We start from the raw sequence: 70,893 nt of genomic DNA, 5'->3' as shown, positions 1-70,893 counted from the left end.
AATGCCACATAAACTGATACGAACAGGTAGATTGCGTAAATTATTAATTACATTGATGTGAATTGTTTAGTGAGACTGTTGCTTCATACAGCTTAAAAAAGATCTCTATAACAATGGTTCACTTGTTCACTCAATAGGATTTATTATAACGGAACACTTACTACAATTACCATAAAATAAATACTGACGTGATAATTCATGCTGAACGACAAGTTACTTTAACAAGGTGTTATTAAGATATCTCTTACATTAAACGGAGGCAAACGAAGTCGCGATCAAAATTACGATGACCGAGCCTTGAGCAGGATTGGATGTAAAAAGTACAAAATTACTCTGGTTGAAGTTCTTGCTCGACCATACCAGGGCTCAATAGCTACAGCCCAGGTTATGGAAACTTCTTATTTGTAAAAATCCTTTCTTGGAAAACTCCGAGATCAACTTTTCACTTTGTGTGAATATCATCCTGTCAGTAAAACCAACTGCACAATAATAGATCAAACTAAGTCCTAACTTCAATGTCTCTCTAGTGCAATAACTGATATCCTTTAGACAAGAATACGAGTATCGAAGTGTGTATGTCAATAGCCGGGTGTTCTGCCTCCGTGATATTACATCATCTCTGAGTTTATATTATTGTAAAATTGTTTTACAGTTATTTTGTTATTCAGTTTAGCAATAAAGCCGGAAGGGTTTTTGTAAATAATACTATTTCATCTTAAAACATATTCTATCATAATGTACATCATAAACCTTTAATTAGGATTGGTCTCGAAAATATGAGAGACACTACTAAGACATTTTCATGAAAATATTGACAATGCTTTATAATAAAATGTAACAATTAGCTTGAAGACGGCGAGTAAGGCACTCAATGCATAATACATAGCATCTCATTCGTTTGCAGAATCAAAGAGTTATCTAAAGGCTAGCATACAAAAACTGATTAAATATATCGTATGTTTGATCTCTGAATCTCTCTTCTCTTTTCAAATATATGTGTTGCTTATAATAATAGCAACCGAAGCCCAATTTGTACAAACAGTCAAGTCTAGCACGATTCATTTTAATAGTCGTAATCTAGCAATTGATCTAAAACTAATATCGCGCTAACTGTGTTTAAAGTCCACTATCAGCTTGTAAATTTAGTGAAGCAATTATTGTGCGCTCATTTCCATAACTCCACCTATCAGCTGATCACATCGGAGACCAATCTGACCATCCTCCCCCCGCCCTCTACTTCCCCCACCACCTGCTGCGTAGTGATTAGTACCACTAACCGTTATGAGAACAACCCATTAATTAATTACCGGTGCATCGTGTACATTGCTTGTGTACACTAAACAATGCACACTTATTACTCGGTTAATAATAGGGCATATGCTCGAGGGGAATGCCAGTCCAATGTTATTTTTGATTTGTGTAAGATCCATGTGAATTCAAGTAACGTTTGGATAACTTATACGCGTTAGCTTAGTAATTTAGGGTGCTTAGAAAAGGTAACTCTCACGAAAATTGTTTTACTGAGCTGAGAATGCACTTTTTGTTTCAATAAATACATTTCACTTCTCTACAGAAATGAGTTGATAAGTCGAAAGCATCGGAGGCGGCCGTGTCGCGAAACATTCACCAAACTTCAAGTGGCCGCTCGTGACTCATCTCAATGTGGTCTCCCCCTCCCTTTGACTCCCCCCTATCCCCGGGAGAGAAATCTTATCTTGACCGTTCACCTAACCTGCACTGACCCATACACTTGAAGATACCGGAATGTGGGATTACCTGAAGATTAGAATCATGCTTTACTGGATTTTTATAATGGAGTAAAATAGATTCTATCGATATGACATTAGATTTCATAGAACTTTACGCGTTAAGTTATTAAACAAACTTATTTGTTAGGATGCAGATGATGTTGCCAAGGATATACCTGAAAAAGGTTTTTGATGAAAATTGAAAACAGAGGAATTTTTGTTAAAGCAGTACCGAAATATATTTAAAGTAGTTGAAGCAGCTGTTGTACACATTATATAAGGCCCGTAAGGACAAGTAAAAGATGGAAGAGGTAATAGGAGGGGCATTACGGCAAACGTTTTTATCTATTAAACAGCTTGCTGAAGTAATGAACGCATTCAGAATTCCTCACTATTGACAGAAAGCATTTTCATCGTGTTATGCGCCTCTCTGCTTTTACATTGGAAGCTACTTTAATGGATGCACTTTTTTTATTTTATTATTTTTACTTTCATATCAAGGAATTTATCCAAAAACATGTAAAATGATAAATGCAAATGCATCCAAAATAGCTGAGATGCTGGATGTTTCCTCATTAATCATACTGAAAAAATTATCCATTTCTATTAATGTACATTCAGCCCGTAAATATAACACCGTGGTGTTATGGCGTGCGGCATGTCGGTAATGTGGGAGGAATTAAAAATCACTACCATCCATTTACATTTGCGTCATCGCAGTTCCTGAGCGCGCCATCATCGGCCCTCGAGCGGCGCAAATTGTCGTTGATAAACGATCTTAGTATCATGTGATTGTAACTCTTATACCCAGCTCGTTAGGCTTAAATCTGCTTGCGCCACACTCGGGTAATGGCCACGCACTGATTGTGTGCATGTTAACTTTGATGACACTTGAAGATAATCGCTCCTGCTAAATGATATATCGTGATATTTTAACAGCTCAAACTGCGAAGTGATTTAGTAGAGGTGCATCATACGATGGGTGCAATAAATAGCGATAACGCGTGATAATGCGTTTGTATGCGCGCGGTGGCCGCGGCGTGTGGATCCTTTCTTAGAAATGGATTAAATTTAGTTCGCGATGTAGTCAAAAAACTTTGTTAAATTTTTTGAAGTGAAACTTCTTTATCGGCGTTGAAAAAAAAATTAACGCCACATTTTTCGGTTACGCGCCATCTTTTTGCTTGTCCCTACCACGGTTGATTCGAAGAGTACTTTCTCCAGCCGAGTAGTAAACAATTATATATCTTTTTCTAATACTTGAATTTGATTGTGGTAATTAAATTTTTTAAGTTATTTGAAGTTAACCTCAGTTTTTGATTGTGGTTATGGTATTTAGTTTTTTCATGTCTATGATACTAAAAGTCTTTATCTCTTTATCTTATTTAACATTATTTAAACAATTTCTGTAAAGTTGCATATAGTAAATGATTTTTCGAAAAACAAGGCATAAAGAAGTTTTACTTCTAACGTGTGTACACTAGTACATGCACACATTTTTTTTGTACGAGCTGGCAAATCAAGCCTTGAGAACAACATTAAGGGCTCATGCTTCTATGGTATATTCTACGGTTGCGCGTTGGTGTACTAACTTCAAGCGAGAAAGAACTTCCACTAACGAGGTCTGAACAGATGTCAAATAGTTGAAAACATTGTCTTGGTGGATCATCGTGTTACTGTTTGTTTTGTTGTAGAATAAATGAAGAATTATATAGGAAGTGTGTATAATATTATATAAAACCTTGATGAAAAAAGTGTCAGCGCGCAGGATGCCCAGAATGCATTCCTCTGGCTCGCAGAAACAAACGAGACTGAGAATTTGAAAAAGCTATTTGTGTTTGTTACTTAAAGGAGGCGTAAACTGGCTTCACCATTGTGACCCGGAAACGAAAGAACAGGGGCAGAACCACACAACAACCGCAGCTAACGCAAAGAGAGATTCGCAACAACAAAACCAATGGTTTTCGACAACTATTTCAGTCTCTCCAAACCTGAAGAATAACTTAAAATAATGAATAAATTAATGAAGCCTTTTCAAACAACCAAGTAGTTACACCTTATGACAAATCTTATGAATTTACATATTTTGATATGATTATGATTTAATATTATAATTTATATACTTAATTTTCCTCGGTTTTTGATTGTCCGACATAGGCCTTCTCCAGATTTTTCTATTGTAGTTTGTCTTAGGCTGTCCATGGCTGAGCCTGCTACTTTTTAAGGATCTTCTTCCCATCTGATCAATGGTTTTCCTATGTTTCTTTTGCCGTGTCTCTAACTTGTTCATGTATTTGTTACTGTTCATCCTACTTCTATATACGTCAGGTTCTTGGGGGTTATAATTTGACCTAGATACATTCCTTCAGAATTTTATTAAAGTTTATACGAAGAATATGTTACGTCTAATATAATCTCAATTAGTAATCTATAGAACTACTACAATATAATTAAAATACTATACAATATCTATTTCAATAAATATTTGCGTCGATAATAGTCGTCATTATTCGAAATTAGATAAAAGTTAGAGGTGACTTTGTAATTTTTTATTAGAGGAATGAGCATTATATTAGTATACCGCTCTTAGTTATGCTTATCTCAATCGAGTAAATGAATTCCTATTTAATTAAATGACTAAACTTTGTTCTTTAAAACTACATGTTCTACTAAAACTCAGATAAACGCAGTCGAGAAATGAAATCTGAGTAATTAACTAGAAGTTATCTAAAGAAAAATCGCACAACAAAATCTAAATGAAGAGATAAAACAAAGGCTCGACTCACGCGAAGGGCGAGGCGCGGGTTGAAGGGGGAGGCCTTACTCTAATTTATTCCTCTGTTGGATAATATGAAAACAAGTTGAGTGGGGAAATTTAAATTACGGTGCGCAATAAATTATTGCAAAGTCGGACGAAAATAAATCGTGACTACTGCGCTCAGCTCTCAAGATAGTTTTACTGCCGTTTGTTGGTCTCTAAACTCCTTCTAAATAGTAGATTCATAGAAAATGGTAGCTAAATGGTCGGATGTACAGTTTGAATATACACATAATTGAAGCCGGCTACAGAATCCAGGGGGCTATGGAACAAAAACCTATCTATCTATCTTCTAACAATCATTAAGCCAAATTAATTACTAATAACGTAGACCGAATGGCGCGTTCACTGGCATGTTATTCGCAATAAGAGTTTCTGTAAAATATAATATTCACGGTCATAAAATCTATTAATGTTTTATTTATACTTGCAATTACATGAAAGTAAAAGTGCTTCGTTGAAAAACGATATCTGATGTGTGTCTCCTCCTAAGACTATTACTACGTTAATCAATGAAGTAAGAAAAAGAAGATGTTTGATTCAAGAGTGGAGAATTATGTTAGGATTCAAACCGAGTGAAAGGCGCGGGACGGACGGCCATAAGCTTTGATTGCCACGTGACGATTAAGAGTGCGCGCCAAAATGGAGAGACCTGAAGCTATCTGCAAATCGTATTTATTAAACTGCTTTGACGCAATATCCAAATAATTGTAAATAAAAATAAAATAAAATGATTGGATATTGCGGAAATTTAGTGAAAAGTTAGTGGAAATCTCGCTATCATAATCTATTAAATGTATAACACTCGTAAAAAATTACATCATATTATAATAATACATGACAGCCATAGATGCATCTAAATGTCATTCATCCACGAGAGCCATTGACAAAAAACAGCGCGAACGAAAATTCTCAGGCCTCGATACTCTAACAACCCTTCTCGGTTTGATGCAAATCGCTCTTTTTCTAAATTACTTTATTAAAACGAAACGTGTTCTCCAATAATTGGGTCCCACCGCGATGTGGCGACAATTTACTGTTTTTATTAACCGAATTTTAATTACTTCGGGACGCCGTGATTTAGAGACACGATAGCGAGTCCTTTTCACAAATTTAATTTGCAAAATTGACATTTTGTAATTAATAAAAGTGATCAGTCAACGTGACATATGGAAGTGGTTGTTTAATTACGAAGAGGGACCGTTCCGCAATGGCCGAATCGTATAACGAGGATTGTACACCCAACGATTATGCCGATAACGGCGTTTCGGTCCGTGCATTCCCCAATATTCTGAACCGCGTCATAGTTTTATGATTATCTACTTGCTGACCGAAGCCCGCTCTCGATAGCACGAGAGCCGCTTTGTGCACATTAAGTTTAATTCCTATTTAGTTCTAAAGGCTTTGTGTTATAATAATATAATCATTGCATATGCATTTAATATAAAACAAATGAACTTACTTCCGTGATATCATTTTAGGCATAGCTCGCAGTACATACAGACGAAGTCACGGGCACAAAGCAATAATCATAATGGTTCGATATCATATGGTTTATTTTGGGTCTCCGAGCCATCGCAATGATGAGTGTGTTCGATATATCTCGAAATGTTTTCCAAATTTATTTTCGTGCCGCAGAAATGGGACTCTCAGTCTCGTACCCTCTATGGATAGACGCCCACTAGTGTTGTGTCAGCGTTCGGCTGTTTGTTTAGGGCGGCCCTGAACACATGAAATAATGTAGACCAGGTGCACCGAGAATGCTCAGACTCCTCTCTCAGTTATAGCTCTCGTATATGTGGAGCAAACCGTAACTGATTATTAATGTTTCTATGAGGATAACGGATTTATTTAAAAGATACAGAAGATACAGGTTAAAGAACACTAAATTATGGGATGGCATTCACAAAGTCAGTTTTCCCTTTACAAGCCGCGCTGTGCTATAAGATTCCTGTAAGTTCACTACTCACAGAAACCTTATAGCACCGCTACACTCATATATCTTCATGAATGAGCACTTTTCAGCACACGAATCACTTAAATAATTCACTGCTTTTTGCATTTCTTAGGCTTCCCAGCGTAACAACATTAATAAGGTTTAGTAGGTAGTTGTTTGTAAAATCAATATGTAACTTTTTTAAATTTTGATTTCGTTGTATTGATTATATTCAACAATTTTAGAAATCGACAAATGTATTAAAGTATTATATACCACTTACTTAGACTTGGCAAACGTGAACACAGCATTACCATATCTAAATAACGTGCGCTATCTTCTCAACGGCTTCTGCCATTACGGTACTGTCAAGCCATCACAGGTCTGACATTTCTCATACATTGGCAATTATAGTATTATTGCAATTGGTAGTCTATTCACGTCTTCGAAACATCGATGGGTATATCAGAGGTAATTAAACTTAAACAAACGTATGTAAGGGCTAGTTGTTCTAGTTCTTAGGGTAGGAAATTAAACATTCTGATGATGACTTGATTCAGCATTATTCACATTACAGATTTTACCTAAACTGTATAACTTCAAACTTGAATAAAGGAATTGCCCGTGTGCATGTGTTATTCCCTACTCCTCCTCGACCATTCCACTTCGGGCAGATGTTTGAGTAAATTCATAACAATTCGATAGCAACCGAAAGAGTCAAATAAGTAACTATTACACATGCGCACTTGTAGCAATATTCTTAAGAATATGTTTCATAAAAAATGTTTGTACAAAATTAATGATTTGTGATTTCATTATTTAATTAGAACTAGTTACACGAAGCGGGTTTTAATATAATCAGTGCAGCGATTTCAGATCTGGGTTACACTATCCGCTATCTCAGAAATCGAGTTCTAACCACACGACGGGGAGTTTCCAATCTCTTTGTGAGTTGCACTAAACTCCGATAAGTTATAACAACTCGCTATAACACAGAGATGATTGCGATGAGCTCCCCAGCACTGCGGAGTTATTGTAATTCACGTTCACTATCCAACAAAACACATATAGTCACCCTATTTAATAATTCTCGCTTAATTTTAATAACTCGACGTTTTAGTTCGTCAAAGCGGGTGCGCTAAAATATATAGTGCCTACTTCGTAAACCGCTTGTTAAAATGAGTTAAAGTGTCATTTACCATACATGACCTTTATGTGAATAAATAAATTTCACGACAACAGGTGTATAACGTTAATTGAGCTTGATAAGACCAAGAGAAGAAAAGCCAAAAGTACTGCCAAGTGAGAAATTTATTCATTAACTCTGTTAATTATGAATACTTGAATGAATGCTTATGAAATTTCAAAAGGTTTTATCTTACGGACGATACCAGTCAAAGCGAGACATACACTTGAAAATAAAAAAGCGACAAAGGATAACAAAGCGAAATAAAATGTCAACGAAGTCTCTATAATAAGGATCAGTGTTTTTGACATCTGACGGCCAAGTTTTCCTAGGTTATTGGTGAAAAAACTAATATTACATACAAATGGTTAACAACTTGGCGGGACAGGCCAGTTATCAATAAGAGTCGAATGCAGTTCGAACAGTTCCGGAAAACTATCACATATTAGAAAATTGAGATTTGCCAAATGCTGCCTGAAAAAATGTTTCATCCTCCTGAAAACCCTAGTTTTCTTTTAGCTTCAGAACATGTGTAGTCAAGTGGTGCAGTTTTCAGTAGACCCGTTTTCATGCGATTTCAGGCCTAGTTATACCCCTAAGATGAAGGAATATTTTAAACGGAATTTTCTAGGTGTGGGACAAGGACGGAATGATACGCGAGAGAGTAGGAGATCGGAACCTTCTCGAAACTAGACTGAGCACTCTAGAACGCCGAACGGACGTTCTACGAACCTGCGACCAGTATAGTTTAGTTTTAAATGCGATATCAAGAGATTAACACCGAAGCGATAAAGTGCGAATAAAGTGAAGACAAGTGTTAAAGTACTGTGTGAAGTGTGCATAATTAAGTAGTTAGTGACTGTTTTTGTGTGTAATAAGTGCATTTTTGCGAATAATTTATGTTCATAAATTCCTCATTGATTTGTCAATAAATAAGAAGAAATAACTCTACGGAATTTTCTATCCGATCCCCTAGCTCGTAACAATATTATGGGAATTTCGGAAGTTAGACAACAGGGCAACAAAATAAAAAGAACATTTATACTTTGCTACATTAGATGTACACCCGGACAATATGGGGTGATATTTATTTATTTCATTTAGTCACTGAAAAACAAAATAACCTCATAGGAACAACAAAACGTGTAGCAACTCTCAACATGAACATTCAAGGGAACAAGAAATCAATTATACAAGTATACGCACCCACAGAAAAAGCAAACGAACATGAAATTGACGAATTTTATAAGACCATAGAAAAGGTCTTTGAAACACACACATCATTCTAATGGGAGATTTCAATGCAAAAGATTCAGTCCCCGGAGAAAACGAATATCTAGCTATAAAGCAATACGGAAACGGCGAAAGAAACGATAGAGGCCAGAGACTTGTTAACTTCGCGATAGAACATGAATTAACAATTATAAATACCTGTTTCAAGAAAACCAAAACCGCAGATGGACTTGGCGATCATCAGGTGGACAGTACGAGAACGAGATTGATTACATTCTTTCAAATCCCCCAAAATTGTTTCAAAATATAGAAGTTCTGAACTTAAACTACGCATCAGACCACCGTCCTATTAGGTGTAAAATTAAGCTTACCACGCAAAAGAAGAATATGACCAATTTCACAAATAATAAGACAAGTCAACTTAGAAACAAGGATGAAATAACACAATACAAAGAAAACCTATCAAACTTTCTTTTGGAGCCATCAGGTCAACCCATCAGCCTAGAGAACAAAACGGTACAGTCCTCCTACGTCAAAATAAAAACAAAGTTTGATCCTTGCGTGAATAAAATCAATGTATATCAAAGAGGAAGCATGAAGCATGTTAAACATAAAGAAAATGGACAAAATAAGACACAAAGATAAGAGCCGTCACTAAAGTTACAAACGCTTTAACTTTTGCTCAAAAACTGAAATGGCATTGGGCTGGCCTTGTAGCGAGAATGTCTATCAGAATGTGGACCAAACGAGTTATTCAATGGAAAAGACCACTGGAAAACACCACCAAGAAGAAGATCTGAAAAGATCAGCTAGCATAAACTGGCACTCCATAGCACAAGACCGATAAAAGTGGGCATCTTTGGAGGAGGCTTTTACCCAAACCGGGGTTTCTGTTAATTCATATATATTATTTATATTTATATATATTTATCTAAGCTAACCTACTAACAAAAATCAATATTTTTGTTTACTGTAATATAGCAACTACCAACTATTGTAAAAAAGGAAATACAAAGGCTTATTATTATTAAATAGTAGTAGTAGTTACATTCGGTAAGTAAATTAACTTACCGAATAAATGTCTAAAAGATACCAAAAATCTATGAAATACAAAATATTTTATAATTTACAAAACATTTCAAAACACAAAGAAATAGAATAATTTTTTAATCTACATTTTCGGTTTTTAGAAGAAAAAAGTTGTTCCTTGTATTTATTTGTATTAAATAACTGTTATTCTTGTAAATGCTATAGCGGTGTGTTGTCTAAAGATTGTGACAGCGTCTTGTGTAAATGGAAAATGTTTCTCGCCGTAAGGAGGTTTCGTGCGCGGCTTATCGACGATATAAATCAGCCGATATGCCGATCAGTGTCTGTACGACACACATGTATGTATGTTTTATACGCTTAACTTTAATAATTTGGATTGTTGATATGTATTTTCTGCACAGTTTCCACTTAACAACGTCTCATTTTAAAACATTTTGAAACAAACTAAAAGTTTGTTTTCTGTGGCAGTACCTTTAAGGTTGTTAACATTTCCTCGCTGTATTGCGGTACTTATTCGTTGAATGAGGAAAGCACCAGCTTTGCAGAGCTTCCTTGCCTGTAGTATATACCAACTCCTCTTCCATACACCAAGTGCTGCAACTTAAATATTTAATTAGCGCCTTTGCACTTGAACCCCACAGCGTAAAATTCGAACAAAATCAAAGTTGGAGGAAAAGCTCTTATATTGGAGCCGAGGCTTATATGTTCAAACAGGTTGCACCCCATACCTAATCCTGACCGATCCTCCAAGGGATCAACGACATCCGATCCGGCCACTTGCCCTCTTTTATAGCGATGCATGTTGGCTCCAAAATGGCTGGAACATTGTGGGAAAGAAAGAAAAAAAATATGTTCGTTATGGAATATATATATAAGATATATAAAATATAAGATAAGATATATAAGAGAACATGTATCACTTATTCCACATCATTAAATTTGAATCGGTTGACATCCCTACTTATCGGCAAAGAAGACAAAGTGTGTAGGCCGAGATAAATTATACTCTTTTAAAATATAGAAATCATCATACAAAATGATTATAGGAAACAACACTTATTTTAAAACAAATATCGCAAATTAATTAGAAGTATCCTGTCCAGCACTAGTCCCAGGCCCTTTTATCAACTAGATAACCGTTAACTTTATAGTAAAGCCTTTTCATACAGCTTTTCTTTAACACATTTCTTGAATTAAGAAAAGTATCCCTTTTCCCAAAAAAAGAATTACTAACTTTAGATAGTCTAGTACGTGGAAATTACAGCCTGCGTTTGTTCCAAGTGTTAACATTATGCGTATGTTCTCGGTATAGTAAACTTATTACTATTTTTTTATACATACATAATATTTTCTATAAATATATTGCGAGGGAAAGGTATATTAATTTCCTTGAATGTATCTCTCAGAGATTCCCTACATTTTATACTATAGATTGCACGAATAGCTCTGTTCTGCAGGCTGAAAATAGTTTTGACATCAGCAGCATGACCCAATAATAATAAGCCATAAGTCATTGGCTGCCTCAGCTGGAAGAGTAACTAAAATTAACAAGTCTAGCTGTATCGACATCAGTTAGTGAGCGAATCTTTTTAACCGCGTAAGCTGTAGAACTAAGTCTTTTCTCCAATCCATTAATATGAGGGCAAGAGAGTTGCATATTATGTGGTTCAGCGCGGCGTGGCGAGAAAACTACGGATACTATTTCGGCAATGGAGGCCAAGGCGTCTACAGGGACACTTATGCGGAGTACACATCACATATGGGCATATCTAAGCTTAAGCTGATGGCAATGCAAAGTGATTAAGGGTCTAAAAGGGTAAATGTTTAGAAAAGCATTAAGCCACTGACTGGCTTCCCTAGTGCCCACTGCCACCAACCATGCGTGGTCTGTAATTGAAGTGTGATCTAATCACTGTTAGATTGCGAATTTACAAAGAGAAACTTAACTAGTAACTAAACGAAGTTATTGTTTTTACCATTACTTGATATGGACTGCAGTATGGACCCTTTTTGAGAAAAGGCCTTCTTCTGAACTTCCCATTTGAATCTATTCTTTCCTTCCTCCTCTACTCCCCAGAAATCTTTATGATTTTGTCAGCTCATCGCTTTTGTGGTCTTAATACTTTTCAATTCCCTGGACGTCCTCTTCAGCGAGTGATTTCGGCGGTCCATATTCTTCTTTTTATTTATAAATATAATGTTATTTTTATTTATTAAACTATATTACAAATTAATGAATAGATTAGACTTGCATCAGAGGGCAGCAATATTCACGTCAAAGTTGGTGTTATTATAGCCAATTTCAGATCTGTTTGAGACGCAACAGTTAACACCTAGCCAAGTTACCGTTCCTAGGAACGTTCTAAGGAATAAGGTCGAGTGTCGCGTGACGTCGGGCAGGCTGATCGTCGAAGGTATCTATAGAAGGATGTCAGTAGAAGTTGGTTTAATTAAAGTTACAGAGAGCCAGTCATCGGTAAAGTTCCAATGCCGAACTTTAGAATGATGCAATTCGTTAAATATTTGCACTTGGAAGGTATTGCATTGCATATCGCAATTATAAAAATTTCTGCAGACTGCCAGCACGGGTCTACCCTTGCTTAGTACAAGCAGACACTTACTGTGCAATTAATTATGCAATCCTTGTTATGGCTGCCGGACGGCAGGTAGATGCTGCATACTTTGATTATAGAAAGGCGATTGACGTAGCGGATATCGACATTCTGTTATCGAAGTTGGCCAGTATCGTATTGACTTTAGAACTATAAAATGGTTTTGATAATTAGCAATATAAAAGATCCTGATGATCACTATGTAGAGTACAAAGAGAATCAGTCGGAACAATACTACACTAAGTAAGGCGTGAGTCAGGGCAGCAATCTAGACATTTATGAACGCCACATTGCGTCGTCAGCATGATACAACCTGTCAGGGGTTGTGCCTATGGGGTATGTGCGACAACGAAGGCCAAGGTTGTTTGCGATACCAAGGGCTAGAAGGACCAGTCTGTTGCACAGATCCTCTTTAACAAAGACGTTACGCCTCCTGCTGTTTTCGACACTATCGATATATTTATAATTATGTTCGCAGAATACATTCACAGTAGTGGTATTGTGGATACGTATATTATTCTTATGGCTTCTTACTATTTTCTGTAAGGATAATGTAAGCATTTCTATAAAAAAAAATTACTTAAATCCAAAGTGTCCAAATTAATCGCGTTTTAGCTGTTAATGCTTTATGAGTATGAACCCTATTAAGTTGCATCCCGCTTTCTCTGAAGAAGTCTATCACTTACACCTAAATGTGTTTAAAAGTAGCTTACTCTGTTTGTAGATATTATGATCAAATATGTGGTTTTTTTCGTCTACAGGTAACAAAGGAAGTGACGTCAGCCGTAACTTCCCGCCTCCCGTCTTATCCAAGTATAATCCCAATCAAGGAATATTATACAGGAAAAAATATAGTACCTTGTATCGAGTAATATTGCAGTGTTTGTGAATTTCAAACCGACAATAGTTGTTATTTAGTGCACAAAGCGACGCCGAGATAATTTGTTTGTGTCCGATATTTGTGAAACAAACTAACCTTTGTTTATTCTATACTCAGTTAAAAAAAACGAGTTAGGACTTTGGAACGTATTTTATTTTAATAACCTAATAAATTACTGAAACGCAGTCATAAAGTATGAGAGATAAATTCCAGGGGTGAAAAACAGTGGCACTGGAAAATAGTAGGTACACTGATACGAGGGGTGTTCAATAAGTAGTGATAACGCCGTTCATTCTTAGTGGAAAGAAAATAATAACTAGTGGCAGGCAAAGCCCAGATATTAGTATCATAATAAGAAAAAAGCAATCAAATATTTTTAATCTTCTAGATCATGACCGTTTTTTTGCTCGATACAAAACTACACATGAGACATGGCTTCATCATTGACTATGAAAGAGAAGATCATGCGTTGTTTTTTCTGGGACAGCCAAAAGACTTTGTACGCAGCATAACAAAGTTGCGTAAGGAAATATACGTGGTAGTATACGGGCGTGGCAAGCTCACTAAGGTTGTTTTGTTTCGTCCTAGGACTTTGCCTAATGCCGATAAATTTAAAGATGATGACGCAGTATATGATTGACATAAATGCGAGCAGATTTTTTTTACAAAAAGGCCATTTTAGCTTTTCTAAAAAAATATATTAAGTGTGTACAAAAGAAATGTATATGAATAGGTTATCAAATTATTAAGTAGCCTAAACTTGTAATGATTAAACATTTAGTAACATTTGCAACATCGCAAGCCTGGGTTTATAGTCAGGTAAACATTGTAATACATTATGTCTCAGTTTAACTAATTTTAAATGCTATAAATCCTGTTCACCACCACGGCATTTCGTATTCATGCTGCTCCCCCAATGTATAGTCATGGCGAATCCAAGCCCAGGCGTGCGGTCGAGGCGCGGCCCACTGAGTATCCTCGAAGCGGTAGTCTAGGAACTCGTAGGGTAAGCGGCCCATGTAGGCAAGGTAAAGGAAGTCTAATACGAAGTGACAGTCTAGTACTGTATAGTAAAGGTTGATGGTGGGCTCGCGGAGCCGCATGGAAACCGTGAGCATGCCCACCAGCCCGTCGTAACGCCTGTCATAGCCGTCGTGAGTGCGAAATAGCGTACTACCAGAATCCATACCATGCTTTGCCCACTGGTGGCCCTCGATGCAAATGAACCAGCCCCACTCCTTTTTCGCACACGGTCCATATTCTTCTGTCCGGACAAAGTATTTGTGAAAAGGAGTGGGCACGCGGTTGTAAGACCACATGAATTGGTAACCCACGCAGTATTGAATCTCGCGTCGCGGGTGTCCTCGAATAGGTGACGGTGATGCCTGTTGTGTCCAGCTCGATGATGCGCGTGGGCAAATTCGCGTGTTGCTCCTCCATAGGTACCACCCGTACACATTATAAGTAGACGCCAGCACCGCAAGGTCAAACGTCACCGGTAGCGGGTGAGACCGGTTCACATTCTCTGGACGCTGAAACTGTATGTCGTGGCAAAAATAAGACTGGTTAACTAAGATAATAGTACAATTTATATCATTATAATTAAAATTTCTTAAAAACTTATCAGTATACTCACCTCTGGGTGGTAGTGAACACGCGCGATTGACATGTAGAAGGAGCTGTTTTGAGCATAAATATTATGGTCGTACCACACGCCTAGTATATTTTCGAGCGAACGCTGGCCCCGGTGGCCACGCAGCACTAGCTCCACGGAAGAAGCCGTCGTCAAGAAATGGCGCGTCGTGATGACGGCGCACGTGGCGAGCGGCGTCAAACGCTTGTATACTGTGCAACATGTGCAACCCATGTTGTCTGCATAATCCTTAAACGAAAACTTTTAATTATGTTCTGAAAAGAGAGAATTAAATATTAGTTGACATCAAGATTACCCAAGATGGAAGTGCACCAGCCTTCTTGCGGTGTGGCGATAAGCGGTAGGGACGATTTCTCTCGCGCATATGCAGCTTATACGCTACCCAGAGAGGCTCTTCGGCGCGAAAATCGGGTGTATCTTGCTGTGGATCGGGAATTTGCTGGCCGTCATCTAACATGGGTGACATCGTGGTTTGGCTCAACCACCAATGCTGATGCATCTTCTCAATGGGTGGCATGGTGGGTTGGGTCGCTACCCACGCTGCCCACGTCGCCCACCAGACTGCCCATCGGGTGCATCTGCAATTATTGTGATATTTGATGGTTGCGTGCGAACCTATTATTGAAAGCCTCAATAGACTCGGTCTAACCCATTACCTAGTTATTCCAATGACAAACAACTCATAAATAATAATATAATTCAATTTGTGTACGCTACGCATAAAATTGGCAAGTGTTAAACATGACTTATAAGCCTCACCCAAAAGACATTGTCACAAGGATTTCAGTTGCTCAAATTTTCAGAATATTCTTAGCACCTAGTCTTGAAACGGAACAAACACTGCAAGTTCTAGCACTCGCCACGGTATAGCCCAGAAAGTTCTTTCAATTACTTAAATTTTCGCATAAAACTCACTTATAGAAGCATATTTACAGGGACTTGAGCTATTAACTGACTAATAACTTTCCACCAACAAGTTCACAATGACTCTGTAGACGAGAACATTGTGGTCAAACCCAATATCTCGAAAGTCGGTTGACGAGTTAGTCAAATACGAGAAACACGAAAAGAATCTTACAATATTATGAAATTGTTCTCGATCTTTGTAGGAAATGTTTTCTTCAACATCCGGGCCTGACTTATGCTAGCCATATCTCGAAGGATCAAATGAAATGGGATAAGGTACTGATTGCTTGAATTATTGTCATAACGAGGCAGCTTCTAATTAGGCGTACGTGACGCCTTTCGGTGATACCTCGACATTAGAGAGCACACTAATCGTTCAAACTATAACAAGATAATGACGGCATCCCATTATTGTATAAGATATTAAAATCAATTTCTCAGAGTCCGTCAGTGCTTTGCGAAGGTTAATGTATCACTTACTATAAAAAATATAGCCACAAGTTATGAAGGAATTTTATTTTTGTTCACCTTTTTTGTTTCGCAATGTCCTAATAAAAGTTTAGAACGTATAAAATTCAATACTCAAATTAAAACTAGTTCATAAATTAAAAATAATAAGATGTACTAGGTATATCTTATATAGAAAACAAAAAATAGTTTTTATATTTCGGGTATTTTGGGGTAGTTTGAGTTTAGCAAGTGTGATTAAAAAATCGACGGAGATTAGACACGATGAATCCCCTTCTACCGACTTTCAAGAGCTTATAATTTGCTATAGATCAACGACTTTGATTCGTTGAAGTTGAACACACAAGTGCACAAACTATATTTTATAATATTCAATTATTTATTAGGTATGTAGATAGTATAATAAAAACAATATAAAATTTTTCCCAAAAATATCATAAATTAATTTAATCGGCTTTCACCCGCGTTGACTTCGTGTATTTTACCTAAGTCTCTCTGTTGCGACTTTTTCGACTATTATTCCGTGTATTAATATAGAGCTTTAATAATTACACACCTAAACCTTCATTAGGAATCTGCATTATAAGTCGCCTGGTTTTTCATTTGACAGTAAAATTTTATAATAAAAAAAATGCCATATCTAAATGCTATTAGTATTTATTATAATGAAACTTTTCCTTATTCTCCTTTGCTTTTTTGCTTCTTTAAGTATACATAGATATTATTCGAATTTATAAGCCATTTGAAAATATTCCAATAGCAATTATTTATTTAGCTAAGATGACGACATCAAGATAGAGGAAGATGTACAACATATATATCTATTTCGAGGCGATTCAGCGAGTTTATCAAGTTTATGCTGTAAAGAAAATATAGTTAATTACATTATATAATATAGTTAACGTATAAACCAAATTTGAAGGATTAAAAGGAATTTATTTTTATATTAAAGTTACTTATTGTTTTCGAGTTATAAGTTGTTTTGTTACTGTTATTGTTGTTTGAATTAAGAATTCCTTCGATATAAATATTTATTTTTGGAAAACAAATGTCTGTACAATACTGACCCAATCATATATATAAGTTAAACGATTTGTAAAACTATAACTATTTAACTGAAATTTTGTAAACACCAATAGATAGCTTCAGTCAAAATTTGACGGAAACGTTTTAAACTGTCGTAAAAAATTTGACAGTTAAATTTCAAAACATACATACAAACCACAAACAAACGTATCATTGTTTCTTTCTGTCTGCGATTAGAATACATTTCAGTTTATGTTAAGAACATCATGGTACGAACAAACACGATTGAATTTAGGCACTTGAACTCGTCAGCATCTCAACTGGACCTTTTGAGAATGTACATGGTTGATGGCCCCTTAAGTTGTCGACTGTTGCTAATTCATTTTGTATATAAGCGCCACCTGTCATTAATGGGTTATACAAGCAAGGCATAATATACAGAGTTGAACCACTTCGCGGTTGGGATTTGCTTGTTTTGTGGGGGCGTTACGAGAGCGCGCCACTTACCACCTATCAAAATAATTCATTCAATAATGTGGTCGTAATTTTATGATTTAAAGTATAATATTCATTGAAGTGCAGAAGTTCTCTGTAGCGTCATATATTCATGGTCTGTATCCATAGTACGTCGACAGCAAAATAATGATAAATAAAGTACTCTAGAACGACCAAACTTTATTGTTTTATGAAGAAATTTTATACGTAAACCAAGGTATGTGAATTAGTTTTGAAGAAATTAAAATACGGATGGAGGAAGTTAAATCTTTTGATATAAATTGATTAAGATGGTTTCACTATTAGTTTGCGTTCATACCGGGAGTAGGCACGCGTCCGTCCACGAATAGCTCTGCGCCGGTTTTAGCGTGCCTTTACTATTTTGAGCTCGCTATTTCGAGAATAAAATGCGGATTGCGGATTGCTGATACTATTTTGTTATTCTTACGGGTCGCATAAGTTTATGAACTAGTTTTGGTGACTTTTCAGAAGCAAAATACTGATTTCTTAAGCTCGTAGCTCACTTAACAAAATTGTTATTTTCTAGTGTTTTTATAAATAAATAAATTAGCTTTGAACATTGCCCCGTCTTGTTCATTTCTCACACAAGACACATAAATAGCGAAGACTCTTATAATCGTAGTGAGCCTGTCTAAAAGCTTCCAAAATAATGCAAGAGAAAATCTCACCACCTGGAACTTCATGATACTACCCGCGGTGGAATCTTGGTGCAGACATCATTTAAACTATTTACGGCTAGGGCTAGCTTACAAAATTACAAATGATAGATAGCGTTATTAATAGAATTTGTCTTTGACCAAATGTAGACTTCTGCCGTCTCTCACATATAAAGGTCTATTGAACGACCTTTCAGCCCACTGCACTTGTACATTCACCTCAGTATTTAGCGAGAACGAGAGATTTTTAAGATTTATGTGGTTCTGGAAATTAAAGAAAAATATGTTTCATTCATACATGTATTATTTACATCGTAGATATGTACAATATTTACAAAAAACATTATCACAAATATTCGTCACGAACCGAAAGCAATAAGCGCGCCTATAGTAACGAGTTTCAGAAACACGATGAGCGACGGAGCGGAACTAAGGCGTGGCTCGGGCTCATCTCGCTGCATCTCCATCTCACCGTCTGAAACATTTAGCCAAATACTTAAAAACGTTTCAATTCTTCCTATTATAACAATGCAGGACCATAACTAAAGAACATACCTATAATATCATCGTCTCGATCGTCCCCCTCTCGACGATAGAGGCGTAGCGAGATCGTCGCGCCGTCGTCGGGTGCAGCGCACACGTAGCGACCCGCATCCTTCGCCACCAACGCCGCCAGAGTCAGCCGCGACTCTAGGCGCGTCTCCCACCGTTCTGTCTCTAATGAGATGCCGCCTCGTGCGCTCTGCACTCAATCGGAAAATGAACATAAGAAATAAGTATACTAAATGAATCTAAACACTTCGATGTGGTATACCTACCTGTGGATTAAGAGCTTCGCCGTTATGCTCCCAATGCAACGAGAGCGGGGCTAGGGCAGCAAGAGCGGCGGCAGGCATCGCTGCCAGTGCGGCAGAAGGCTCGTAGCGTGCCTCACACGATAGTATCGCCGAGCCGCCCAGCATCGCCCGCAGCACTGAGCCGCTCAGCACCGACACGGATACCGCTGGTAGGTCCCACTCTGCGACAAAGAGACGTCTCACTTTCACTTTTCAGATGATTCCTGTCGTGATAAATAAATTTAAAGCAGGTGACACACACCAATAACAGTGAGGTTGAAGAAGAGACTCATTTTAGGCTCGGTGTTAATTTGACACTCGTAACGGCCGGAATCGCTGACTCGGAGCACCTCTATCCGCAGTGAGTGGACGGTGCCCCGTGGGTCTTCTTGAGAGGCTGCAGCGCAGGAGACGCGTGTATCGGCCGTAAAAACGGCGCCGGCGTGTGTAAGGATCTGTAGATCGCTCGAGCGCACCCACGAAACCTACGATTATTGAATATCCTTTTTTAACTTTTCACTTTACTTTAGCACTCCCGACTATCTAACAATCGAAGCGAAAATATAACAGGAAATTTAAAATTGTAACGCTAAAGAATTATAACAGGTAAATCAATTGTACTGTGATCAATTGCATAAATCCTTCAGAGCCACTTACAGTCTATAATTTACATAATCTAACATAATCTATTTATTTATTTCCCCAGGAAAGAATTAAGCATATAATGAAATACAAGGTAGTTGTTAAAAGACTAAATAAAACTAAACTTTGCAATTTTTTTACTGACTCACACAGATATGTATCGTCTGATTAAAAAAATTCGACCTTAGCAGGAGAAGGAAGGAAGAAGTTCCAGGTTCTTATAGATCAGCAATAACAACAAAACGTAGCAAATTGGTAATAATGTTAAATTACACTCTTATTATAAAGTGGTAAAGCTTGTGAGATTGTAGCGGGTAATACTTGTAACCGTTAAACTGATTTTTAAATTATTTAACCAATAGTAAACCAGACTATTTCCTGGTGGTTAGATTTGCAAAGCAAGTAGGAGAAGAAATGGTCGAACGCAAACATTTTTTTTTACAAATGCTGCCGTAACGATGAGATATATCACTTGATAATACCAATAGGTGCCCTTAGGTTCTAATTACTATTAGATCGGGTTTTTAGACACTATCGCACTTACAGCGCGATCGGCAAGCCGCAGAACGCGACAGTGTAGTTCCACGCTACCACCTGCGCGCGCCACCACCGTTGTCTGCTGCGTACCGTCGAAAGCTGGCCCAGATCTGCCGCCGCCGTCTGTAAGTTAAGCACTGCATTTCAAAACAAAAATGTTTACACAAAACTACCTGATGTCAAACGAAACAATTAGAAAATACCTTTAATTATGTTACGGGATGTAAATCTAACAAACACTTTGTTGGTTCTTGTAGAACGGCACTCAAAATATTGCTAAATATTTTTTTTGTAACAACAAATGCGGTACGCACTGGTACGCTTGAGTCTACTAACAGACATCGTTGGTTGTCGGTTCTTGTAACACAATAGCAGTGCACCACCCGCGGTTTCGGTTGTAACAAGAGCTTTGATGCGGGCTTTGGGTCTTGGGTTGCTAAAACTTTTAAATTGTTGGTAAAATGTAAACCCTAAATATCAAAACTGGTAGAGTCAGGCGTGGAATTTCGCCCTTCTTTTGTTTGTGCTCGTCGTATTATTCATAATATTGTTATGCAAATTTCATTAAACGCTGCTTTCGCTTAAATAATGTTAACTAACAAAACGAATAAGAGTGTGTGTGTGTGTAATTTTTCGTTATTATTAGGGGTATATACAATAAGATTATAAGACATGGGCTTGGTAAAGTATTAAAGAGGACACAATGGGATCTAGTAATAAAATCAGTAAATAAAAAGGCAACGACGAAAAATCTAGGAACCGGGTGAAGGTCACTTCAACGTGTGCACAGACCTACGAAAGGCCCGGCCTGTGGTGGTGTAAACAACTTTGCTTCCAGCAACGCTAAAAAGATTAAAGGAATCCATTAAAATTGTTTACCTTTTACCGTGGCGCCGCACGCGCAGTTGCTTATTTACTATGAGAAATAAGTTATGGCTCATGATTAATATTTCATGCATATCTGCTTTCGTGACGAGCTTATTATACACTCCACGAAAAAGATACTAGGGCAAGTTGTTATCTTGGGCGAAGATTGATAAATTGATCGCAGCAGCTTCTTGGATACTCTTTGATTATTGTACTCGTAGTATCCACAATCCATACACCGAAAAGCGATGATGGCATCGGGTGGAGAGACAAGACGCGAACAAAGCGCACATTAATCAAAGCGTCAATAGTCATTCGCCGCGCGGTGTTCGTTTACTCTTTGTCTTGACGTTGTGCATTAAGGCCGCGACGAGTCGACGAGTTACTAAACGGTGTTTCAGCCTTAGGAGATGGACTGGTGACAAATCGTTTCAAACGGCGAGCTCTTGTAAGAGGCGACGGTATTTATCGGTCGGATCGCCGGATGAAGCGACCATCTGGTGGTGACTCACCCGCTCAGGAACTACACTTCGCGACCCGCAATAAAAATATTTCTTCTTTATAGTGACATTCCCCACTCGCGTGCCAAATGATTTCATATGGGCGGATATATCTATTTTTGCGAAGAAATCGAACGGAAGCTCGCCGTGAATGCCGTTCCCCCTCGCCCCCGACCCCTCCTCTCGTTCGTAGCGGCACGTGTCTCGACCAGAATAGAAATTAACCTTCCCGATACTTACTATATTGACTCTCTTCACTAAAATGTCACACCCGCCCCAACAAATATAACTATACCATAATGAGAAATCACAAATTGAACGGTATTTTGCGAAAATATATTATTTAAACTATTTTAAACAAAATATTCACTATTGTCCGCCGCCAACTTGTTTCAACAATATTAACTGTAACCAATGTAGGACCAAATGTTTATTATGAGTATAAATAAAAGAAGTTAAGTAAATTGTAACATTATTGTTGTGTCGATTTGTATACGATATAGCTGTAGGGACTATAATAATATAACACAAATTTATTTATTTTCCTTTCCATTCCCATTTGCATAACACAAGCAAGTGGTTATCGTCAATCAAAATTAACATAGAAACACACTGGTATTATAAATACAAAATTTGTAAGATTCAAAATCCAAATTTGCTTCCTGCAGCTAAACTACGAAGGTCATAAACGAGTTACTTTTCTGTACAGATTACTATAGGATTGTTGTAATTCGAAAGCACATATTACGGATTTATCTTCGCAACGTGCTTATAATAATAATATAGAAATAGCGAGTAATCGGCTTGACGGTAATAGTATCGAGCATATAATTGTAACTTATTTGTTGGCATCTCTCTCTACGCCCAGTGCCTATTAAAATAAGACGTTCGAAACGTGCTCCACTTTGTCGATATTTGAGTTAGAACGAAGGCTGAGGTGCAAAAACCACTACCTCAGACTCTGGGCGCGATCGACGTTTAAGGCCTGAGCCTCGTTCGATACAATATGATGAAATCATTTGCAGTATTTCTCTGGCGCCAGCAAATGTGTGCGAGCTATCAACGAAGAGAGATTTCAAGATAATATAATTCGTAATATGGACCGCGAGGTTGACGCTCGCCACTCGCCATACGCACATAAATAGAGGCAACACGTGACATCCGCGGGGCTCACGTCCATCATTGCAAGGAAAACAACACCACATAATATTAGATTAATTTAAATGATAAAAAATCCCTTTCATCTACAAAATCTGTTTCGTGTAAGACAATAGTAAGATAGTTCGTTACCCATAGTTAGCATGAAAGTGAGCATTAAAAAAGTAAAATGAAGAAGCACTTACCGGCAGGCTTCGACAACGCGGCCATTAATAGTGCTATCCACAGCAACATCGCAGCCCGGTGATCTGTTCACCTGCAACGGAAAAGTATTTTACTCTCGCATACGTATTGATACAAATCAAAATACTCCAAAAGTCATTGGTTATTAAGGCCAGCTCCCAGGAACTCAGCAACAGTCCAGTCATAAAGATAACTATATATTTATGTTTAAACATTATTTAATACTCTCAAGTTGTGGGAAGTCGTCGACGTTATCAGCAGCATCGACCCCATATGTTCATTGAGTCACGTGGTGCGAGGTATTCATAATGTGGCGACCACCGCTTGTAGAATTGTGACATACACAAAATGTAATTTACTATGGCTGTGTATGTTATATATTACCTACTTACTGTAATTTGTAAGATCAGCAAAGTTCATAAATTGCAATTATATTGTCAAGATTCTTAACTACACATCTGACATTATAAAAATCAGTATTTACTTAATTCCATTTGAATAACAAAGATAAATCAAACCACATTTAAACTAAAGTTAGGACGGAAATCACGATTTCCAAATAGCTTTCATCGTTTAAATACGGTGTAGTTTAGTGACTGCTGTACCTACTGAAGTACATGCTCTCGAGTGTGAGAGTTTGTTTACGCAATAAATCTCTGAATTCTCTTTTGCCAACTACTAGGTAGGCTTCTGCCTTCAATCGCAACGTTTAACACGGAATGAATGCCTTTCATCACTTTTAAAACTTTTATATTGACGCTCATAAAGGTAAAATAAGAATTCACTCTAATATTATAAAGAGGAAAAACTTGGTTGTTTGCTATTGTCTAAGCTTAAACTATTGGACCGTTTTGAAAGAAATTTCACCGTTTCTACATTAATCTGATGAGCAGAGGCTACAGAATTTCCATATTATTGAAGAAACTTAGTAGGTATATTTGAAAATGAGGAGTCCGGTACTACCTAGGCCACATTTTTCGTACCTTGCAATATAATTTCAAATGTTCGTATGTAAAAAAATCTGTTCGTATTTAAGACTACATCAGTACCTGTAAATTTGGTGACTGATGGTTTTATTTACAACTCAGCATCAATACGAATAGGTTGCCATTTTTCTCATTTCTCTCTGTACTGGTTCAAATTGAACAATTTCAAACCTCCATTTACATTTAGGAAGGCTTGAGCCTATAGAATATCGTGTTACGATGTAAAGTAGCAGGAAGACACCCGTAGTTTGGTTAAATCACTTTAGTCATTGTTCAGAAGCGCGGCATCCAAAATTAAAGAGTGTAAAATTGTTTTCTCTCTTTTTATAATTTACTTGCCTGTAAACAAAAAGGATTACGATAAGGCATACGCCGTACGAGTACATTATAAGAACAATAAGTAAGCGATCTAGCTTACTATAGCTTGTCAAATATAAATAAATCTTTATTTACATGTTATTAATTATGACCAAAAAAAAACAATCTACACGCGAAAAAGTTTAATACGCTATGGGACTCGCTCGGTGGATAAACTCCCCCTACACCCTAAACCTCCTAAAGTACTGATAAGCATATAGGAAGCAAAAAACCACGACTGAGTCGACACCTCATGCCAGTGTAATCTAGTTCAATGTCAACGCTCGGCAACAAGATCTATTAGGGTTGCCTGGAAGAGATCGCTTATCGCTACTCATAAGGCCGCCGATTGCACAATGTTGTTAAAGTTCATTGTTAATATTATTATTTAATTGTCTGAATAAATAAATAAATTAATTAATTGTTTCTGTCACCAAACAAAAAAACCAACAACCTCCATAGCACATCACACGATATTTTAGTAACCCGATAAAACTCTATTACCTGTAGGTATTTCAATTAAGTAATGCTGCTAAACAGCATTTACATGAATGGAATAGTTCAATATATTACAATAGTCTTTTATTATTCTTTCTTTTCGGTGAATGATTTAACTACAAACACTTACCTTACATGTTATGAAGTAATGTCATTCAATTGAGTTAGGTTGGCACTTAGAGCAATATTAAAACCTCGCGTAAATTACACAGATACATAAATTTTACACTATCGAATTCGCGCTTAATGCCGTCAATATGAGCGAAATATCACTACGCTTCTATGAGCAGCACGCGTCCGAAGCAAAGCAACTTACGCGACTGAGTACTGACTATTGACGCGGGACGCCGCGCCGTATTCCCTAATCTCGAGCCCGAGCGAAACAGGGAATCCTGCGCATTGTTCCCTGGTACGGGACACGTGCACAGAACTCAATGTAAACATCACCACGAGGGTGGTCGGGACGCTAAAGGACGTGAACAAAATTAATTCATTTATTTATTTAATTTAAACATTCTCTTGTTAGTACCTACTAAGTACACTAATTAAATATATTTCTTTGTATTTCTTAGTATATTTTCTTTTTGTCTTTACGGTGTATACAGTTATAACTGTATTTTTATTTTTAAACAAATTATTAATGTAGCTCTATTACAGAAATAGAAGTAATACAAACTTTTTAAACTTGTTTTGTATAATGTTATATTTACGTATATTGTTACGAGCTAGGAGACCGGATAGAAAATTCCGTAAAGTTATTTCTTGATAAATCAATGAGGAATTTATGAACACAAATTAAATAAAATCTGTCTTTAATTTTCAAAATAGTCCTTTTTACTCCTAAGTGTCCACCTGATGAGCCGTCATGAAACATTTCCAATATGTTGCGAATCTTGGATCTTGGCACAACTAACTATAGATGAGCAGCATCCCCACGAGCGTATTCCCATTTGCGACATAACACCCCATTACGGAGAACTAAGCTATCCCATTGAGACCAGTAACTCTTGGTCGTGATGCTAGTAGATGCAACATCATTCCATCGCGGCTTGATAAGTGACGATTTCATCCAGAATTGGTTTAATGACCGAATCTTGTTGTTGCTCTACCTGAATTAATTTACCACACTAATCTGAACTAATGGTATCTGTTCTTAGTATCCTCACATGGGCAACCTCCCTACCTTCGTGTCTTGTACAATGTTTGCAGTCTTCCTCACATAACAGTGAGGTGACCCTCAGTTCGTTATTTAACTACTCGTGTGTAGCAAAAATGTCTGAAAATGCCTTCAATAGAAACATTATGCAAAATACAATTTTCAAATATGTGATTGACCCTCTCCTGAAACAGTCAGAAATAATATTTCAGCCTGCTAAAAATTCTTTATGTAGTGGAAAAATCTAGAAACATTGCAGTCGGCCCGTCTTCTTAACAATATTATTATGTACTGAGATTCCAAGTTATATTTCGCGAACGTCAAATAATTTTAGATTTATATCACTTGCTCTGTATAATTTACTACACTGAATAAATTATCTTTACCATTTTGTGTATCATTTTTTGTTTAGGTTATAAGCCTATACTATACATAAAAAAACCACTGAGAAAAAATATTACAAATACATATAGTTATGTTAGTTAATAGTATATACTCTCAAACTCATAATAATTCTTGTATTACTTTCACGGAACGGTTCTCGATCGGCCTCTACCCAACTAGGTAGAGCCTTACTTTTCTGTTTAGTATAACAGAGAAAGTTAGTTTTCTGTAAGATTGTATACAATACTTTTTGTAAAACTGTTGTGTGCAATTATATTAATAAATGAGTTCGCATTTACTAAAATAGTCCACTTCAATTATTCTTATTATTTTATTTATAAACAGTAACTATTTCTATTTAATGATGAATTACTTTATAATAAAATTTATAAATTTTTTATAGATTTATTTTTAATAATTTTATGTTTAATCTTCAAGTAATAACACAAGACAATAGAAAAATGTACGCCTGATAAAAAAGATGACACAAAATGTTCACACAAATGTCCCCAATACATTCTTGAAAATGCGTGATTGAATGTCCTTGCTTAAGCAAATATGACAACCCGTTGCGCTCAACGATAAACATAGGTCAATGAGTTATCGTCAATATACTATACCCTTCCACACTCGCCGTGGACTTCACAAATGTTATGGGGCTCAATACCAACATAGCGTGTGTGGTGTCCACTGCCATTTAGAGACTAACACACAAATTAGAATATTCATTTGCGCCGCGGGCTGGAGTTGTACGTCAGAGAGGATATCTATTCTGGTCGCCTCGTGACGCTTGAAGGAACGGACCTATCTAACTTCTGGCTGCACCTAGACCGCGAATGGTCATCGCGGTCTACGCGTGGCTGTATAGGATCTACAGCGTGAAATGACGAAACTGACCGACTCATCGAGCACATCCAAACGGCAACAGATTCCTTGCTCGAAAGGGTACCGACCGCTGAAATCGTAATACTTGGTGATTTTATCGCCCACAGCTCAGCTCAGCTCAGAAACCACCGATCACGCGGGAAGAGCATTCACGACTTTTCTTTGTCATAAGTCTTGACACAAATGGTCCCTGCGATTACGCAGATACCAGATGTGGATGGTAGAGGGTTTATCCCTCTGTTGGACCTTATGCTCACTTCACATCCGTGTTGACCCACCATTGGGTTCATCGGATCGATTCATTCATCGGCCTCGCTTTGCGGGCCGTCGCCGCATGTGGCACGATTGTAGATTGGGATGGGATGCGCTATTTTTTTTTAAAGCAAAATCATCGCAAGCTATAGAGATAAGAGGAAGAATTTAGAGGAGGCCTTCACTCCGTCTAGTGAAAGTATAAATAACATGCACTTAGTGTAATTATACTGTACTCGAATAAAGGCTATTTTATTTTATTTTTTTATATTCACTATTTATGTGTTAAGGTACGTCTGTATGGCTTAAGGGTGTTAGGTTCTTGCACGTCACATTACATATACTATACAGATACTCCTGACATTCAATACATATAAATTTTACAGTCCACTGGCTCAGAACAACCGTCTACTCTATCACTACAGCAATAAATTGTATAGTAATTATTATTACTATGTCATATAATATGATGAATCATCATGAAAAAATAAAGGTAACAAAAGTTAAAGAAACACTGATAGTGAATACGTATAATACATTTTAATAAAAAAAGGGCGCGGTGAGGCATCAGGCGGACAGGTCCCCGTGGTCGAAGAGGTCTTGGTCGTAGAGGGCGGCTCTCACCGTTCGTCCGGCGAAGTAGCGACCCTCCAGGGCGGAAGCCGCCGCGCTCGCCTGCTCCGGCTCCGCGAACTCCACGAAGATCTTGACGTGCGCGTGCGCCGGGTCGTCATCTTCGCTCTGGCGCTCGTTGTAGATGACGAGCCGTCGCACCTGACCCCACTTGCCACACTCGTCGCGGATCTCGTGATGCAGCGCCTCGTCCACGTCTCGAGGCGACACCATGTTGCGCAACAGCAGCGTGCGAGAGACGCGGCGCCGCATCAGGCGCTGCATCACGAGATGGCGCGCCGACTGCCCCGAGATCGACAGCGACTCCTGTTGTTGCAGCGTGTCCGGCGACGTATCGAGGAGCTTGCGCTGCAGCGCCGCCTGCGCGCCGCCGGCCTCGCTCTCGGCGGCAGCGATTTCGGCGCGAGGCGGCGCCGGCGGAATCACCACGCCGGGCGGGGGGATCGCGGCGGCCGGTGGCGGGCCCGCAGGAAGCGACGCGGGCAGCGCGACGGGGACGGTCACGGGCAACGCCACCGGCATCGCGGCGGGCAGCGTCACGGGCAGAGATACAGGCAACGCCGCGGCGAGCGTCGGCAACGCCGCGGCCGGGGGCACTCCGAGCGCGTTGAGCTTGGTGAGACCGAGCGCGACGGCGTTACTGGCGACGGCGTCCATAGCCTGGATTTTGGCCGTGGCAGCGGCGGCGGCGACGGCGGCGGCCGTGGGCATGGCGGATGCGGCGGGCGGGCCCAGCAGGGCGTTGGGCGGGGTGATGGCGCGGCCCACGCGAAGGTACTGCCCGCCGAGGTCGAACAGGTTCATGGACGCGATGGCCTCGAGCGCGGCGGGCAGCGAAGCGTACTCGATGAAGCCGTAGCCCTTGTGTTTGTGTGCGGAGGCGCCGTAGGCGAGCTTGCAGTACGTGATGGGCCCGAAGGCCTCGAACACGTTTTTGATGTCGTCCTCGCTCAGCTCGGGATGCACGGACGCCACGTAGATGCGGTTGTACTGCTTCGCCTCTTCTTGGATCTCGTCGATCACGGCCTGCGCCTGCGGCATGTTCGAAGGCCGGCCGACCACCTTTATGTTCCTGTGGACGGAGCTCGTGTACGGTCTAACGTAAAGGGCTCGAGTCGCTAACGTGTGGTAAAGGCCCGTCGCGAAACGCGCGTTTCGTCATACGCTACCTGCCACCGAGCATCACTCCGTTCATCTGCTCCAGGCTGAGCTGCGCTGCTTCGGGAATCTCGTACTCGACGAAGGCGAACCCCTTGTGCTTCTGGGTCACGGGGTCCCATGACATGTTGATGGACTTGATGGGCCCGAACGGCAGGAACGCCTGCCGGATGGTGTCCTCCTTCAGTTCGAACGAAATCGAACCCACGTACACCCTGCGCAAATGGAAACCGTTAGGACTCGTCTGGTTCATCGATCTCGGTTTTGCGATTTCGGAGCTCTCAGATCTTTTCAGCTTTACGACTCACAGACTCGACCCGATTGGGGAATCTCGAGATATCGCTCTCATCATCGGGCGAGGTGTGATGAAACGAGGCAAGGAAAGGCACTAACCTGCACATGAGCGCGAGTGCCTGCTGACGCTGTACTTGCGTCCGCTGCGAAGCCATCTGCTGCTGCTGGTGCGCCAACGTCTGCTTCATGAGAACCATTTTGATACTCTGCTCCATGGCATACTTCTTGGCGCGCGCGACGGCATCGGCTTGGTCGGTGTTGAGGCGAGGCAGTTGCCCCCCGAGTACCGCGGGCAGGGCCGCGCCCCGCGCCGCGGGCCCCGCTGCCACCTCACCTCGCTGCTGTAGCTCGTAAACGGCACCGGGCAGGAACCCGAGCGTGCTCTGAGAGATCACATGGATTTTAAATTGTGATATGAGATGTTTAATATGTGAACCCAACAAACACTCTTATGCATCGAGATTGCTTTATTGGACATATAGTAATGCTATACTTTCGCTGTGGTTCCACTGTTTGCATTCATTCTTTTAATGACACCAAAAAAAAAACCTGTAAATGAACATAATATCAACGTCTCTCATGCAGCAATGGACAGTGGACATGTGAGTCTGATCAATTTTGGTTTGTGTCTTCAGGTATAATATATTGCAGCATTTTTTCTTACTAACAAGTTTTAAAGAAATAACATTAAATCTAATATATCATTAGTAAGCACAAGTAATGGGGCACTCAACATTTGCTCCACCAAAAGCACAGCACCAATTTCCGAAAAACATAAATTGTTACTTAGGCTTACTCATCCATAGCTCGTTATCAAGAAAACATCAAAAAGCATACACAAAAAAGATATCTATGACCATCATGCTTAAACTTTTAACCAAAGTTTATTAACAATGGCACCATTATTTTCATAACAGCATAATTATGTGTTAAGAGAGTGCCTGACACATTTTGAGAAACTGACTAATTTGATTACAGACATTAACATCTTTAAAAATTAATGCAACATGCAACTAAAGATAATAATGTAGCATGTGTTTTTGAATTTAGTGGAAGGAATTATATTATTAACCCTGGTAGTTGTGTTTATTATAACTTAACCAACTTAAATGATATTAGATATATGAAAATAAAAATAACAATACACGTTATTTAGAATATATTAGTTATCAACTTTATGATTCTTACTTACACCTCTCCAGTATTAACATAAAAAAGATGTCATCACATTGCTCATTTCACGTAATAAATTCATCCATTCATTTCTTTCATTTCTACTCCCTCAAAACTTATACTTTTGTATCCTCTCAAATTAGAGCATATATTCATACCAGCTACTAGTTCATGTAACTCTCAAGCCAAGTAATCAGTTCATGATATATCATATGGGTTTACCCAAATATAATCAATACTTAGCTTTCCCTTAGAAATAATAGGTGAGTGAAAAAGTTTTTCACATGTTTTAAGAAAATTCACAACATTTTTTAATATAGTTTATTTACATTCAACGAAAGTATGTAGGTACCAGTGTGTTCAATAACTTTTTGCCATCTTCTAGGTGGGATTCATGATCCCATTTCTATAGAAATTTTGGGGCTTCCAATCAAATTTTTTGTATGAAAACCAAATTTGTCCTACTCTAGCAGATACTAGATACTATTAGATTCACTCATCTTGACAGTACGAAAAATTAATAAAGATGACACATTTTCCTAATTTGAAATTAGAATTATCTTCTTTAAAAAATTTAATCTTATAATGATACCAAAACCAGTCAGATACAAATAGTATAGCCAAAGAGATTTTATTACATGTTCATACTATAATGCGAAGACTTTTTCCCCAACCTAATATTACAGTTTTTATGCCAAAACATATTAACATACACAGTGTCCTCAATGAAAATTATAGGCTATAGATTATAAAAAGGCTTTTAATTTCCTACTAAGATAAGCAATAATTAACAATAAAACACATATATGATATATTAAATTATAGGTTATAATTTTAGTAGGAGCCCACTTAACATGTAAAGGTCTCCCCAGGGAATGCCAATTTTCCCATACACATTAAAGAAGAGCAATTACAGCAGTTTTAAGCTTTAGGAAGGTTGTCCTCTCTTTATTTGTTGTATTTAGGATTGACCTTATTTGGACAGGGATTTTCCTGAATACAAATACAATGGTCTTTTACTCTCTTTACTTTTACTTTTTAGAAAACATTTATAAACATTACAAAGAAAATGATAAAATATACAAATCACAAACAAAACCATATAAATAGTGCACTACTATCGAATTCTAAAGTGTACTACATACATTTTTATTCAATTATAAATTACTTCTACTTACCATGAATTCCATGATTTTGACGGGAGCCCTCAAAATTTTAAAAACTTCATATATTGTATAAAAACATTACGCCAACAGTTCATTACAAACTATGTTAGTTCAGACATATTACGTTTACGTTTTTCTGCTTTGTTTAGTTTGCCTGTGAGATCAATGAAATAAGAAATATCAATGATCAATCACCTATTACATTCAGAACTTGTTACTACTTACTAATATCTATTAAAATTTAAGTTTATAAAAATGTAGGTATCTAGCTGACAATGAGAGTTCACAGATTAAATATGTGTAAGCTTTTTTTTTTAAAATAATTGTATGGCCTGGTAACGAGACCTTTAAGCCAAGTCTTATTTACGGTTATGTGTAATCTATATTCTAGCCAGAGATTATAGATAAGTTACCAACGAGCATCGAACCATCAGGGGGTATTAGTTTTCGACCCACAGATTTATACTAGACGTCGAGTCTAGGGGTAGGGGCTCAGACAAGATGGCTTAACAGTAGTGTATATAGAAAGTCGAAGACTTAATTTGTACGAAAATGACAGCTTGTGTAACCTAGGCCCAAAAGGCGTGAGTCGGGATACAATAAGCGACGCTATGACAGTACTACGAAAAGACACACATTAACGCTCACGCTTTTCGGTAGACAACAATAACCGTTTCAGCAGTTCAAAAAAAACTCTAAACGGCGTTTACCCGCCATGTTTTTGCGTGATCTCAAAAGCTGCTGTTTGCAATAATTCAGTACAATTATCGCCATCTTAACATCTTAACGAAAAGTTGTGAAGTGAAACTTCTTTAGGCGCATGAGAGTATTTTTTTTACGTATGAAACGCAATAATAATAATATTAGCGTACGAAGATGTGCAGCGCCTTTGTCGAAGAAAAGGGAGGGAGTGATTGAGGGAGAGTGAAAAAGGGTGAACGTAGCATGAAGCAAATGAGAGAGTAAGGGAGATCGAGAAAAAATACAAGCTATTGGTTGATATATTTGTTTAGTAGTTACGTATTAGAACTTTCGCATTCCCCAACCCTGCTGGTCCTCGTAGGGAATTAGACTACAACTGAAACTGAACTGTTTCAGAACGTATAGCAGCCCTCAAAATCATGTTACCTTTATTCAAAAAGGAATGGACTAAAGTACAAGTATAATCGCCTACAGTGCAATCCACCCGTATCACCTCGACATCCAACGTCCAACGTTCCACGACTGAGCGTTTTTCAAGGCAATTTTTGCCGCGCACCACTGCTATGTGGAACCAGCTGCCCACTGAAGTATTTCCGAACCAATTCGACTTAGGGTCCTTCAATAAAAGAGCGTACCAATTCTTAAAAGGCCGGCAATGCACTCGCGACCCCTCTGGCATTGAGCGTGTCCATGGGCGGCTGTATCACTTAACATCAGGTGAGCCTTCTGACCGTTTGCCCCCTGTTTTATTCAACCAAAAAAATTTCTGACAGCACCATTGAATCCTTCTATAAAAAATTAAACAACACTAACTGAATTAGGTTTAACAAATTTAATCCTGATGGAGGATTTTAATGCTCAAATAGGGACTATGAAAGACGGCGAGGAAATCATAATGGGTGCTCACTACCAGGGAAAAAGATCAAGAAATGGACAGAAACTAATAGATATAGCTTCCGAACAACACTTAGTCATTTAAATTCACTATACAAGAAAAAGCTAAATATAAGATGGACATGGTCATCCCCTGACAGAAACAATGAAAAATAAAGAACCACAACTAACAGCCAAACAACTGCAAGCAGAATTGAAGACCATAGAAAAAGATCTATCAGAGTTGAATACACTGAAAATCTACAACAAATTCCCAGATATTCTAAGTAAATTCATTAAGAAAAAAGAAGTACATGGAAAAGGAAAAGATATACTGTCGGAAAAAACAAAACAAAGAATGGAAAACAGGGAACAACTTATACTTACCTCCCCTAAAACAGTAGAAACTAGAAGAGTCATTGCTCAACTAAGTAAAGATCTAAGAATGAGTATGCGAAAAGACAGGAAAATACATAGACTACGGACTTTGGAGAACCTAATTGAAAAAACTGGAGGAACTAAAAAAGCCATAAAACAACTACAAGAAAAGGGGCAATGGATATCCATACTTAAAGATTTATCTGGTACAAAACTATAAGACCAGACATTATAAGTATTGCCACAGATTATTACAGAGAACTGTACTCGAAAAGATCAACAATTGAACACATTGAACTACTTGACTCAGATAAAGTACCATACATTATGAATCGAGAAGTCGAACCGCCCCGATGATATTTCAAACGAAATGCTACTTGAAACAAAATATATAATTACACCATTTCTGACTAAACTCTTCAATACTATCCTGGAAACAGAAAGTATTCCAAAACAGTGGACTGTATCTTCTATTATAATAAAATAAGTCTTTAAATTCTTACTTATAAAACAAGAGGTTAGATTAATTTAGTTTACCTACATACAATTATTAGTTTTGTTAGTAATTAAGTTTGTATCCTAAATTTACTTGTGTTAGTTTTTCCTTAAGCTTACTATTAAACTATTATTCTTCATTCTGTAAGAAGAAGGCCTCCTCCAAAGATAGCCAGTCCTCTCTAGATTGGGCTACTTGAATCTTGAGTGTTTTGACATTGTATGTAAAAATTTGGAGTTTTCTTGATGTTCTAGTCTTAGTAGTGGTACTATTAGTCGGGGTAGGTATTTTTGTTGCACATTTTAGTTTTGTTTTTGATTTTATCTTGGTTTTTGTTTGAACCTTTGGAGGGTTTTGGTCATAATCATCCTCGGTGACCAGCCGGCTTGGAAGATGTGAATTATTTTTTGATATTTTTTCCTTTATATTATCTGTGTGAGAGGGGGTTCCGTACGTACGCGTACACGTAACACGCATGGTACTATTTGGCTACTTTACGTCGGACGTGGGACGTCATTTATTTTTAATTGGATTAAACTTTGTCTCTCGAGTCACAGTGAACGACGGTACTCTTGCAACTTATATACATTTTGTCTTATCACCGAGCGAAAACGCTCACGCGTGCCTATAAGTTGTCTCATTTCAAGACAGACATACTCATGAGTCGCGAAAGGGCAAATAATGTTACCATCTCTGTGAGCTGAGAATTTTTTTCTACATTCACATTTATCCTAAACTGTTGTGTGTTGAGTGATGAGAGCTTAAAATATTTTTATTTTCATCTATTTCCTTATACAATTTAAACAAATTTATGAATAGTTAGAAGTTCCTTCCTTTATTGAAAGTTATATATGAATTATATAAATCCATTTGTACCTTATTTGTTGTAATTTGGTTATGAAACTGTAACTGTTTATTTAAATTAGTTGCGATACATATGGAATTTGGATGTCTAATTCAATATATATATATATATATATATACCGAAGAGCTTCCATTTTGTTTGTTTAAGAAATTGTATCTCCATGCCTATCATCATACCCATCATAGGTTATTTCCGCTTCAACTTAACTTTCTATAGTGGTTTAACCACAAAAATATTTATCATATTTTAACTTTAAGAGTTTTCTTAAAGTCTATGCCTCTTTACTGACGTATCAGTATATAGTATTTAGGTTACTTTGGTTTAGGTTGATTGGTCCTTATTTGGTTAAAATAAAACTTCCTAATAATTCGTTGAGAAGAGGTGAAGATGGAATGTGGAATGTGTTTAATTTTTTAAAAACTGTAGATTTATATACAAAAATTATCCTACACTGGTCACTAGTGGCAACATGTGGTACCAAGATGCGAAGGGTGCGTAGACGATAAAATCGAGGCGCGGCAAAAAGTTGTCCTTTTCTGCGCGCAACCGTCGAAGGGTACGAACGTGTTCTTCTCAGAACAGTTCGATATCGTGGTCTAACGATAACGCCAATTAACTGTTCTTTTCAGAACAAACTATTGTTTCATGACGATAACGTTTACAACTGTCCTTGTCAGGACACATCACTGTTTCATTACGACACGTACTAATCACCTACAGGATTCCCCCTCTAGCGAAGCGTACCGGCAGGCGTATGACGTGGCCTCGGCGAGTTGTTCTTGTAGGTATTGAGGTGTTCCCAGTGTCTTGTTGTTTCAGGTTGTTGTCATTTTGATGTTTCAGGTTATTTGATGGTTCATGTAGTTCGCTCGCACTTGATGTGATTTGCTTGTTGCAGGTACTCGTGGTTGTATCAGTACGTATTCACATGTTTGCAGGTCGCGGTGTACGAATATGGGTTTTGTGTTGCTGTGTGGTTGACTCGGCATTGGTTGCAAGTTAGGTATTGCGTCGCGCAGCTGATCGATGTAGCCAGAGTCCATGATGACGTCATTGCGGGTCGTTGATAAGAAATCACCGGGTAAGCGTATGTTGCATCCGTAGGTAAGTTGGGCGGCGCTTACGCCGGTGTCACTTCGCATAGCGGCGCGTAATCCGAGTAGGACGGTTGGTAGCTCGTTGATCCAGCTTCTTGCGGTCTGTAGTCTTGCTTTTAATGCGGCTTTAAGGACACGGTGACATCGTTCGATGATACCATTACACTGTGCGTGTTATGAAGTTGTACGCGTTTTTTCGATCCCGAGTAAGCGAGAAAGAGATGCAAATACTCTGCTTTCGAATTGGCGTCCTTGGTCCGTTGTTATTGTTACAGGACAACCGAAACGGGAAATCCAAACTTCGTATACCGCTTTGGCGACGTCTTCAGCTGATATTTCGCATAGTGGGTATGCTTCGGTCCATCTCGTTGCTCTGTCGATCATTGTCACGAGGTATCGATGCCCGCTGGCCGCGGTAGGTAGCGGACCAACGATATCAATGTGAACGTGTTCGAATCGTTCGGTTGGTGAAAAAATTGATAATCGACTTGATGTGTGGCGTTGTATTTTGGCGCGCTGACACTGTAGGCATACTTTTGCCCACTTGCCGACGTCTGCGTTCATTGAGGGCCAGAAGTAACGTTGCGTAATTAATTTTCTCGTAGTCTTGATACCAGGGTGGCTAAAGTTATGTACTGCGTTGAATGCGGTACGTCGGTATTCTTCTGGTAGGTACGGACGTAACTGTGAGGTTGAAGTTTCGCAGTGTAATTTGATGTTTGAGACGGGCAGGTTGACTTTCTTGAAACATAAGTTGCTCTGTAGACTGAGTGCTTTAATGGTATCGCTATCGCGTTCTTGAGCTTCTGCAAGTAGATTGTAGTCGATTGGCGATGGACAGGTGATTGCTTCGACACGTGATAATGCATCTGCAGCTGCATTTTGAGATCCACTGACGTGTCGTATATCAGTGGTAAATTCGCTGATATAAAGTAGCTGTCGGGTGCGTCTCGGTGATTCGCTGTTTGTATTTGTTTTTGTGTAAGCGAAAGATAGCGGCTTGTGGTCGGTGTATATTATTATTTCTCGTCCCTCGAACATTTTGCGGAAATGTTTGACAGCCATGTAGATGGCGAGTAGCTCTCGTAGGTACTGTAGCGAGTCTATGCGTCGGTGAATTTCTTCGAGAAATAGCCGAGTGGTTGCCATGAGTTGTTGATAAATTGGTTGAGTGCGGCACCAGCTGTTTTGTCGCTAGCGTCGCTGAATATAGCAAGTGTCGCCTGGTGAGACGGATGAGCAAGTAAAGCGGCGTTTTTTATGCTCTCTTTACATGCTTCATAAGCTTGCGTTGATTCAGTGGTCCAGTCGATCTTAGTTTTGTCACGCTTCTTGACGTTGTGCAGGTAGGTATTTAAAGGCGCTTGTATAGTGGCGGCATCTTTGATATTTTCACGGTAAAAGTTTATCATACCGAGAAAACGTATAGTTCTTCTACGGTTTGTGGTTTTGCAAAGTCTGTAATAGCTTGTACCTTCTCTTGGGGTGGCTGTATTCCTTCCGCTGTGACCGAGGAATTTCACAGTTGGCTGGCCGAAAACACATTTTGATGGGTTGATGGTGATGCCGTATTTTTCTAGTCGCTGTAATACGATGCGTAGATGTTTTCGGTGCTCTTCCTCGTCGATTGATGCTATGAGTAGATCATCAACGAAAGGGAATACGAAGTTGAGTTCGCGCAGTACTTCGTGAATAAAGCGTTGGAAAGTCTGTCCGGCGTTCTTTAGACCAGGACACATGCGCGGGAACTCGAAAAGACCAAAAGGTGTGATGATGGCGGTTTTCTCCACATCTTGCTCGCTGACTGGCAGTTGTTGGTACGCGCGATTGAAGTCGAGTGTGGAGAAAATTTTCTTCCCTGCGAGTTGGTATGTGAAGTCACGTATACGTGGTATGGGATACCGATCGGGCTTGGTTATATCGTTGAGCCTTCGGTAATCGCCACACACGCGCAGGTCTCCATTCTTCTTTAGCACGACGTGAAGAGGTGATGCCCAAGGGCTTTTGCTTGGTCTGCATAACCCTTAATCGATCATGTTTTGGAATTCTTTCCTGACCATTTCGTAACGATGCGGTGCAATGGGGCGTGGCTTGCAGTGAAGGGGCGGTCCATTTGTTTCAATGAAGTGTTCAACGGAATGTTTGGGACTAAGCTTCATTGAAGTGATTCTGGTTGTGCCTGGGAAATCTGCTAGAATGCTGTGGTAATATTGCTCAATGTCAATACTACGAACTGTAGGTATGTCTGCAGTACTGAGTTGAGCGTTTGTTACCAGCTTTGTTTTCCCGTCGATCAGTCTTCGGTTTTTTACATCGACAATGAGGTGGTGGTGCTGCAAGAAATCTGCTCCCACGATTGCCTTAGATACATCTGCTACGACGAATTTCCATGTATATGGTCTTCGGAGGTTAAGATCAAGTTGGAGTGACTTCTCTCCGTATGTTGGAATGACCGTGTTGTTGGCGGCGTAGAGTTGAAATGGCAGTGGTTTTTCACGTGAGCCTTTTGTCTTTGGTAGCACGGAGATATTGGCTCCTGTGTCGACCAAAAAGGTAAGTTTCGTTACCCTGTCGGTAACGAAAAGGCGGTGTGATGATTCGGTAACGCCGGTTCCCGCCGCGGCCAGCGTTACTTTTAGTTTTCCGACTGGTTTATGGGCTTGAAACTGCATGGTGGTGCGCATTTCTTCGCGTCCATACCATAGCGATGATGGTAATAGCAGTACAGCATGGAGATTTTTTCCGGCTTCGATCTTCCATCTGCGACTCTCGTCGGTTTTCGTTTCGATTTGTTGATGCGTTCCGCGAGCGTGATTGTAAATGGTGGCGAGAACGACTGTTGCGGTAGTTGTCGCGAGGTTGTGCTCGTAGCTCGGCAACTTCCAAAGACAACCTTCTTATTTCACCGATGAGGGTGTCAAAGGTTGGTTGTTGCTCTGGAGGTGGCACACGGAGTGACAGTGAGATACCGGAGACTTCATGGCTCGACGGATGTGATGAAATTTGACGCTCTGTACCGGAATTTTCTGTGTTCGTCATCTTCAATTTTCTTGGTGTTCTTCTCGGGGTCACCACTTTAGGTTGTTTTGGTTTAGGTTGATTAGTCCTTATTTGGTTAAAATAAAACTTCCTAATAATTCGTTGAGAAGAGGTGAAGATGGAATGTGGAATGTGTTTAATTTTTAAAAACTGTAGATTTATATACAAATATTATCCTACACTGGCCACTAGTGGTAACATGTGGTACCAAGATGCGAAGGGTGCGTAGACGATAAAATCGAGGCGCGGCAAAAAGTTGTCCTTTTCTGCGCGCAACCGTCGAAGGGTACGAACGTGTTCTTCTCAGAATAGTTCGATATCGTGGTCTAACGATAACGCCAATTAACTGTTCTTTTCAGAACAAACTATTGTTTCATGACGATAACGTTTACAACTGTCTGTTCAACACATCACTGTTTCATTACGACACGTACTAATCACCTACAAGTATATACATCGACAAAGTTACTACTTCAGCTTGTTTGGTAATCGTACTTAAGCCTTCGACAGATATTCCTAAAACAAAAACATATATTTAATTGATTTTTAAATGCTGTTTCATGCTATCTTATCATAAAACAGCGTTTTTAATTTTATTGTTTTGCCAACCGTATATCACGTGGCAGAATTATTTATTAATGATAACATGGTTAATTTTTTTATTAGGACAAACACATGATATAAATTGACATAGATACAAAAAAATATAATAAGCGGTGCCGTCCCTATAACATGTGGACACGACCAGCGAAATCAAGTAGATACAATATACAGTGTTAATACAAACAACCACAAACATTAAAATACAAACTATAAAAGAATTAAACTATTTGAACTAAGAAAATAAATTATCGGTACTGTGTCCTAATTCTACTCTTAGCTGAGGCCAGAGAACCATGAACAATGTCAAAACTCTGTTCAATTTCATTATGGTAGCGACATAACCTATTAATTGGAGAGTTTCTGGCAACGTTTGTTCGACAATGTGGGATGTGAAAACATCTTCGATTGTACAAACGACTCCCGACCCGAGGGACTTGTATGGATAAACCTTCTAAAATTTCTAGGCAATCCACAAGTCCGTTAATTACCTTAAATAGATATAGCAAGTGGATGTTTGCCCTACGAACGCTCAGATATTCCAAGGTATAAAAATTTAACCTATCCTCATATTTACTTTAAATTGCACATTTATTATTTTTAAAGGATAAATGGTATAAAAACTCTCCAGCCTCGCTGAATGAGTTAAATACATTGGAGACCAGACACAACTGTTGAACTCTAATATGCTTCTAACGAGGCTGGTAAAGATAGTAACAGCGACACTGGGATCGGTAAGACTCCCTGTAATTCTGGAGATAAAACCAGAGAGCTTTGAGGATCGTTTTATAATACTATCTATGGGCTCCCTAAAACTTAGTGAACTATCCATTATGACACCCAAATCTCTTATGCTTTTAACCTCTTGACGTTTCTGGCCCCTTATGCAGTATGTTAATGGTGAAGATGTCTTTTTTTTCGAAAACTTTATGCAGCAGCACTTTCCTTCATTTAAAATTATTCTATTCAGCCCGCACCATATGTTGACTCTCTTTAGCTGCTCCTGCAGAAAATCTCTGTCGACATCTTGTTGAATACGTTGGTAAAATTTTAAATCATGAGCCTACATTTTAAAATTGCACTTTAAATTATATGCCAAGTCATTTAAAAAAATTATAAAGAATAAAGGCCCTAAGTGTGACCCCTGTGGTACACCCATAGGTATAGGCTGACCGTTAGACACATGCCCTCGGATCTTTACCAGTTGTGTACTATTTTTTAAGTAGGAGTCACACCATCTAAACAATGACCCATGAATGCCCATGGAAAAGATCTTCTGCAGTAGTAAATCGTGGCAGATGAGGTCAAAAGCTTTACTGAGGTCGGTGTATATCGCATGGATTTCCTGTCCGTTATCGATTCCCTTCGCTATGTCCTCAGTGAAACCAAGCAAATTCGTAGTGGTCGATTTCTTTGGCATGAAATGTTGTGTTGCTCTGGGTGTATGTTCTGTTTAACATGCCAAAAAAATTTCTGCTGAATAAGAGATTCAAACACTTTTCCAGGTGCTGGTAATATTGAAACTGGTCTATAATTTTGAACAACGTTTCTGTCTCCGCCCTTGTGAATAGGTGTTACTCGAGCAGCTTTCCATACGGTAGGAAACACTCCTTGACGCAAAGACTCGTTATAAATCATGCATAGGGGAATCGATATATTTTCGGCACATTTCTTTAACACAACATTAGGTATATTATCCAACCCTATCGTTGTTTACGTCTAACTTCTTAATGGCGGAGCGAACTTCAGATACTTCCAGGATCCCATTATGCAACGAGGAAGAACACCCAGGGACTAGACCTTCAGTTATAGGAGAATCCATATCTTAAGATGTTGTTGTTAATGAGGGTTGTAGGTGGTATACTGATTGAAAGTATTCTGAGAATAAATCACATATTTCTTGGCCATATTTATTTGCCTGTTTAGAACCCCAGAGGACTTGGTTTAGTATAGAACAACTATTACGTTTTTAGTTATTAACGTAGGACCCTATGTATTTGGGATTTTGTTTCAATGTTGAAGCAGCGTTTTCTTTAAAAGTTCTATAGCTCTTCCTAAGCATTTCATCATATCTCCGTTCTTAATAAATCGAATGTTTTGTGGGGACTGGCAACACTGCGCGGGAGACGCTAGTCTTTACCGAGCTTCGTCGCCGGCAGGTCGTACGATCGTACCTACGCCACGTATCGCGACACAAGCTACCGGTAGACTGTTTTAAACGATACATTGTATTGATTTATTTTAGAGTAAATATACATGTGTGTTTAAGTATATGGGGTTTCATTTCTACCAACCCTACGCCCCCATAGTTTGTTTGTCTCTTAGATTATGATATAACCTGTATCTTTTGTGGTATTTAAGTTTCTCTTTCGCGCATTTAATTAAGGGTGTACTAAACCAGGGAGGGTAAGATTCACATTTTGGTATGGTGCATGGCGTATTTTCTTTCAGTATTGGTAAAGCTTTTGCATAAAAAATTTCCACCATTTGAATCATGTCTCCATTAGATCCCAAAATCTCAGTCCATTGTAGACGAGAGAGAGACTCGTCAATTTTAGTAAAGTCGGATTTATTAAAATTTAAACAGGGAATTCTCCTATGCTTAAGATATTTTAATTGTATTTGCGCTACAAGCTCGATTTCAAGTGCAGGGTGGTGACTGTCCAAATGTATGAGTGGATTTAGACATTCACTCACCTTTACCGTTTTGGGGGAGTTAGTTAGCACTAGATCCAGAATTTGTTCAGAAGTGTTCCTAACCATATTGCACTGTTTAAGATTGCAAAAGGTGATATCATCTAAGAATGTATTTTCTACTCTGCCATGGCTTAGTTTAATCGGTATGCATGAAAAATGTTTTTCGTCGACCTGCCACATAATATTTGTCATATTAAAGTCGCCTAATATTATAGTTGCTTCTTGATTTATCCTGTTACAAATTACATCGATCATGTTGTTAAGAAATAATTCGAAATAATCAATACTTACTGGAGAAGGTATGTATACTACACATATGTTAAGGTTGAAACGCGTTGCTTCCCTGGTAAGACACCCATAAATCCTCACATATGGACTTCCATAATGGCAGCTCGATAACTTCTATACGTTTGTGCACCGCGATGTTGTGATATAGATCTAAAAATTCGTGATCAAAAACCGAGTCATTTAGTCAGGTTTCCGTTCACTTCATCCCGTTATCAATCTTGTTGAAGAAGGAAAAGGTAACCGAGAAAAAATAGTATATCCCTGCAAGCTTGTGCACTATGGTTTCGATGGCAACAATACGTAGATCTTCTTGTCGTCTGTTATGAGTAGTCTATGCTTGTCAGTTATGTGATGGTATCACAAAGTTGAGAAACAAAATCTTTAAGACAACAATGAGGGTATCCTCGTTTGTGATACAAAAATTATTAATGTGATAGTTAAACGGGTAAATGATGTTTATATCCATTCTCTATATTTTCTAGTAAATGCCATTAATATAGATATAGACGAGGCAGACGGTTTCTTCCCATTCAATGACTCATTTTTCAGTCAATAATTGAACAATCTTTAAGAATTATATTTTTTTTTTAATTTTCCATTTATCCCTCTATCTAGTGGTGTAATTTGTTTCAAAATGCAATTTGTTTCAAATGTTTTGGAGAAATTGATATAAATGCTCATATTTCAGTCTAATATTGACAAATCTTCAAGATTCATATATTTATACGAACAAACAACAACAAAACAATACCATTTAAACTTTCCATTTTTTGGTAGTCAGTTTACTAAATATTGATTCTCTTTATTTAAATAGCAATGCAATTCCCGCGTTATTCAATTGAAATGTCTTACGTTTCGCGTTCTGGTGGTTCTTGCCGCTCAGGGAACCCGGCTGCGCACGCTCAACAGTTCGCTCCCGGCTGAGGCAGGAGCCGCGCCCGGCCAATGTAATCCAACGGGATAAGTATGTACTTGCAAACGGCGCACGGCGATGATAAATATTAGCCTGGAATATTCGGCAAAAACTCGTAAATTTTGTATGTATAAATAATACGAAACGAGAAAACCTAAAATACCAACGTTACTTCGTAAAATAATTTAACTTTATATCAATTGAGTGACCTTTTTTTGCTTAATATACTTCTGTACCACAAATAACGGTTCGGTGGCCGTCGCTACACAATCTTATACTAGAATAATAGGTCCTGAGTACATACCTCGTTACAATATCTTCTTACCAGAATGAAAGGCACACAATATTATCAGCCGTAAGGATTTGGAGAAATTATATTAGTTTGGGAACAAAGAGAGGTTAGACTGATATTAGCTAATACTTTGCCTCACGATAGTTCTCAAAAACGCACTAAACACTCACTATAAAATTCTAAATAGTGGACGTAACTATTATCAATTATAATTAACAAAAAGTATAAGTATATCAAAATAAAAATGTGTCTAATGTAGCCCGAGTAAATCTCAACAATGATTCAACTAACAAATGTGACGGTCGGCCGAGAAAAAATATTTGGGAACACCTTCATCAAAAATTATTAAATATAAATTATGTATTTCGAACAACTTCCATTGGGCTATTTTACAGAATAGTGAAGTCATACAATTGAATGATTTATGTATTAATTTAAATAATATTGCGATAAATGGCTAAAAGTTTCCTTTGTTCAGTTTTTATACATACGGGTAGGTAATAAAAAGATGCAACACTTCAATGATGACTTAATTCACTATAATTTACTTCACCGATTTTACGTGAACTGTATAACTTCAAACTTGTGCAAAGAAAAAGCCCGTGCGCATGTGTCACCACCTCTTTTATAATCACAACTCCCTCCTCCGACTCGATCATCCCACTTCGGGGAGATGGTCGAGTTAATTCGTAACAATTCTTAAACGACCGAACGAGTCAAATGAATAACTATTGCACATGCGCACTTGTAGCAAGATTCTTAAGAATATGTTTCATAAAAATGTTTAGAATTTAATTAAATAAATATTAGAAGCTAACACCTAACACTTGACACTTATGGGAAATGCCATAATTACAAAGGCATCACACTACTTAATACCGCATATAAAGTTCTCTCCAACCTAATCTATCGTAAGCTTCAGCCATATGTCGAGAATACAATTGGTTAGTATCAATGTGGTTTCCGTCCCAACAGATCTGCTATGGACCAAGTTTTCGCACTCGGGACGTTATTAGAAAATGTGACGGAATTCGGAATACCCACACACCATCTGTTTATAGATTTTAAATCAGCTTACGATTGCGTTCTCCATCCTAAACTTTATGTGGCAATGACTGAACTCAATATTCCCTTAAAACTTATCCGGCTGACTAAAATTTCGATGGCTAATACCACTAATTATGTAAAGATATAAAGAGACGTCTCCCCCGCATTTACTACGGCCTTAGACAGGGTGACGAGCTTGCATGCCTACTGTTCAACTTAGCATTGGAGAAATGCATTATAGATGCCGAACTGGAAGTTAGAGGTAGGTACTATATTTTATAAGTCCACCCAATTACGGGGTACGCAGACGACCTGGTAGATCCAGGTCATCTGCATCGCGAAACAAAAACCAAGTGAATTTAGAATTCGCTTTATTCCTTTAACAGCCATTATTGATAGGCGACCGTAAAAATCGACGATGTAATCTAATAAAATCGTGTACTACGTGTATCATATCATACATCACGTTTTATTTCTCAAATCTCACTGAAGACCTCAATTTAATATGTTTACATTTAGTGGAGTGGACGAGGCTCTAAATTATTAAAAGGACTCCACGTCTACCTTAACTAACATTCAACGATTGGAAACTGAGCATTTAGGAGTCACAGTGGAGGAGAACTCGTCATCGTTTCGCCACGCGGATCGTAAGCAGAAACGGATGCAGGAGCCGATGGTCGTGTCAATACACTATTCAAAGCAAACAAAAACACAAATAATGTCTATCATTTTTTTTTTTTAATAAATACGTTTAAAAATATTTATAATACAATACTTAACCTATGAGTATTTTAAAGTATCTACTTCTAATATCTAATGCCTACATTCCGTGTTTTGAACAATAAATAAATCATAAAATGTTAAAATACGAAAGATCGACGAACTCGTGCGGTCACCGGTCGGAGGCGTTAGGGTTGGTGTAGGAGAAGCCCCGGAAAGGGCCTTGGTCCATGGAGCGCAGAACGTGGGGCTCGACGGCCGTCAGGCGGGGCCGCTCGCACGTAAAGGCGCGATCGAAGTACTGCGTGTCCAGCGGGTGACGCTGCAACGGAGATAACATCGCTTGATTCTTCAGGATTGTCAATTGGCTAAAAGCCCAAAGGGCAACCGATGTACTCACCACGCGAGGCTTGAACGGAGCGGGAAGATCGCGGCGCTCGAGACGGTCCCAAGGCACTTCGCGGAAGAAGGGGTGATCGCGAACGTCTCCGTGCTCGCACTCCGGTCCTCCCAGGCGAGAGCGGGCGTCCTTGTCCAACAGCTGAAACGAATGATGGATTTCACGTGAGACATTTCGATCGGACCTGATCGCATCGACGCATACGAGCCGAGAGGGACGAGGCCTCACCCGAGTGAGTATGTCGAGGCCGTCGGCCGAGAGGAATCGCGGGAAAGAAGGCAGCTCGTTGCAGATGGACCAGAACAACTCGTCCTCGTCGCAGCCGCTGAAGGGGCTCTGCCCGATCAGCATCTCGTACAGTAGCACGCCGAAAGACCACCAGTCCACCGTCTGGTTGTACTTCAAGCCCTTGATTATCTGCAACGGATATTTTCGGAGTGTGAAACGTTCGTTCGCCGTTATGAATTATCGTTGACAGAAAGCGAGATGAACCTCAGGAGCCATGTAATCGGGAGTGCCGCAGAAGGTGTCCGCCGTTTTGTCCAAATATATCTGTAGTTTGCACATGCCAAAGTCCGCTATTCGCACGTGGCCCTCGAAGTCGAGAAGAATGTTATCTAATTTCAAATCCCTGAAACACGACAGATCAATATTGCAGTTAGGAAAGGAAATGTAAGACTAGTCAAAATTTGTTACAGTTTTATAAGTCTGTTTATCGAGTGATCTCAAGTTTTGCAATAAAATATATATTCACAATATAGTCTAGGTCGAAATAAGATTGCAAAACACAATGTGAAGGTCTCATACCTTCCAGACCTCTTTCGTAATATACCTGTATACTATTCCTCTCTTGTGCAAAAACTTCAGTCCCGAAATAATTTCGGCGCCATAGAATCGAGCCCGGGGTTCAGGGAAGCGGCCGCTTTGTTGAATGTGGAACATCAAATCACCACCATTCAGGTACTCCATCACGAAGAACAGATGAGACTGAAACGATGGCCCACTTCATACGTTTTTCATAGAAGGTTGATGTTGTAATTAATGATGTTAAATCTGTAGCCATTACTAGATATAACGGTGTTTGAAATAAAAACCTTCGTCATATTCTGTGAGAACTCACGTCTGTCTGAAAGGTGGCGAAGAGATGGCAAAGATAAGGGTGGTTGGTGCCGAGCGCTAGCACCTTCCTCTCGATAAGAGTGCACTCCACGTCGTCATCTTCCAGCACCACATCTTTTTTCAGGCACTTCACAGCGTAGTAGTACTCCGTGTCTCGCAGCTCCGCCAACATCACCTGTCGGCCGAATACAAACAAAGAATGCCATAATTCATCGTCCATGTAAATATAGTCTTAATACAGCTAGTTCTGTAAAATATATTTAGATATATTTACAGAATATTTTTTTTACATTTTCTATTTAGTCTATCGTTGGCTATTATAAAAGAGATAATACACGATTAATTCTCAAAGAAAGCACGTGGTGTGTGACGTTATAGGGTGATGTCAAATCTGAGAATAGTCCCGCCTAACGAATGACAGGAAAACGACGTGGCAGGTGAACCGCAGCATCAGGGTCACTCGGTGGCATCGTGCCATACCACCGGGTGTCGCCGCGTAAGGCGTCATACAGCCAATAACGATAATTTATTTGCTAAACATACTGCAACATTATTGTGCAATTTGTATGCTTGACTTCAAGAGACACCCCTCCGTCCGCTTTAAATAACCTTAAGTGAGGGAACCATAAAAATAATTGTACATTTGACTAGGAAAAAGTCGAAAGACGAATCACGGGATTTAATGACTACATCTACGTGCGTATGATAACGTTAAAAGGCAATAAATAAATGGCTTATTAATAACACAATAAAAACTAGCTCAATTAGGCGTATTCAGTGCAGGGACATATTATGGCAATTGAAGGTCGGAGAAATGCATACGTTGCATTACATTTGACATTGATTTTCTATTCCCCTTGACGTTCATCCGTCGAACTAAATATTACGTTACGGCTGATAATAATTGATCCATATTCTACCAGCCTATTCTCGGTTTGTAGGCCTATGCCTACGCATGACACTATCCAAGTGTCAACTCTGACGCAATGAAATGGGTTATCACTATACTCGTATTATGTTATTCAATACCTAAAGCATTACAAGTTAATATCCCTATATTAAGCTCAAACAGAGCGTTCATGAATTATAGTTTTCCAAAAATTTACTAAAATGTTTCAATAAACATAAGTATGTCTACATCTAAAAATAGGCAACCACTAGGGAGTAATAAAATATTATATGTCTCAGACGCGCTGGCACCTTCTTAGAACACGAGCAATCAGGTCATAGCTAAATCAATATATCCTATCAATCGACACCTGGCTCAATGTCATTTCGCCTCGCAGTCTCATTTTTATAACTCCTAACATTAATGGTCTAGTGAGACGACAGCTGTCATTGACTGACCTTTCCGAAGCTTCCCTTTCCTAAGACCTTGATGAAGTGGAAGTCGTCTATGGTGTACTTCCTAAAGCGGGGGATGCTTCTCGCAGGAGGAGTAAACTTTCCTGTCTTTTTGAATAGGTCATACGCCGTCGATTGTTCTGAAACGAAACAGTTTTATCACAAACAGTGGATCATCTAAATATATATATAACAAAAATACAAGATAGGAGCCATTTGCTGACTTTATTCGAAGAATTAATAAGGAATGTTCGTATTCGCTTAGAAACGTAGGCATTAGCAGAAGTGTAACAGCCGACGCTCATTCATAAAATGGATAAGCCGGTTATATTGTCATAATATTCACGATACGTTTCACTTTTCTTACGGCGCGGCCCCAGATAATCACGCGCTTCGCTAAAAATAGAATTGACGGTCCGCGTCTTTATACATACACTGGAACACACAATGGAGACAATAAGTATTAATTTCTCTTTGAGAAGATTAGGGGCATCAGCGAATTATTGCATTACTTACACATGTAAATTCCTTTACGGTCACACACCCCGCAAACGTCATCAGGTCACGCTGGCCCTCTGGGCTTCAGCCTGCCATTGTAAAACGAGGCGGCGACGGATATGTAAAGGTTTACTTAACTATAGTAGGTTTACTTACTTACTTATAGTAGTTTTAAGTTTGGATGCAAGGTAACGGTAAAAATATAAAAAAAACTAAAGAAATTACACATAAGATACACGTCTTCGAAGCTCTATGTTGTGTATGTGTTTAGGGGAAAATTTAATATGAACAATATTGATGCTTTTGGCGCGTTCGAAGTCTGATACTTTTAGCGTTTCAAAAGTAGCCACATATTTTTCTGCCGCTCACCGTATCATGTATCATTTGAGTTTTTCTTGTTCAAAAATCACTTTCTACAAGGTCTCATCTACACTAAGCTACTACGTATAATAAAATTACATAGATACAAGAAATTGATGTTAAAGCACAAGTCCGATTTACTTGTTACATCCGTCATCGCGTCTACGTTTTTATCTCAGATCTCTTCAAAATCACCCACTGTATAATACTGTATTAATCTAATGTATAAAAGTTAATGAAAAGCCGAATAATATTTTACATAGGTAAGTCCGTTTTGTTAATTCGCGGTAGATTGGGAGCTATGATACTAAACTTTAACAATTGAGAGGGAAGCAGCAGAACACGGAAAATAATCCAGGCCACCGTGCAAATTAGCATCTTCAGACAAAATCCTGAAGCAGTAGGCATCGCTATAATTAGCCTGTTTCAAAATACGACTCGCTTTTTGCCAATTGTGTCAGGAAGCACGAATCTCGAAGTAAGAGTTCATCTTGAAATAGAATTTAATTAAATAGCTAGTTTGTATCGATTAAAAATAAAACAAAAAGGAAGAACATACCTTGTAATCGGCTGAATTTTGACCTATTTTAAATGTTCCATGCTTGAGAGTTAGTAGCGCCACAAAGCCAATAAATAAAACATAATAACACAGCCTCCTACCGGGCTCTTGGTGCTGCAGGTTGTGGGTGTGGCCGTGAGATACGGAGGCCGAGGATGACGAACTGGGCTCGGCACCTGCACATGACATCCATGGAGAACATTGACAACCGAACAAAACACCGACGCACCTACTAAAAGTATTTTGCTCAATGATTTATAAGCTAACATAAATCGCAAATATAAAACAAAACATTACTTATATGTTACAGAGTATGGATAGGCTATGATAAAAATACATTACGTTTGAAGTGTAGCCAAAATATTTCGGCAGAAACAAATCGCTCGGATTTGTTGTGCTCGAAACCATCAATAGTTTTCTCTTTTGATCGATATTAACTGTGAATCGAGTAGTTTAATCGACCGAGTGTAGGTACAGAGACATCCTCACTTCATCGTAAAAATACGAAGGACGTTTTCTCTCCCTTCTAAAGGTAATTATACACCCACCACAAATCAATAAGAAGTTCTTAGTTCAGTATTGGTATACCAAGAGACAACATGTGTATCGTGATGATTCTTATCGTCAACAAATGAAATAAATATTAATTATTTCCACAACAATCTGTGGTTATCATCTTGTACAGGTGAGCCAATGGTTGGCAAATAGCCAAACACAACTTTAGTGTGCGCCCACGCTGCCTTATAATCAACAACAAAAACACATAAATATATATGGAAAATAATGTATGTAGTGACTTATAGTTCATTGAAACCCACCTTTTTTAGACGCAGTGCGGAGAGCTAAAGCCTCGACCAAAAGCCTCTGGTTAACTCCACATAGATTTGCTGTCAGCTTTTCGCATTTCCGATGGCAGTTTACATCACAATCTAAAACAAACATAGATGATATATGCTACTAGGAGGAGTCACCCCTCCCCCCCTACCTCAATACTTAGTGCGTTAAAAGCCATGCAAAAGCGTGCTGTAGTTAAAAAGTTATTTACAACGCTTACTCTTATGTCTAATTTTATATACCGATCTTTACCTTTTCGAACAAAGCTGAATCCCGAAGGAGACCCTGGAGCCGAAGAATCAAATCCAGAATCATTGGAACCAGTTGAAGTTCTGCCGTCAGCGTTATTTACACACGCACTAGAGTCTGTTGAGCTGTCACTCGTCTCATCGTCATCTTCTTCTGAAGACTCAGTCGATGAAGAAGTTTCTGAAGAAGTAGAGGAATAGAGGACTTGCGGCGCTTTCTTTTGAAGTGGCCGAGGTGTTGCTATTAGTGGTTTCGGCGCAGGAACGTTTTTAATAGGCTTTTTATTAGCAAACAGTTGATGGGCGTTGACGCCTGAAATCGGTTTCTTGACGCTAGGCAGCTTTATTGGTATTGTGAGTTCAGATTCAATCTGAACATTATCGCATTTTTCCGATTCTCTTTTCACAACACTCGGAATATCTCCACTAAAATTGAAAGTGCTACTGTTATCTTTACAGAATTGCAATTCTTTTTTGGTACCGCCCGCTAAAACCTTATGTCTATCTGAAATTAAGTGACTATTATCACTTTTATCATCACAGACTTCTAAGGATTTGTTTTGTGTTAAAGAACAAACTTCTTTATGTTTTATCAAATGAGGACCTTCACTTTTAAATGCGCTTGACACTATATCTTGTGAAATATCTTCTTTTAAACATATTTTATTTAGGGAACCATTTGCACTTAAATCAAATTCCTTAGATTTATTTGATATAGTATTACATGAACTATGAGCATTAGCCTCTTCTATGTCTATGTAAATTTTTTTTAAACTAATTTTATGTACGTCTTGCTCTCTTGGATTTTTATTAATTGATGACATTATTATCATATCATCGTCTTTTATTGTTAATTTGTTATCTTTGTGACACAATGAAGCTTTTGATGCTTGTTGTTCCATTGTAATGGATTCATTATTTTCCTTTTCTTTTTTTAACTTTGTATTTTTAGTGTCGGGTTCTGTTGCACTAACATAACATTGTGACATCTTTTGTGATACTTGTTCATTATTTAATTCACCTTCTTCTTCGGTAAACCAAAACATTGATCGCTTATTTTGCTCATTAGTTTCGTCTATTTCTTTTTTTCTATTAATTAAATAAATTGTCTCTCGTTTACCCAGTTTTCCCCAAAAGTTTCCATCTTCTAATTCTGGTGAAACTGTTTCTTCAAGACTTGACGTTGACATTTTAGACTTTATCTTAACGCTTTTTCGATGTTCACTTTCAATTGATTTAGTTTGAATTTCATTCAAGTCATTTAATGTGTTACTGTCTTCTATACAACTGCTATAAACAACTTCTTTTCTCTTATGTAACGGTTTTTCTTCTATTGTGACATCTTCTACTATAAACTTCAAAGGACTCGGCGGCGTCGGCATGTCTACGCTAGAGGTTATTTTTTGTTTTATTTTCGGTTTGCTTTTTATATTTTTAACATTATGTGTTTTCAACGAAGTTTTTATTTCATCAATGGCTAGGTTTTCATTACGAATCTGTGGTAATTCTGATATTCGATCCAATCTACGAATGTTATCGCCCGAAGTAGATTTTCTTAAACTTTTCCTTTTAGTCAGCGGATTCGTCATAAAACAATGAACTGATTTTGTTGTTTTTAGAGGATTTGGTTGATCAGCGAGGTTTCTTTTTCTTTGGTCGACATCGTCACATTTTTCACCAGTTTCAGTGGTAGTTTTACTTAAATCTAAAGTTGCAGTACTCAAATTCTCTCTCCTAATTAATGAATCTAATAATGAAGCTTGTTCTGCCAATTGTTCCATAGAACAACGTCTTTTTGTTAATTTATTTTTATCTATACTTGCAATATTTTCTGAGGAAGGCATAACATCTTCCCTTTTAATATTATCATCTTCATCATCCTTATTTTTTAGAGTAAATTTTTCCACTAATATTTCACCTATAGTTTTCTTTTCTTTTTTATTTTTATACGTCAAATCATCAGCAAGTCGCTGTCTCCATTTCAGTCCAGGTTTATTACTATCTTGTGTATGATTGATCCCAATCTGACTTTTACCCTTTTCTTCAGAAACGTGTTGAATAGGCTGACGTGGGGAGTCTCTATCTTTTCTCTTAATTGTGTGTAATCTAACGACTGGCCGATCCCGTTTTATTGTTGATCTTTGCGGAGGAGACCCCGTCGTCGAATCCACGCTTGTCTTGGGTTTTTCACACATTTGCGACGATTCTTTGTTACGTCCGGTCGTAGGGCTCCAGCGCGACGATCTCGTACCAATAGACTGCGTCGATATGGATCTATTTAGGTACTTGTCACGAGAAACATCAATGTCTGCAGTGTTAATATTTATGGGTCGGGGTGAATAACTAGTTGGTATAGATATGTGTGAGGTATAAGTTCTCGTGACATGGGTTCTTCGAGGACTATTGATTCTGACCGGGCTCGTTGTACCTTTTTCCGCAATAGTGCCAAGTATCGGAGAGTAATTTCTACCAAGCCACCTCGACGATAACGTCCTGGTATATGGGGCCAAAGATGAGTGATTACTATAACTTCCTCCGGGATTCAAATAAGATGCACTGTAAGACGTTCCGTATGGTGAACCGCCGTAGCCAGTGCCATAGGGCACACCGGAGTACGAAGGTGTTCCACTGTAATACATATTCGAAATATGTTCGGAAAAAAGCGGCATCGTATCACATTAAACAGCGAGCGCAAAGCTCGGTTCACCGTATGAACGCGCGCCGCAGACTGGCAGCGGCGGGCGACTCTCGCGCATTCGTGCTCCGCCCACTGCCAACTGATTGATGGATGAAAATTTTATGACACTAATAGATTTTTCAGACAATAATATCTCTTTAAATGTTTCTTAGAATAATATGATTCGTAAAGGTAAGGTAAGGTACCTAACCTGCGATTGTATCTTTTTGCACAGACATTCGTAATAAATACAATAAATCATTTTTGTAATACAAATATCTATAGTAACGTTATAAAGATAAGCGAGTACTATCAGCGAATATCTAGGTGATTTAACTTTACGCTACCACCGTTTGTATCGGAGCAGCGATGCAATAAATTAATGATGCAAAACTTATTCACAACAGTCGTTAAGTGCACTTCGTAAATGCTTCAACCTATATTAATATATTATGAATTATATTGCTCCTCCTATCTTCTAATGTATGACTGCAAATTAATTAATTGCAAAATGTTCATTGATGATCACTATTAGTGGTTTCGCATCAAGCTGCATATAAATATTCGGTCATACCTACCTTGGCACTTTAGTTGATGCGTGAAAAAAGGGGCGAGAAGAGCTCCGCAGTGGTCGCAGAAGGTTGGTGACATGAACTGATGCGGACGAAATCGGTGCGGCACGTCCACTTTGAACCTTTCGCGTAGGAACTGTTTACGTGACAATCAAATATTAATTCTCTTAAAACTATTTAAGAAACCAAGAAGCCATAATTATTTTCAATCAAACGCTTGATAAAGGTTCCCCTATGAGTACAGTGTATACGCTATATCTATAGTATATAATAAAATATACTGCAGATATAGCATTATACATGATGTGGTGGTTAAACAATACGCAATTAAGGGAATTTGTGTTTTGCTATCTTAAAACGTCAGGCGCAAAAAAGTCGGGGAATAAATAAATAAAAGAAGTAGACAAATCTCAAGGAATCGGTATTGTTAGTATTACTTTACGTTTTAATCACAAATTTTTTACCACGGTGGCATCAGAGTGTGCAGAGGAGCCGGGGCATTTTCCCAGCAGCTTGTCGTGGCATCGTTTATGCACAGCAGTCTGACAGACCACACAGCGATAGCCTTGTTTCCCGAAGCCCCAGAGGAACTCCTTGCAGAAAGCGCAGAACGTCGGCTGCCTGAAGAACTTCGCTACAAACCGGTGCCCGTGCACTTCGTGGATTCTGAATGACGTGATTTTTGGGCAGATATTTATTAAGCTGTGGATCGCGAAGCTTAATAACTATGATTTACGAGTCTTTGGAAATACAAGTGGTAAACTAAACTTACTTATGGTGTTTGATGGCGCCGCGTCGCTGCGTGATGCGCTTGCCGCGAGACTGGCGCGCCTCATCATAGCCGCCGACAGGCCGACCCGCACCCACCCACTAAAAGTAGATTTTGCAATTTTAAAAAGATCTCATTAATCGATCTAATAATGATAGTGTCGCCATGGCTGGTCATATTGCTAGAGCGAGAAATAAAAGATGGACACTAGGATTAACAAAATAGACTAGACCAACTGGAAAGAGATATACAGGACGACAAAAGAAAAGATGGACAGATACCATTATAGAAAGTTCTAGCTGTGAAAAACTGGTTGAATATTCAATAAAGGCAAAGAGAAATGGAAAAATATGGAGGAGGCTTTTACTCTAAAACAGGGCCATACAAAAACTTTAAAACGTATACTAAAACAACTAATACTAATATTAAGATATGTAATCTAACCACTTGTTGTATGGATTAATTAATACAGCTTTAATAATTATTATTATTATCAAAAAATTTGGATCTATACATTAGCCAATAATTCATGTATACAACATGAAGAAAGTCTTGTAGTTTTAGTGACGCGTAAACAATAATTCAATTATTTTTTTAAATGGTTAATAAATATAAAGTTTTAAGACATTTGCAGATTAATTTTTGTATCTGCTTTACCATTATTTTTTGAAACCGAAGACGACATTCTTTAAGAAAGTAAAAACTGCTTGAAGGCGTATGTCATCATCGGTCTACTACTAATGCGGAAGAAAGGTGCGTAATAGTTGAACATGAATGATTCTCCAGTTAAAAAATAAATGTTGAAAATGTATGTAGATGATGAATAGCCTGGAAGAGACCGCTGTTCTGATAGATTAATTATATCATAAGGTATTAGTTATTAAGGTGTAATAGATTCATAATAATAATAGTAAAGTCATAAAACACCTATACTTTACAATTAACACCTTCAAGTATGATGAATAATTCGCAATGCATAACGAAATTTATACTTGGATGAATCGTAGCAACGACTGATGAATGAAACCCGTTGCGCCATCATGAAAAACAGGCAAACGTACCCGAAAGAATGAAGACATATTTCGTTTTTGAGATTCCTTGACACATCGCCAATAGTGCCGTGGTGATCATCTACACCATTTCTGCCACAATTAGAAGCAACTGCAGCTCTTTACTGCTGAAGGGACTAAACGATATTCACTATCTCACAAGTTCGCAGCGTTCAAGGTCTTTGCGAAAATTCTTTGGCATGTGCTTGCTCGTGAAAATGTTTTTGGGCAACGAACGAGCTCAATTGATGAATGTACTATGTCATAACTCGAGCGTGCTTCTTTTCTGATGTGTAGGATGATTCATGAAAATGATAAAGGGCCTTTTTTCAGGAATTTTTAATTGACGAAGCATTACGTTTTGATTACACTTAGCCGAGATAGCTTAGCGTTGTATGCAAATCGCTACATGAAACATTTAAGGCGTGTACGGTTAGAGCTTTCTATTTATAGCCATGCATTTACCTATACTCGTCACTTTGCCTCTCAATCTTCGTCCTTGCTCGTTAAATACGATTTCTTTTTATGCAATGGCAAAACGTTTGTATAAGTAGACAAGCTAATTTCACTAGGTTTTTTAACGGTAAACAATCGTTGTTTATGACCATATACTTACGTTGTCGTGCAATCGCTGATAGGCGGGCGGGCGAGGGCGAGCTGGCGCTGGCGGAGGCCGGCGACGCGCCCCCCCGCCCGTGAATATCATCGGCCACACTGCATTGATGCCGCTTCACCACCGACTCGATCCTCGATGACCACCGCCAGGTACCTTCGTACTAGGCGCTATATTCCTGAATGTCAATGTTTGTGAAGTTCCAGGCTTACAACTTCGTAGCGTGGTCCAGGAGCGTCTCGAGACGGCGGTCGGCAATACAAACAACCCGCATCCGTACACTGCGCACCTCCGGCGGTCGGACGTATTTATAAACGAAATTCCTCGCACGCTATTCGCGGCCGGATACAACTTTTTACACGGCTTTGAGCACTTACGACGCCGGGAGCACTGAACAAGCGCCGCCACGATCCGGTCTACGCAACTTCGTGACTCAGCCGCGCAGATCTTTTATACATTCACCGAAATCCACATTTAAAAGAATTAATGGTGTTTTTATTTTAATCTTATGTTTATGGCTACGTAGTGACCGATTATTGCCGAACCAACGTCAGCCAAGTGTTTTGAAATCGTTCTCACTCAACGACGCGTCGAGAAAGACATCAAAGCGTTAATGGAATTAAAACTAGAACGGGGCTTTATAGAACCGAAACAAAACTGAACGAATTAGTGAAATATAAATCCTTTCAACAAAAAACTGAAACCGCAGGCGAGCTAGATCTTAAATCTAAATTATGTTAAAGTCGGTCGAAGCCTTTTTTATCTAAATCAAATAATAGACACGAGAGATTTTTAAATGGTATTTTAATTTTCTCGTCAAAACAAAAGAATGTACACAGTATTTGGTGTTTAGCTTTCAAAAACGTGGCACAGCAAAGTTTGGAATGATTTAGAAAAAAATCTTAAAACTCGTCATAGTAAATGTTATATTTGACAATGTTCATACAGAATAGCAAATACGTACATTTCCAGATATCGGATCTCCTAACAATAAACATTACGCTAATTGTCATCACCTCAGTACTTCGTAAATAGTCACTTCACGTCACTCACTCGCACTCACTGCACGGACACGTCGCGACAAGGTCTCTTGGGCGAAGTCCCCTCCTCCGACTCTTCTTTTCTCTTCAGTGCCGCGGATTCCTTTTCTTCATCCGACGGTTCCTGTATTTGGGCCTCGGGGGTCGTCGTCTCGGGGGCGTCCCGCAGTCTCTCCGGACAGGGCCCGCTCGCTCCGCCTGCGGCGGCTCGCTTCATCCTCGTCACGCGCGTCTGCAGCGCCTTGTGCAGCTGGCCGATATCGCCCGGCGCTCCCTGCAACGCAACTCTCCATCACACCAATTACCACAGCGATACAACGCCGACGAGGCGAGGCAGAGGTGACTTACCATGATGAGGAACAGTTTGACCTGCAACTGCGCGTCGGCGGCGGTTATCCGCAGCGACTTAGCGCCCGCCAGCTCCAGCACCATGTCGGGCCACAGCAACGTGTTGAGCGCCACCCGCAAGGAGCCTGCCACTCGAGCCACGAGACGGGCGCTGCCGCCTGCGCCGTCGTTCAGCCGCAGCACGCCGCGCCCGCGCTCGCGCCACCCGCCCGCCTCCCACGCGAACAGCCGGCACGTCATCTGCAGCACGTTGGTCTCGCCCTCTTCGCCCGTGGTTGTGCAGTTGGAAGTGGGGGGCGGGTGCCGAGCGTGGGAGCGCTCGTACTCCGCGGCGGCCGCGGCCAAACTCTCCGATCTGCTCTCGCCGGGCCCGGGGTCCTCCTGAAATATCATTTTTCAATTGATACTCGCGTAATGCGTGACACTGTGGCTGTATCTCTTCAAAACAGAAGCAATTCAACTGTACCTGATGATTTTCTTTGACAGTAGCCGCGGCACTCGAAAACAATAGTTCGGGTGTTCCATTGGTTGAAGTGTGATTGTCTTGACTTTCTCCATTGTTCAGGGCTTCTTTCATGACAACTCTCTCGCTTAAATTCTGTCCGAAAACAAAACCTGCCGATGGTGTGGAAGCGGAAGATACGCGTGCGGGTACCGCAGTATTAGTCTTGGGAGTGACATTAGTATTTCCGAGAGGGACAAATTTAGGTCTTTCGTCTTCATCGTCGTTACTATCTTTTGTACTCGCCACTGCCTCGTTATCAATTTTCTTATCCAAAATTAGCTCTTCAGATGTTATTTTGGCAAATAGATTACATGTTGGTTTTAGTTGAGGTGGGCGTAACACTGATCCTAAGATAACCCAAATATATTTAAAATATTGACTCTGATTTAATAATAAAAACAGTACAGATTAAACAATAATATAAAAATATTTAAACCCATAGTTATGAACTGATTAATAGATACTACAGAAAAAGTGTTTTATAATTTATTTTTATTGTTTCATGTAATTTATGTACACTAAATAAATATATTAAAAAATAAGTTGTAATATTAGAAGCATATTGAAAAGTTTCATAAGTACATTGCATTTCTGAAGTGTAAAAACTGGCATTTGAGGTTGACTGATGGCTATAGCAGATATGATACCATTCCGGTATCAATAGATTGAACTATAGAGGAAGCTACACCACATTTAGTTAGATTAAAATACTAGTATATTAATCAAACTAAAACTGGGATAGCAGATTATATGGTATGCTAATACAAGGAATTAGCATATCCTACATGAGTAAAGCGTAAAGAACTAAATATCCACCTCTAACAATCACTGATACCACAATGTTAATTAAATATATGACTACTGGATAGAAACATGTTATAAAAAAAATTAAGATATATATCAATATCACAATTTCAATCAATATGAATCTTAGAATTTTTAATATAAAGTTTACAAATCAAAATTTCACAAAGCAGAAATTTCAGCATGTTGAGACTTAACATAAAGAATTTTATAAAATGTACCAAAAGACATTGCACATCCAAATTGATTTCTATTGGACTGTCAAGCCAATTGATTCATAAACCACCTACCCAATTGATTAGTGCCCTTATTAGAACAGCTTGGTAATCCAGATGAACCAAAACCTCCTAATTTAGGTTTTGCCAAAACAATTCGCGACGGAGAGCCATTGTATAGATCTTCGGTTTGTTTTCCTGCAAGCCAGATATTTAAGTCGCAGCAGAATGTTTTACCAGTTCAAAGCGCAAATTATCTATACTTTCCATAATCCGTACGGTACAGAAGGAAACACAGTCATATTTATCCATTAATACTTATAAAGTTTATAAAATACACATATCGCAAATTTACGTTCATCTTCTATATATCGCTGGTAAATAATAATTGCAAATAGAATTGTGAGTCAAAAGAAAGAAAAACAAAAAGTAGACTTAGAATGCATTGTCAAAAAGTAGAGTGGTTAAGTATTATTGGAAAGACTTAATTATAAACATATGCAAACTTGTTCTATATATTACTGAATATTTATGGAATTGAAACTTTAAATGAGAAACAATTGTATTACGAAAATTATTTATACCTTGCTTTGTATCTGCCATTATCGCACTTCCTATATCCCAAGAGCACAAATTACAATCACAGTATTCACAGACTAGAAATAATATATCAACCCCTTAGACGGTCTGCAATATGAGAAAATGACACTTGTGACAGTGATTCTATGACTCAGGCCATATAAAAGACACTCAAAAACAACCAACTTTCTGAATTTGTAATTTTTTTACTTTATTATTTTTGTAATGGATACATAATAAGTAGTATAATAAATAAAAAAATATGTTTATTCATTTTAAGTTAATACAATGTGTAAGATTTGGGAACCCATTTAAGTAAAATTACCTGTGTCAGGGTTCCCAGCTCTACCATAACAAACTTAATTATACATTCCTTAAAATATTTTTCAACTGTTATCAACACGCTTGAGTGTATGAGTAGTATGTGGGTGCAAATTCATTTTCAATTACATTCGATACTTCGTATGTAATACTTACAAGAATTCAATATGTAACATTTTGCGACACATAGTATGCACCGCAAGATACGGGCAGTTATCCACGGCTTTAATACCTGATGTTTTTTCTATGCCTTGGTCTAAGGGCTTGAGACAAAATCACTTTTCGGCAGACGTGACCCACTTATGCTCAACGAATGTATAGATTATTATTATATAATGTTAAATGATTATTATGAATGATATTAGAAGAAACTGTGGACGCCCTCTGCCCCACCTAGGGGTTATAGGACATTAGATCAAGTAAGTCATGAATGATATTAGATTACGCTTGCGCGTGGAGATTTTTATACAAATTTGTTCGGCATTACTGAATCACGCCTGTCAAAATGTGATTTTACTTCAAGCCTTAGGGTTAACTCAAATTATGCTACATTTTCTTGACATTGTCATTTGTTTGTTGTTTCTTCAATTAAGTAGTAAATGATTGACCACGTGACAATATTATGTGTCAGTGTACTTAGTGCTACCAAAAAGTTAAATGAGTTCATTCAAGCCGTCGCAGAACAGTGAGTTAGCGCAAAAACGCCGCGAACGGGTTAATTCATGATATATCATTTATTTATTATTAGAAATTTTTGAATTCTTAGAATACAATAAAATAATAGAAACCTATAACAGTGTGGAAAGTTCATACTTTTATTATCTCCTTTACTTCGAGATTATTTCTAATTCTCGTTATTTTGAGGTTTCTACCTCTGCTTTACTTCAATGGAATAAATTATTATTAAACCAAACAAATTATTTAATCTGAGAAACAACTCTATAACATAGCGCGATAAATCTTTTACCGATCAAATTACACGCCTCTAAATTCTAATAACCAACTAGCTAAACCTATTTAATCATGCTCTTTTCGTTAAATATATGTGAAGCTATATAAAAGACATAATTGTGTGTTCTGTAAAGTGAAAGCTACCAAGTCTTTATTTACTGAGTTTTAAAACTATTTTATTGTTGCTGGTAAGTTACTTTTTGTCTCAGTCATGACACATATTTTTGAATACTAGTATTCATACTTACAAACAAACATTCAATGGACTATATATTTCATACAAAGAAATCACAAGCAATCTATAGCAATGAAATTATAGAATAACTACATGTTAATTCATAAACATTGTTACCTTTAAGCCAAGTTAAATAATGTTTTGTCACATTATTTATTTGCATAGTGACAAGAATAACATATAAATCAATAGCCATTTAAGGCTAATAGTATATTTAAAAATAAATTTTATGGCTCCTATAAGTCACACTCCAATATGTTGCCCTAAAGTCTGACTCTGAATTTTTCCGTTTGATTCTTATCAGCAAAACATTCTTCTGGAATTAGCATTAATTTTAACAATACCAACTGTGATCTTTAAGCACAGCCTTATTGTTTTGCCTTTATATTTAATATTGCTGTACATATACAGGTTTCATAATTGATACTAAGTTTACCGTATGTTAAATCACTAAGAAATTTATGGACATGATTGTAAAAAATTTAAGTGTCAGCAACCTTTGTTCCACAATATGTCTGCTATCATGACGCTATGATAGGATAGTTGCAGGAAGTTGGTGACAAAGAGCCCTACAACTACAACTTGTAAGAACAAGTTTCCTGTAAAATATCTAAAGTAAACTACATCTACAAATTATTTTATAACTATTTTACGTTATCATCTTTATAGTAATTGCTTTTTTCAATGGAGTAAAAATACTCATAACTGTAGATTCAAGATCACTTAAATTGAAAGTTATTCAAGGTAGTCTTTGGCAATATTGTTGTTATTGACTATTGTTTTAATTAATATTTTCTAATAAAAATATTGACGAAAATGATAGCCTGTTTATTTATAGGTTTAATGCTGCATTTCAGTAAAAATATCTTTTTCAATATTTGTAAACTTTATAATTAATATATGCAATATTTTTGGAACTTTACATTATCTTTGAAATCAGCCTTAAAGTTTTTAGAGTTTGTTGGTAAGTAACAACAAGAAGAAGTACTTAAAAATGGCGATGACATAATATAATAGATTAATAAAATAACACAGATGGAGTTGCACAAAGATAGTTTTTCCAGATAACATGGAGAAAGAAGATGAGGCTAGACGAGGCAACTTACTTGATGACATGCCACCTATTAACTGTGATGTCATGATAGACTCTGTCTATGGCAGCAGCAAGGACATTGGCGATACAACCTTCTGTTTAGGAAACTACATACCAGACTTTATGAAGGTAAAAAAAGGGCTGAGCCCTGGTACTGTTGTAATGTATGAAATAAGGACTGTCATTTTTATTTAACAGAATTGAACTAAATTATCTAATTAGGTACACATACATTCTCAACATTGATATTCTCATTGAAGTTAATTGAGTGTTAGAAAGAGCTATTCCTATCAATACCTACAGTTCCATTAATGAACATCGAGGCAGAATACGACATTCTAATCGTATTCTATATATTCTATAGGCGGCCGTCGTTCCACAATCGTGTGTTTTCAGAGCACATTTTTGGCGGCACTACAATATTGTGTTATTTTTCACTTAGGTATTTATAATCGAAAAGTCATTCCTACAAGCACATGAATTACAATAAACAAATTTTTAACAATATTAATATATATATGTTGGATATATGCTGACATTGGTAAGATAAGTTACAGTAATTTTAAGGTTTTGTATCTAATGAAACCAACTACAAATTAATTCTGTAGAATTTACAATATTCTTAACCTTTATAGTTTAATAATTAACAAAATAAATAATTATTTATAATTAAAAATCAATAAATAGAAAATTAAATTTGTTTGTCTCATTGTCCTTGTGGCAGTGTAAGTTTTACACTGGCAGCATTTATTTGCTAAAGCACCAGCTCGGGTCACCCAGGCGCCAACTTAAATCTTTAATTAGCGCCTGTGCACTTGATCCCCTGGCCCACGAATTTCTACTCCAAAGGAAACAACATCTTAAGTTGGAGGAAAGACTCTTATATTTGAGCCGTTTATTATTTTTCGCGTGCTCTGCGGCCACCCCAGTTTTTTAGTTTGCCCGAGGGAGGTGAGACGGGGCAGTGAACGTGTCCACACAAGTGGCATCCCATACCAAAGCCCATCCCATCCAGTCCATGATGAGAGAAACGTAGGAAAAACTGCACTTGTTATGTTGCGTACTCCTAAGAGGTTTTAAAAGGTTATCCAAATCACGTAATTGAACTGAATGATTTCATAGCATATTAACTTATGTACTTCGCTGTAGCCCTACAGCGAAGTACATAAGTTAAGTTGGGAATACAAAGACAGAATTTTAAAATGACCAGTGCTGAGTGTGTTGTTATCGCTAGAAGACGGTGAGAAAGATATTAAAATTAAACCAACAACGTTTGTCAGTACTACTAATACATACTTTGTTTTACCTTCACTAAAGAATAGACCTTTCGCGGTACAAATGTGTTATCATACCATGCAAGCTGTAATGACTCGGCAAATCCTCAAGGTTATGACAATTATTCATTATTCATTATATAATGTTAATAAGAAGTACGAAATTGATATGGGACCACTAAAGACGTCATGAGTGGTTACTTTTCTCCGGAAATGGAAATAATATAGACGTAGCCGTCGTTCGCTCAGATGCTGTTCACGATGCGGTCTCATCACATGTTAACGGATGTGGTCCTGGAGGTGGGCAACGAGCTGTTCCACGTGCACAAGGTGGTGCTGGCCGCCGGCAGCCCCTACTTCAAGGTAAACTATGAATATTATGCGTTTGTCGAGTCTGATTACGTCATTACCGAACGATGCGTAAAATTTTAACGGGAAGTTAAATATTTCCTCGTTTAAACTTAAGACAGTAGAAAGATTGTGTATAAAAGAGAGCAGTGCGACAGGCGATGTTCACGAGCGGGCTGAAGGAGTGCGAGATGTCGCGCGTGCGGCTGCAAGGCGTGTGTCCGTCCGCCATGGCCTGGCTCGTGTATTTTATGTACACGGGCAAGGTGCGCATCACAGAGGTCACCGTCTGCCAACTGCTGCCCGCCGCCACCATGTTCCAGGTACGCACTACCAGTCTGCTCATACCGCTAAACATTTAACTCACTTTCTATTTATTACATTTCATAATTTCCGGCGGAACACATCTCGTCAAGGTCGCTCGGCAAAGGCGTGTTCCGCCGGAGGAGATGCTTTTGCGGAAGAGTGACGGACGGAGTGGTGTAGAGGGACGTTATATTGCAGTCGTGTGCCGCAGATCTCGAATGTCATAGACGCGTGCTGCGCCTTCCTAGAGAGGCAGCTGGACCCTCTCAACGCCATCGGCATAGCCAACTTCGCCGAGCAACACGGCTGCGTCGAGCTCAAGCAGAAGGCCAACCAGTTCATTGAGAGAAACTTTATACAGGTCAGTGCTTGTCCTCCGTATGGGCCACCCATATCGGTAATCTCACAAGAATGAATTATTAATAAGATATCTCATCATATGTAAAACTTATGGGACTTTGAAGTTACGCTGCGCTAGCCATTTAACATTTTTTTACACGTAGCGTTAGGCCATACACCGTTGACTAGGAGACGAGACTCGCGCGTCTTCATCGCACTCGCTGCATGAAGCGATGATTTCACGGTTTTAGTTTATTTTATTATTATCTATGAGTAAATGTAGTAGTTTCACTGTTATATTGTATAGCTAAAGAGTTTTTTTTTGTTGAACTTGCTAATATCATGATGGGCATAACATTAACCAGTATATAACGGAATTGTTTCTATGTGGGCCACCCGGTACAAAAATTATTTAGAAAGTCTAAACTACAGTTTTATAATATAATGTTGGCAGGTATGCCAAGAGGAGGAATTTCTTCAACTGACGGCGCCAGAGATCATAAATCTCATCAGAAAAGATGAACTGAACGTCAGAGAAGAACGGGAAGTATACAACGCCGTATTGAATTGGGTAAGCGCTGATCTCGTACTCGATGTCTACTCGTATCAGTCAATTAATTGGCCATTGCTAACTTTTTGCAGAAACTAAAGATGTTATGAAACTAAATATTATGTCTACCCTTGATGATAAATGATTCTCTATCCACGTATAATTCGTGATAACCATTAATTTAATTGCTTAGGGTTAATGCAATATTTTCTTTGATATTATTTTAGTTTATGCAAGTAATAACAGTTTCGTAAATGACATCTTGTCAATGTAATGTCACGCGATGACGTCGTCGCCTAACTGACCCTGACAAATGTATACGAACAAGCACACGAGCAATACGAGAACCAAATAGCTCTCACTGGTCAACTAGACTTGTAAGTCTTGTAACTTGTTAGTTATCCCAGCGTCATAGATTAGAGCGAATACCTTAGAAACCGGACATGAGAATGCGCTTGATTATAAATAAAGTTTCGACTACACTCCGTAGCCACGAGTCTTTCAAATTTATCTCTCGACCCTGACCGTATCATTGTCAGTGCGTTATCGGAATGACGTCGGCAAGACTATGACTCGCGAATTACGGCGTCCAATTACTCTGTTGTCGTCGTATTTGAAATTCATGTATATATTACAGGACTATAATGATTGCTACGTTATTATGTCTTTTATAAAGAACTCTTTGTGGGTTATCACGCGATAAGTTAATATACTTACAACTCAATCGAAAATGTTGGCCTGATGACTTTAGAACTTGCTTGCTTAGATTCTGCCTTTTGAACGGCCTACGTCTTAGGCTGCAATATGCGAGCACCCAGTTCAGTGTCAACAAAACTAAGGGATAAGTTTTGTCGACAAAAATATATGTTTACGCGTTTGAACTATAAAATCAGTAAGTTTTATTTATGGGAGCTCACAGCCGTTAGGCACGTTAGCCGTAGGGTCATAAGTTTCTATCGCTCGTGCTTGTTGGAGTGATGCTACAATTATACTATACACTATTCACTTGAGTACTATTTGTGAAAACGGTTACAACCGTCGCCGAAAACGTGCCTCGTGCGGCAGCGTAAATGAAAGTATTTTTTTCAATCACTATGGCATGTTAATTTACACATTTAGAAGCATCACAATAGTTATATACCGTTCGGAAAAACAGGTGAAGTATGACGAGGAGCGGCGTCACCCGCGCATGGAGCACATCCTGCAGGCCGTGCGTTGCCAGTTTCTGACGCCCAGCTTTCTCAAGGAGCAGATGACCACCTGCGCCGTTCTTCAGAAGGTGCCCGCCTGCCGAGAGTACCTCGCCAGGATATTCCAGGTCTCGAAACAATTCAGTTTCACTCTATCCTAAGACTTAGGGTCGATCGTCGCCTCGAAGCCGTCGACTCTCAGTAGCCGTACGACCACATCCGACGAAGCTTTTAACGGTTCGGCACCACAGGATCTGACGCTCCACAAGAAGCCCGTGGTGAAAGAGAGACGACCCAACACGCCCCGCATCATCTACGTGGCGGGAGGCTACTTCCGCCATTCCATCGACACCTTCGAAGCCTATAACCTGGACGACAACTGCTGGAGCACGCTCCCTCGCCTTACCGTGCCTCGCTCGGGACTCGGAGCCGCCTTTCTGAAGGTGAGTACAGGATTCCGCTCGACGAATTGGTATACGTCGCCGGTCCGACGAGTCGTCTAAGAGTCCCCGTCTGCGTTCAGGGGATCTTCTACGCGGTGGGAGGCCGCAACACGTCGCCGGGTTCGTCGTACGACAGCGACTGGGTGGACGTGTACAACCCCGCCACCGAGCGATGGAGGCCGTGCAGCCCCATGGCCACGCCGAGACACAGGGTCAGTACAGTTTGCGCAGGCCGCGACATCCTTCGACGTCTCGCTTAAATCGTGCCTGTCCGTCAGGTGGGCGTGGCGGTGATGGACGGGCTGCTGTACGCCGTGGGAGGCTCCGCCGGCTCCGAATACCACAAGTCCGTCGAACGGTAAGCGTCGAGGGCTCTGCGCCGCCCGCCCGCGCCGCAGCGACTGACCCGATCTGATTGCAGCTACGACCCCGAGACGGACACGTGGACGTACGCGGCGTCGATGGGCTGCGCGCGGCTCGGAGTGGGCGTAGCCGTCGTTAACCGGCTGCTGTACGCCGTGGGCGGCTTCGACGGCGTGCGGCGCGTCCGCTCCGTCGAGTGCTACCATCCCGAGAACAACGTGTGGAGCGAGGTGGCGCCGATGGGCGTCGCCCGCAGCGGCGCCGGAGTGGCCGCCCTCGGCCAGCACGTGTACGTGGTGGGCGGCTACGACGGCGCGCAGCAGCTGGCCGCCGTGGAGCGCTACGACACGGAGCGCAACTCGTGGGAGACGGTGGCGCCCGTGCCGGTGGCGCGCTCGGCGCTGTCACTCACCGTGCTGGACAACAAGCTCTACGCCATGGGTCGGTAGCTCCGCTCCTCTCTTTCGCCCCGTCCGCCACCTCGCTGACGCCCCCTCTGTTCGCAGGCGGCTACGACGGCAACGCGTTCCTGGACATAGTGGAGGTGTACGACCCGGCCACGGACTCGTGGAAGAGCGGGCCGCCGCTGACGTCCGCGCGCTCGGGCCACGCGTCCGCCGTCTGCTATCAACATCCGGCGCCCGCGGATTCCCACTCGCGCTCGTGACCGGGCCCTCTCAAACTCCTAATAAGTCATAACCGCCTCGCGCTTAAAGGGTGATCGTCGACTCGATGTGATGATGACGTCAAATCTAATGCATAAAACGTTCATTATATCACTTTCACACACGTGACTGTCGGTCAGAAGATCTTCGGCAGAATTGCATTTCGTGTAAATCCTAATTATAATATGATATGGACAAATGTCCACGACGACATCTACGTCTTATGTTGAATAATGGTTTGATTTGTGATACGATGGCTAATGTAATATAATAATTATAAATTAACATAATACGAATTGTAATAAATAAATTAAACAGAACACAATATGTGTATACATTATAATGTTATGAACTACTTTGTCTCGATCTCTCGACCCATCTCCTAACAAACCCGAACATCCAAGTTAAATGATTCAATTTTATTATTAGTAATTCTATCTATTGGTTAAATAATTTTGTACTAAAACTACTTTACCATTTTTAATATGGACATATTTTTAAAAATCACTGAATAAGGACCCGAGTAAACGTAACTCGGTTTGTTTTCAGTTTTGTTTTGGACTAAAATTCATTAATTAGGATTAGCATTCTTATCGTAGTTATGTTTTCTTATCAATTTTAATTAAATTATTTCTAGCTTCGTGGTTATAGATGGGATTTATCGAGTTACATAAAGCCGCGTATCGACTAGGCACTCCCGGAGCGCGTGCCATGAGTGGCCGCGCCGGGAGCGCATTCCGCGGAAAGAACTTTGGTTATCCATATTGTCAACGCATCAAACATAAAAAAGTACAACGTGCGCGTCTTAATTGGCGCGCGCTACGACTGATGCGCATACGAATAAATCGACACCCGTCGGAAAGGACCGCTCCGCGTTCGAGAGCTCCGAAGTGGTTTCCACTTCGCGCAGCTGGAACGCGCGCCGTTATTCGCCCTCTTGGGGCGCATAGTCTGGCCTTCGTTGTTGGCGCAGTCGGTAGGATTTGTTCATAAAGTCAGTGAATCGATCACAGCCCGGGCAAATTCAGAATTCCGGATTTACCAGAATTACAGAAGAAAAATTCAAAGACAAGATTAGATTTGCCAGATTATCCTTTAAGTTTTTTATATAATCCTATAACAAGATTTTCCATCCTAGAGAATCACGGACCCCTAGGTTAGGTATTATACGTAGGAATTTAGAATTTGATATAATAGAAACATAAAAGGAAATAATATATCATATTTAAAGCTTTACCTTTAAGTCCTGAGTTTGATGGTAAGCCGAATGATCTTTCTAGATTAATTTACTTATGTGATCAAAAGGTGGCAAAATTGATAACAGCAGAACCGGGTTATGAATTAAGTAAAGTTTATGGCATTCTCAATAAAGTCACTGGGCCCGCCGCGCGGACTCTAAGCTCAAATGAAATTTCCGATAATTGGATCAGTATACGTAATTCTTTAATAAATAATTTTGCAGACTACCGTGATGAGACCTCCCTTTATAATGATTTATCTCTTATTAGTCAGGATTCAGGATTTCAGGACCTCAAGAATTTGTTCATGAAGAAAATACCTTATATATTCAACATCGTAACCAAAGCTGTCCTGATAGAAAATTATTTAATAATACTAATAATCAACACATGACCGATGCTCAGCGTAATTTTAATTTTATGTCTAATATTAATCCAGGCCAAGAATATCATCAATCTGAGCCTGTTTATGACATGACATATGAACTACTTGATACTCAAGATGTTAAGGACTGTTCACCCCCAACTGTTGAAGAGACACAAGAGAGTTCAACTTCAGATCAGGATTTTAAAAAATAGATCAAATTAGAAAAGCCAAAATATAAATTAATTTGCATATTCAACGACAATTACCATATATTCAAATTTACAACCCACCACTTAAGTTATTAATTGATACTGCT

The 70,893-nt window shown here is 39.0% G+C and overlaps 6 protein-coding genes across 18 annotated transcripts; 1 reads left to right on the top strand and 5 right to left on the bottom strand.

Moving 5' to 3' along the window:
• Positions 1-13,898: 13,898 nt before the first annotated feature.
• LOC123707257 lies at positions 13,899-17,617 on the bottom strand. 4 transcript variants are annotated; one of them, XM_045657153.1, is made up of 5 exons: positions 17,559-17,617; positions 17,048-17,350; positions 15,413-15,695; positions 15,100-15,345; positions 13,899-15,001 (listed from the first exon to the last, which is right to left on the bottom strand). In XM_045657153.1, the coding sequence occupies exons 3-5, from the start codon at positions 15,632-15,634 to the stop codon at positions 14,342-14,344; spliced, it is 1,128 nt and encodes a 375-aa protein (XP_045513109.1). In that variant the 5' UTR covers positions 15,635-15,695; positions 17,048-17,350; positions 17,559-17,617; the 3' UTR covers positions 13,899-14,341. The 4 variants fall into 4 exon arrangements, with proteins under 4 accessions (XP_045513109.1, XP_045513108.1, XP_045513106.1 ...); XM_045657152.1 differs by lacking the exon at positions 17,048-17,350; XM_045657150.1 differs by lacking the exons at positions 17,048-17,350; positions 17,559-17,617 and adding an exon at positions 16,196-16,397.
• A 1,279-nt stretch (positions 17,618-18,896) lies between these two features.
• LOC123707164 lies at positions 18,897-25,559 on the bottom strand. The gene is made up of 8 exons (XM_045656996.1): positions 25,384-25,559; positions 23,415-23,485; positions 20,712-20,827; positions 19,788-20,010; positions 19,508-19,707; positions 19,245-19,431; positions 19,057-19,164; positions 18,897-18,953 (listed from the first exon to the last, which is right to left on the bottom strand). The coding sequence occupies exons 2-8, from the start codon at positions 23,461-23,463 to the stop codon at positions 18,937-18,939; spliced, it is 900 nt and encodes a 299-aa protein (XP_045512952.1). The 5' UTR covers positions 23,464-23,485; positions 25,384-25,559; the 3' UTR covers positions 18,897-18,936.
• Positions 25,560-28,445: 2,886 nt separating this feature from the next.
• Positions 28,446-32,630, bottom strand: LOC123707316 (poly(U)-binding-splicing factor half pint). 4 transcript variants are annotated; one of them, XM_045657242.1, is made up of 4 exons: positions 32,367-32,630; positions 30,115-30,398; positions 29,733-29,936; positions 28,446-29,647 (listed from the first exon to the last, which is right to left on the bottom strand). In XM_045657242.1, the coding sequence occupies exons 1-4, from the start codon at positions 32,376-32,378 to the stop codon at positions 28,498-28,500; spliced, it is 1,650 nt and encodes a 549-aa protein (XP_045513198.1). In that variant the 5' UTR covers positions 32,379-32,630; the 3' UTR covers positions 28,446-28,497. The 4 variants fall into 4 exon arrangements, with proteins under 4 accessions (XP_045513198.1, XP_045513199.1, XP_045513200.1 ...); XM_045657243.1 differs by having other exon boundaries at positions 28,446-29,635; XM_045657244.1 differs by lacking the exon at positions 32,367-32,630 and adding an exon at positions 31,541-31,765.
• Positions 32,631-46,049: 13,419 nt separating this feature from the next.
• On the bottom strand, positions 46,050-57,802 carry LOC123706801 (putative protein kinase C delta type homolog). 5 transcript variants are annotated; one of them, XM_045656252.1, is made up of 13 exons: positions 57,407-57,802; positions 55,745-55,842; positions 55,437-55,638; positions 54,979-55,108; positions 51,460-51,570; positions 50,743-50,817; positions 49,228-49,364; positions 47,882-48,055; positions 47,594-47,748; positions 47,254-47,392; positions 46,990-47,178; positions 46,762-46,902; positions 46,057-46,683 (listed from the first exon to the last, which is right to left on the bottom strand). In XM_045656252.1, exons 1-13 carry the CDS (start codon positions 57,494-57,496, stop codon positions 46,534-46,536), a joined length of 1,791 nt encoding a protein of 596 aa, XP_045512208.1. In that variant the 5' UTR covers positions 57,497-57,802; the 3' UTR covers positions 46,057-46,533. The 5 variants fall into 5 exon arrangements, with proteins under 5 accessions (XP_045512205.1, XP_045512206.1, XP_045512207.1 ...); XM_045656253.1 differs by lacking the exon at positions 57,407-57,802 and adding an exon at positions 56,803-56,915 and having other exon boundaries at positions 46,058-46,683; XM_045656249.1 differs by lacking the exons at positions 54,979-55,108; positions 55,437-55,638; positions 55,745-55,842; positions 57,407-57,802 and adding an exon at positions 51,728-54,536 and having other exon boundaries at positions 46,050-46,683.
• Positions 57,803-58,190: 388 nt separating this feature from the next.
• LOC123707555 (ran-binding protein 3) lies at positions 58,191-60,993 on the bottom strand. Its single transcript, XM_045657684.1, has 5 exons — positions 60,900-60,993; positions 60,391-60,513; positions 59,258-59,643; positions 58,792-59,172; positions 58,191-58,717 (listed from the first exon to the last, which is right to left on the bottom strand). Exons 1-5 carry the CDS (start codon positions 60,916-60,918, stop codon positions 58,463-58,465), a joined length of 1,164 nt encoding a protein of 387 aa, XP_045513640.1. The 5' UTR covers positions 60,919-60,993; the 3' UTR covers positions 58,191-58,462.
• Positions 60,994-61,822: 829 nt separating this feature from the next.
• LOC123706962 (kelch-like ECH-associated protein 1B) lies at positions 61,823-69,295 on the top strand. 3 transcript variants are annotated; one of them, XM_045656647.1, is made up of 12 exons: positions 61,823-61,900; positions 63,466-63,623; positions 65,018-65,131; positions 65,260-65,439; positions 65,634-65,783; positions 66,216-66,332; positions 67,468-67,629; positions 67,753-67,944; positions 68,025-68,156; positions 68,223-68,302; positions 68,366-68,748; positions 68,814-69,295. In XM_045656647.1, exons 1-12 carry the CDS (start codon positions 61,873-61,875, stop codon positions 68,972-68,974), a joined length of 1,857 nt encoding a protein of 618 aa, XP_045512603.1. In that variant the 5' UTR covers positions 61,823-61,872; the 3' UTR covers positions 68,975-69,295. The 3 variants fall into 3 exon arrangements, with proteins under 3 accessions (XP_045512603.1, XP_045512604.1, XP_045512605.1); XM_045656648.1 differs by having other exon boundaries at positions 61,824-61,900; positions 65,275-65,439; XM_045656649.1 differs by having other exon boundaries at positions 61,831-62,354.
• The last annotated feature ends 1,598 nt before the right edge of the window (positions 69,296-70,893 follow it).

Source organism: Pieris brassicae, chromosome 3, assembly GCF_905147105.1.
Source record: "Pieris brassicae chromosome 3, ilPieBrab1.1, whole genome shotgun sequence".
Taxonomy (NCBI): domain Eukaryota; kingdom Metazoa; phylum Arthropoda; class Insecta; order Lepidoptera; family Pieridae; genus Pieris; species Pieris brassicae.
This window is presented reverse-complemented; position numbering and strand designations above follow the sequence as displayed.

Coding starts and splice junctions, on each gene's coding strand:
- LOC123707555 (XM_045657684.1), bottom strand. Junction 59,644..60,390: donor TAAGGGCACTAATCAATTGG/GTAGGTGGTTTA, acceptor GGGTTATCTTAG/GATCAGTGTTACGCCCACCT. Junction 58,718..58,791: donor TCAAACTGTTCCTCATCATG/GTAAGTCACCTC, acceptor GTTGCGTTGCAG/GGAGCGCCGGGCGATATCGG.
- LOC123707164 (XM_045656996.1), bottom strand. CDS start 23,463: ATGTTGCTGTGGATAGCACTATTAATGGCCGCGTTGTCGAAGCCTGCC. Junction 20,011..20,711: donor TGCGGCTTGCCGATCGCGCT/GTAAGTGCGATA, acceptor CAATAATCGTAG/GTTTCGTGGGTGCGCTCGAG. Junction 19,708..19,787: donor CTTCAACCTCACTGTTATTG/GTGTGTGTCACC, acceptor TCTTTGTCGCAG/AGTGGGACCTACCAGCGGTA.
- LOC123706801 (XM_045656249.1), bottom strand. CDS start 54,392: ATGCCGCTTTTTTCCGAACATATTTCGAATATGTATTACAGTGGAACA. Junction 50,818..51,459: donor CCGCACTGCGTCTAAAAAAG/GTGGGTTTCAAT, acceptor TGTCATGTGCAG/GTGCCGAGCCCAGTTCGTCA. Junction 49,365..50,742: donor CCTGCAGCACCAAGAGCCCG/GTAGGAGGCTGT, acceptor GTTTCGTTTCAG/AACAATCGACGGCGTATGAC.
- LOC123706962 (XM_045656647.1), top strand. CDS start 61,873: ATGAGTTCATTCAAGCCGTCGCAGAACA. Junction 67,630..67,752: donor ACCTCGCCAGGATATTCCAG/GTCTCGAAACAA, acceptor TCGGCACCACAG/GATCTGACGCTCCACAAGAA. Junction 67,945..68,024: donor TCGGAGCCGCCTTTCTGAAG/GTGAGTACAGGA, acceptor GTCTGCGTTCAG/GGGATCTTCTACGCGGTGGG.
- LOC123707257 (XM_045657150.1), bottom strand. CDS start 16,269: ATGGCTAGCATAAGTCAGGCCCGGATGTTGAAGAAAACATTTCCTACA. Junction 15,696..16,195: donor GAGAACAATTTCATAATATT/GTAAGATTCTTT, acceptor CAATAATTGCAG/ATGCACCCGATGGGCAGTCT. Junction 15,346..15,412: donor CTGGTGCACTTCCATCTTGG/GTAATCTTGATG, acceptor TTTTCGTTTAAG/GATTATGCAGACAACATGGG.
- LOC123707316 (XM_045657242.1), bottom strand. Junction 29,937..30,114: donor GCACTCGCGCTCATGTGCAG/GTTAGTGCCTTT, acceptor CCATTTGCGCAG/GGTGTACGTGGGTTCGATTT. Junction 29,648..29,732: donor GGAGTGATGCTCGGTGGCAG/GTAGCGTATGAC, acceptor ACCGTACACGAG/CTCCGTCCACAGGAACATAA.